The sequence below is a fragment of the Daucus carota genome, chromosome 3, assembly GCF_001625215.2.
Source record: "Daucus carota subsp. sativus chromosome 3, DH1 v3.0, whole genome shotgun sequence".
Classification (NCBI taxonomy): domain Eukaryota; kingdom Viridiplantae; phylum Streptophyta; class Magnoliopsida; order Apiales; family Apiaceae; genus Daucus; species Daucus carota.
In genome coordinates this window covers 43,082,259-43,154,347 of record NC_030383.2, presented here as the reverse complement: position 1 = coordinate 43,154,347, position 72,089 = coordinate 43,082,259, and the positions used below count along the sequence as shown (strand labels likewise).

The window sequence follows — 72,089 nt, the reverse complement described above, 5'->3', positions numbered from 1 at the left end:
CATCTGACCTAACTGATCAAAGTTTATTCTTTACAAAAACATTCCATGAACGTTATAAACAATTTAACTTATACTCTTTTTTTTTTGTCATACAATTTAACTTATACTTAAGTACTACATATGACGGGAAAAATATTGGTCCCTTCTAACTTATATTATTTTTCAGAATTAAATTATTTATTTCTGAAAAGAATATATATAAATATTAGTTGTTCTGAAAATAAGTAATTAATATCAAACATCTATTAAATACTCCCTCCATCCCAAATTACATGGCCTCGTTGATTTTGGGCACACAGTTTAAGGTTCATTGACCGCATAACTACATGACTTTTTTTTAAAATTTTATTTTTGCAAATAAATATTTAAATATGAAATTTTTATTTACAAAAGAAAAAATAAAAAAATAAATTTCAGAAGTAGACGGTCAATGCACCTAAACTTAGGTGCCCAAAGTCAACGGGGCCATCTAATTTGGGATGAAGGTAGTAGTACTTAATATTATGTGGAATTTCAGGGGATTAGCTTAAACAAGTAGCCAGTAATAACGTTTTGGCGTCTACAATTGTTAGGGCTACGCACAGAACATTCCTTAATGAACTAGTTGAGAAGCCGCGCGTTGCGGCGGTCTATAAAAATTATATTAATGATCTAATATTAATATTTGTACAATAAAATAATTTTATGGCTGTCTATAAAAAGTATATTAATGTTTTAAAGTTAATATTTGTAAGATAAAATAAATTTATATTATAAAAATCTTGATTTAATACCAATACTAATATATAAAATTGAAAAATTGGATTATAATTCATGGTGAAAAATGAAAATAAATTTATACACGTAATTAACAATTTAAAGCATGACGAATTTTAATTTTATTTGTTTTTTTTTTGAAAAGTAATCATGTTCTTACATTGTCACCTTCTTCCAATTTTTTTGGATTGATTGTGCACAAAAACATCTAACTTAAATATAACTACCCTCTTAAAAGTTGCTTAAACAGAGAAAACAGATAATGCGTGAATAATATTTTCATGTATACAAAGTAAATAATATAAAAATTAACAACAACAAACATCTCCGATGAACAAAACAAATATTATAAAAGAATAACCGACAAACATACATCACTAATAATTAATTTATTGACATCAACCATCAATATCATATCAAGACTATATTCTTTTCACGTGTTTGGATTTGTCGACTCCAATGTAAACTACATTTGCTTGCAACAACTTTTACTGTATAAACAGCCTTCACTTATCGTTGCAGAAGAACGACACCTCCAAGTTAGAAATCGAGCAAGAGAAATGTATTTCTAATTTTTGATATTTTTCATCCAAGAATTTCAGAAAATTAGAAAAATAGAACGGAGCTGAGAGGCGCCACCTACAAGTCCCCCGCTTCTCCTTTAAAAATCGAGTACTAAGAGAACTATCAGGTAGGTTTGTGGTATTGAGAGAGGAGGTTGTGTTTAGATGATCCAAAACCCTACGATCTATACGGTATTTATAGGTGCAGAGAGACTTGTTTGCTACTCTTTCCCATAATTAAATAATCTGAACAAAATCAGATTAAAATTTTCAAGCTACTATATTCCATAAATAATCTGTCTTTCCCATAATTAAATAATCTGAAACAAAATCAAATCAGATCAAAACTTTAAAGTTATTATATTCTATAAATAATCTGAAGCAAAATCAGATTCTGAAACTTGCTTCTAATATACCCGAAACTAAAAAAGGTAGTTCTAATTTTTGATATTTTACATCCAAAAATTCCAGAAATTTAGAAAAACAGAACGGAGTTCAATGGGACAACTAAATCATGATGACCAAATCACTGTGGGGGTAACCCCTGGCCTGTTCCTATGATGAAGAAACAGTGAGACCCGTAAGGTACGAGGATAAGCCTTGAGCTTTTAATGATCTTTGGTGAATACATGGAGTGGTACACGCATGGAATTCAGTTGAGTAAACGCGGGTTACTCTATAAGATAAAGATCACCTATGTAGGAGAGAAGTGGGGCCGCTTCAAAGGAGAATTGCGAGGCACAATTCTTTAGAAACTCCCGCAGAACCAGGACGATGTTCCATGGCCAAAATGGACATACTCATGAGAGCTGAACGAGTCAGAAAGGGTGTGGTATTGAGAGAGGAGGTTGTGTTTAGATGATCCAAAACCCTACGATCTATACGATATTTATAGGTGCAGAGAGACTTGCTTGCTACTCTTTCCCATAATTAAATAATCTGAACAAAATCAGATTAAAATTTTCAAGCTATTATATTCCATAAATAATCTGTCTTTCCCATAATTAAATAATCTGAAACAAAATCAAATCAGATTAAAACTTTCAAGCTATTATATTCTATAAATAATCTGAAGCAAAATCAGATTCTGAAACTTGCTTCTAATATACCCGAAACTAAAAAAGGTAGTTCTAATTTTTGATATTTTACATCCAAAAATTCCAGAAATTTAGAAAAATAGAACGGAGCGATGTGAGAGGCGCCACCTACACGCACCTCGCTTCTCCTTTATATAAGTATATTGATTACATCCAAAAATTCCAGAAATTTAGAAAAATAGAACGGAGCGATGTGAGAGGCGCCACCTACACGCACCTCGCTTCTCCTTTATATAAGTATATTGACAAGTATACACAATCAATTATTCCGAATAACATTTGTTGTAATATAGTTTGCTGAAAGAGTCTTTGAGATGGTGAGCACCACATCTAAAGAAGATGGGTACTGGGTGGTGGAACATTAGAATGGATCTAGCTCAACACAAAGAAGTAAAGACACAACAGTATTACACTAAAAAGCTGTGAACAAAAAGTCATGGATTAATTCTGCTACAAACATCTCCCACCATAACCAGCGTTTCTTGATAATGCTCGTCTAAGGTCTTCATCACTGATGAATCTACGATGCTCCTCTGCCTGAAATCCATCAATTCATTTAGCACATTTCCATATCTAAACGAACTAGTAAGAGTACTGAAGTTTGATTAGTTATCCATACCTCGGAACAAGAAGCTTCCAAGGTAAAATCGTTAAAACAACTAACAACACATTGCTGAATGTCAAGGCCTAACGATTCCATCGTATTCAGTGTGGATAAAACCATTCCTGGCTTCCCTGCACAGGAGATGTTGATCTCTGTACTTTTCTCCTTCCTTCTAACATCAAACTGCTTACAACAACATTTTCAGATACTTCTTCAGTAAATGCATACAATATTTATAACATTGTACATACTAAATCTATTACCTCCAAAATGTATAGTAATTTTGAAGAAGCAGATAGGCATACGTACCCTGGATGTATTCTTCGCAGTGGCTTCACCAATCTTATTTACCTCCTCCAGGTTCCCCAATGAATTTTTCTGATCGCTGTTGGCTTGCGTGTCTTGCATTTTTAACTTGTTGATCTTCTCAAGGAGCTCTTTCATATAATCCAAGGTGTCTCCAAGTATAGATGTTCTGTCCATCTGCATAGTAGTCAACATAATTAACTCATAATACTTTTAAATCCATTAGAGTACCATCTCCATAAAGGCTAGTTTAACTGAGGTACATACGTGAAATGAAACATGCATGAAAGAGAGAAATAATATGGGAATCTTACCTTGCTAATTCTAGGAACAACTGATCTGAGCATTGAAAGCCGGTCATTGAGTCTCTTCCTTCGCCGTCTTTCTGCCATTAGATTCTTCGACGGCTGTCCTTCCAGCTTCTTGACTTTGCTCCTAGCTCTGTTATCGTCTTCAAATGATCCAATGCTAAATACCGGAATTTCTGAAGGAGCTGAGAGTTCCCTAACATTCCTAGATGAGCTGCAACTGTATGTCTCTTTAAAATCATAAACACTAATATCATTTCTACTGTTATAGTGATCATGAACATTGACTTCATGACCACGTGTTGGTTCTAATTCATCCAGTACTTGAAATGGAGGTGTATAAGAACTGAAATATGGTTGAATTTCACTCGAAGGACATGACACAAAGCTGGTGGCTTGTGGCTCTACCCGTGGAGTGAGCATCATGAGTTGTGAGTATGAAATACTCGATTCTAAGATGTCATTATAATTCAAGAGCGAGTCATGGCTCCACTGACCAGTACTAGGGAAGTACTGGTGATCATCACTGAGGGCAAATTTAGTTTCATGGAATCTCCTGGGAGCCATCACCAACTCTTCTAATAAATCATGTGGGGTTTGTTCCATTTTCTTCTATTCTACGACAAAACTGAATTAAGCTGAGAGGGAGAAGTTTGGCTGGAGGACGAGTGGTTGATCATCAATCCTAAACACATATAAATACAAAGATATTTATCAGTGCACTTGGTTATCCTTTTTGGTTGACTTTGATGGGCTCGGCATTCTGAGAAATAGTTTTTCTTTTTTGTCCCTTGAGACAACGGGATCAAATTTTATTTGAATTTTTATTTAAATTATTTGCACAAACTACTATAAGAAAATTAAAATTTAAATGAATATCTGTGGTCGACAAACATATTGACATTTAAATATATGAAATGTTGATTTATTGATGGAATAATTTTTTATTATATATATGTGTGGGACAAACAATTTTCTTAAACTTAGTTATAGACCTGGCAATATAGGTTCAGAACCATATATCCGGTCCAAACCAAACCAATTTTTAAAATTTGGTCCAACAAAAAATCACATATTCTTATTTGGATTTGGTTGGTTTTAAAATCACATTTTTTATCCAAAATATGGATCAAAATATGGACCAAATATGGATGCCCATATTTTAAAGGAAAAGACTCTCGACTGAAAATTTCCGGACAAAGAGCAGTACAAACCATGTTGCACAAACCACTCGTGTGATATAAATCGGGGAAAAATGGAAGCAGGTGTGAATGCACGTGAAAAGCTATTTCAAATTTTCAAACCTCCAAACACGTGTAAGCAAATGGAACCGTATATACTTTATAAAAACGGTGGCATATGTTGTAAATACGAAAGCTATTAGGAGGACATGGAAGTAAAACAAACGACCCTCATTTTGCCTTCCTCATAGAAATTAAAGAGTAACCGGCTTCTATGATAAAATTCTCACTCTGTATAGTCAGTAGAGCCTTTGATTGTGCATAATTTTTCCATTTGCAACTCGTATGACAGAATTTATAGACCAGTACTTAATATAAATTTTTAAAATATTGATATAAATATGGATATCCATATTTTAATCCATAACCATATAAAACCAAACCATATTATAACCATATTTGATATAATATGGTTAATATATGGTTTTGGTTCATAAACCAGTCCAAATCCATGTTAATCAACCAAAATTGGTCAAAAACCATATTCTGCCAGGTCTACTTAGTTACATGAACATGTATAACAACTAAAACACTGAACATGGGAAAATTAAATGGAATCTCCTCTGTTACTTTAAATTTCAGGTCTCACACAACTAGGGTTTCAATCAAACATACACATAATTAAATGTTAATAAAACCCATATCCTGAAAAGTTTTGACCCACATTCCTGTCTTAAACGAAAAGGATGTAATTGTCACCAATAAAACAACTTGTCAGATTCTCGAAAACTCTTTTAATTTCAGTGTCATACTATTATTATGTTTTCACCCATGCCGTATCTGCTCGATGCCCTACAGGCTACAGGAGTATTCCTTCGCTTCTTCGTTAGGTTTCCATAGACCCCTTAAATCAACTTTTAGGCATTGAAATTTATGCAACTACGAGTATATAGTATCATCACTTTCTCTTTCTCTAGTTGCAGATGATGATACCGATACTAGCTATCAGCCTACAAACTATGCGAGACATGGGTTGCAAGAAATTAACTAATGTTGTAGTAACAAGTAAAAGTATATGAATAAGAATACAAACTTTACTAAATTTATAGGATCAAATTCTTAAATCTGATGGATAACGTGAAATACTCTATTATTTCGTGGGCGGCCCCATATTTGTATGTATTCCACGGGTCGAGGGAGCAAAAATGTTGTTTACACGTCTTGAATATAAGTCGAATCTGTATCAAATTGTGAGAATCCAATTCCGGATACCGGGCAAAGAAGGAATGTTTGCATTGGTATTCATTAATTTTTTTTGACAAATATGATTTATAGTCTTATATCAATTCTGGATACCGGGCAAAGAAGGAATGTTAACATTGTATTTATTAGTTTTTTTTTTTTTTGGACAAATATGATTTATAATCTTATAAGTGAGTATCTATTCTCAGAAATCTCGGGATGAGTCAGGATCGAATTCGAACCAAGACCTGGGACGACAGAGGATAAACTCTTAAGTACTGAGTTATCTCAGTATTTATTAGCTTAATGAGCATATACTAGTACAATTTTCGGCTAATTAATATCAGATAACGTGCTAATCGTTTAAAAGGAATTATGCAAGTCTTCATTTCTATTACAATCATGTACATAGCACCAAAACATAATCTTAATTAATTACATTCCTCATGGAAACACTTGCGCTATTAACAAGATCATGGATCTTAATGACCACAATTAGGCGTGAAGCTTCACTGGAGATGTGATAGTATTTTTTTAGAATTGCAAGAACGCATCTCAAGAAATGTGTTGGGTGCGATCCCGAAACCATGTGGAACACCACATTCTTCAAATAGGTGGGTGGTAACAAGCTAGTGAAATTTCGAAATGGCTTTATTTGTAAACTCCCGAGTCCTGAGAGATTGGCACGCACTTGTACTATAATATTTTCTTCCATCAACTGAATGTTTTATAGTAGAGTTGTTATGTGAGTCGGTGTAATAAATTACCATTAGTACCAAAAATAGGTTTCTTTATACTCAAAATATTATTTTCAAATTTTTTTTTTTTATCAAATCTTAGTTGATAATATATAAGTGGTTCCACTTATATTAATAAATTATATAAAAATTTATAAATTATTAAATTAAAACCAATCATTTGTCTGTCACTTCATTTAAGAAAAAGTTTGAAATAAATACGAGCTCAATGGTTCGTAAATAAAAGTCTACATCAAGACTTGGTCTGGGCCGTTGAGTCTTATTATCTTTTTATTTATTGCATACAATTTTAATGTATTCTACATAAACACATGTCAACGGTAACAAAGCGTGGGTGATAACCATAACCAATCAATTACATAAGAACTAAGAGTATATTTGAATTTATAATGTATATTATTTTAGCGTAAATGGATAATTTAAACAGTGGATTTATCTTTCTGTTGTTCCAACACTTCCGGATTCAATTCTTGCTCACCCAATGTAAGAAGAAACAGGTTTAAGTATCTAATTAGTAAAGATGATACTCTAGCTTTCTAATTAGCTATATGTTGTAATTGTACATTACCGCAAGAAACACCGCAAAGGTATATGCGATGACACAAATTCAAGAGTGTAATATTTCTTAGCTCCATATATATATATATAAATATAAATTATGATTCTACTCCTCTCTATATATATAGTACGGATTTTTTAGTGTCTGTCCATGGGCACACACTAACAACCACTTTTTGAGTAGGTGGAACACTTCTATTGGCTAAAACTCATTTATAATTATGGCCCCCTGCATATGCACAAAAATCATGACCTATAGAAACCCTCCACCTCAACAAAAAGGAGTTGTTAGTGTGTGCGTATGAGTACACCCTATATAGTATATAGTATAGCAGCTGCATGTGAGTAGCATGTATGTCAACTCTGACGCTGCAATATCACAGCCCGCAATTATATGCTCAATGATCAGAAAGCACTATGTAACGTCTTTATGCCCAATTATTTCATACTCATTTTTCTCCGCTCCTCTAATTAATACCAAGTACACTGCGTTCTCTACGCGTGGACGATTCATATATCGTTGTACAGAGTGCTAGCTGCTTTTTACAAAAATGTGCATCGGAATCACAAAACTATGCAATTTCTGGTCTGGAATCTTTCTTTCTTTCTGCCCGCTGCCTAGAATATTCTACTTACTTTTCGCACATGTTTCTTTTTACAAAATGTTTATTTGTATACCTGCATACACAATTGACACTATACCTACCTACACTATCAGACATCTTGATAAGGAATTATTGTTAACAAACGCCCACACTATCTGCATATGCTGTCTACTACATATACTGTATCTAGGATTTCAGTGCACTACTGCAGCAAAAAGAGGTCACAGATAATCAGAGAAAAAGGTCCCAAATAATCTCTAGTGTTAGTGTTTGGTCTGGAGATGGAATGAAACGGAATAACTAAAAATAAATGAAATAATAGATGTAAGAAGGAAATTTCGAAAAAAATTGAGTGCAAATGAATATGATTGAGATTTAAGAAAAAAATTTGAATATAGTCGGGAATGGAGTATTCCTTCCCAAATTCGGGGTGTGATCTCTAAGTATAGTAGGGAATGGCGTATAGGAAGAAATTTGAGTCTCATAAAGTTATAGTTAACAATCTAATTTATGATCACTAGTGTTGGCAACAAATTATAGAAATAATGACATTTATAAAGCAATATATGAATTTTCGACAATTATTTTTTAAATCTCACAAACAATGAGTTTTATATTTATTTTAGAGTAGATATCGGTATCTGATATAATATTACAAAAGAGTTAAACAGAGTAAAAATTACTTTTTAATCTTTATAACTTAAGCCATAAAGCACCGTCAAAATTGAGGATAGACATACCCATATAGGGTTAATGATCTATTTGATCACTGTACTGGATCAAAATTTTCAGTTGGCCTATCAAGTCAAAAAAGTTTTCATTTAAATAATAAAGCATCTAAAAACTTTCAATAAGATAATTAAGCTTAAAAACATTTCAGCGCCGTTAATCATGTCTTTGACTTTAACGGCAAACGTTAATTTTAACGGAATTGTATATTTTTTCAAATTTGCGTGTGTAAATTAGGGTTCTTGTTCGTGGCGATGTTGTGGTTGAGTTCGTGGCAGCTGGAATTGTAACAGTAGTGGTGGTGGGTTTGTCTAAGTGTGAAAAGCGTGTGGTTGAAGAGAGATGTCAAACCTAGTTCTATTCAGCAGTGTAGAGAGAGAATATTGAGAAGAAAACTCAGAGAATATGTATTGCATAAAGTGTGTTACAGAACGTGGAAAGAAAGACTATATATATACAAGCTACAACTAACTTTCTAACTAACTATGAGCTGTACATGAGCTGTGTAATGCTATACACGAGCTGCTGCATGTATGCAGAATAAATAGTTTCTATGTTATGTCAACACCCCCCCTCAAGTTGGAGGTGGAGACACCCAACTTGGACATGATTGCCTGATGTTGAACGCCATTCAAGGCTTTAGTGAACACATCTGCTAATTGTAACTGTGTTGGAACATAGGACAAGGAGATAAGGCCTGAACTGAGTTTTTCACGAACAAAATGGCAGTCGAGGTCGACGTGCTTTGTTCGCTCGTGGAAGACTGGGTTCTTAGCAATGTAAATCGCAGCTTGGCTATCACACTTTACTGGTATGGGAACGACATCTGGAACAGTAAGCTCAGATAACAGCCGTGACAGCCATGCAAGTTCTGCTGTAATACGTCGAATAGATCGGTATTCAGCCTCAGCTGAAGATAAGGACACTGTATGTTGTTTCTTGGATTTCCAAGAGATGATACTGTCACCTAGCATTACTACAAAGCCACTTACTGATTTTCGAGTGTGAGGGCAAGCAGCCCAGTCGGCATCACAGTAAGCTGTTAGACTAAATTGTGGTTTAGAGTGATAAAACAACCCTTGAGAAGGTGTTAGCTTGAGATAACGTAAAACATGTATAGCAGCATCCCAGTGAGGAGTACGAGGGGCACTCATGAACTGGCTCAGATGTTGAACAGCAAAAGAAATGTTAGGACGAGTATTTGTAAGGAAATTTAGTTTGCCAACTAATTTCCTATACAATGAACAATCATGAACTGGTTCACCTTGGTCGTGAAGAAGTTTGATAGTGGGATCTAGAGGACTAACTGCAGGAGGAGAGTTAAGACAGTCGAACTCTGTCAACAAGTCATTAGTAAACTTGTTTTGAGAAATGATCATGCCGTCTGAAGTTGTTTGAAATTCAAGACCTAGAAAGTAACTCAAGTTGCCAAGATCCTTGATCTTGAAAGTGTCATTGAGAAAAGTCTTAACTGAATTTATCTCATGTAAATCATCACCAACCAGGAGAATGTCATCGACATAAACTGCTAAGAAAACAATGCTGGAATTTGTTTTCTTGTAGAATAAAGAGTAATCATTTTTGGAGTATGAATATCCCCGAGATAGAAGAGCACAACAGAGTTTGTGATTCCAATTTCTGGAAGCTTGGCGAAGACCGTATAGAGATTTAAGCAGCTTGCAAACAAGTGAGGGATCATCAACTACCAACCCAGGAGGCAATTGCATATAAACATCTTCAAACAAATCGCCATGTAGGAAGGCATTATTGACATCCAGCTGAAACATCTGCCATTTTTTCTTGACAGCAGTAGCAACAAGAGTACGAATTGTTGTCATTTTAACAACTGGAGAGAAAGTTTCAGTGAAGTCAATTCCAGCTTTCTGAGTAAAACCTTTAACAACTAAACGTGCTTTATAACGTTCAATTGAACCATCTGCATGATGCTTGACTTTGAAAACCCAACGACATGAAATAGCCTTTTTACCAGGAGGTAAAGGTACCAATTTCCAAGTATTATTGGCCTCTAAAGCAGAAAATTCAGCAGCCACAGCCTGTTGCCATTCTGGATATATCATTGCTTCAGCAAAAGAGGAAGGTTCTGCAACTGGTGTTTGCAGAGACATAGGAGTAGCACAACAGATGATATTTGAAGGTGAGGGATTCTCAAGGCTGAGACATTGAGATGTAATGGTGCATGAGCAAAGAGACTCTGAACAAGCATTATGCACAGAGTGTACATAATCTGTGAGGTAAGTTGGGACCTTTGAAGCTCTTGTAGACTTCCTAATAGGTTGTAAATTTTCTATAGCTGAATTTGGAACTGTAGACTCAGAGGACTGTGTATCAGTAAAAATCTCAGAAGACTGTGTATCATTTAAAGGAGTGGAACAGTGCACTGGAGACTGTGATAATGTGTGAGACTGTGCTGGCACAGAGGACTGTGATGGAGACAGATGAGAATGAGTGGGTGGAATAGGTGTATCAGCAACAGGTATGGGGAAATATGCAGGAGAATTAACATCTACATAAGGAAAGTGATTTTCATAGAAAACTGCATCTCTAGATATGAGGACCTGTTTAGTTTCAAGACTATAAAACTTGTATGCCTTCTTTCCTTGTGGGTATCCAAGAAACACACAAGCTATAGCACGAGCTGTAAATTTGTCTCTATGAGGTTTGGGAGTAGTGACTAGGCTAAAACATCCAAAAGGCTTTAAGTGTGAGTAATTTGGTTTGACCTTGAGTAAAGCTTCATATGGAGACAGATTATTTAATATTCTAGAGGGAAACAAATTGATCAGGTAAGTTGCAGTAAGAATGCAGTCCCCCCAGAATTTAATAGGTAAGTGAGATTGAAATAGTAGTGCTCTTGCTGTTTCAAGCAAGTGTTTGTGCTTTCTTTCCACAACCCCATTCTGTTGTGGTGTGAAAGCACAAGAGGTTTGATGAAGAATGCCTTTTGACTGAAAGAATTCAATAGCAGAGTTGCTTAAGCCAATCTCTAAAGCATTATCAGAACGTACAGATTGTACAGATATTTTGAATTGATTTTCAACTAAGATGATGTAGGACTTTAGAAAATCAAATGCAGAACTTTTGTTAGTGAGCAAAAAAGTCCATGTAGCTCTGGAAAAATCATCCACTATTGTGAGGAAGTACTTAAAGTTGTTGTAAGTAGGAACTTTGTAGGGACCCCATACATCAACATGAATTAATTGAAATGGACTGGAGCTAAAAGTAGTACTGATGGGAAATGGAAGTCTTTGCTGTCTAGCTTTAGCACACACAAGACAGGGTACATCAGTCATAGAGTCAACATTACACAAATGTAATGATTTGAGTTTATCAAAAGGCAAATGCCCAAGTCTAGAATGCCATTTCAGACACTCTTTATTACAACTAGTAACAGTAGTACTAGCATTTGCAGAAACAGGAAAAGCAATGCTGGAAGGGGAACTTGAGTATGAAAGTAGATAAAGGCCTTTAAAAGCTTTACCAATTTCCAGTGGTCTCTTCTGTGAAGAGGCCTGCAAATAACAAGAGCCATTAGTGAATTGTAATGAACAATTCAATTGACTTGTTAATTTGCTGACAGAGAGAAGATTAAACTGGAAAAGAGGCACATAAAGAACATTTTGGAGGGTAATGTCATGAGAAATAGGAACACTACCAGCAGAAGTAATGTGTAAAATATGACCATTTGGCAAAGAAATAGTCAATGGCTTAGACAGAATAGCAAGTGAACTAAACAAGTGTTGTTGAGAACACATGTGATCATTGGCACCACTGTCAATGATCCATGTGACTGAGTTTGATTGTGACATGCAGGTAATAATGGAGTCTGGACAAAGTGAATTACCAGCAAAATTGGCACAAGAAGGTTGTTCTGCAGGCTGAGTAGACTTTAGGAGATTGAGCAGCTGTGAATACATTTCAGCAGTGAGAACAGGAGCTTGAGCTTGAGTGCTGGTAACAGGTTCTGTGTTGGCAATAGAATCAGATTGAACAGCATCAACATTGGCAGCAATTTTCCTTGTGGATTTTGTGAACTTAAAATCAGGAGGAAATCCATGAAGCTTGTAGCATTTGTCAATTGTGTGTCCTGACTTTTTGCAATAGTTGCAGGTGAGATTGGATTTCTTGAATTGGCCTTGTGGAGCCTGAGAAGAAAATCCAGAGGACCTTGAATTGACATGAAGTGAAGCAGAGTCTGTTATCAGATTGTGAGAAGATCGAATTTCACGTTGAGCCTCTTCTTGGAGCAAGAGATTATATACTTGACTGATTGATGGTAGAGGATTAGTCATCAGGATAGAACCTCTTATGACATTATAAGAATCATTTAAGCCCATGAAAACTCAACACAGAACAGAGAAATCTTGAAGAAATGGCGATGAATATGTACAGTAACAGAGAGAAGATAATATGTATATACAGTAACGAAACGTATATGAGAAGGTAACGAAATCACCGGAGAAGATGATCGGAAAATGATCGGAAAGTGCAGCGGAGGAGAAGATCGAAGCGTCGATTTCGCTCTGATACCATGTCAAACCTAGTTCTATTCAGCAGTGTAGAGAGAGAATATTGAGAAGAAAACTCATAGAATATGTATTGCATAAAGTGTGTTACAGAACGTGGAAAGAAAGACTATATATATACAAGCTACAACTAACTTTCTAACTAACTATGAGCTGTACATGAGCTGTGTAATGCTATACACGAGCTGCTGCATGTATGCAGAATAAATAGTTTCTATGTTATGTCAACAAGAGAAGCGAGAGATTAAGCCCTTTTTAAAACACAAGGCCGATGATCTTGAACCTGGATGGTGCTAATGGTTTCTTCCCCCTGGTTCTTGTTCAAACCCCCATGTGTAATGAAAGAGGGGTGAGTGAGTTTTGGTCTGACTTGTGACAGCAAAATCAAATTTTAGTTAGATGTAGGCTTTGTTTTGATTTGGATTTTTGGGTTTCAGGTTTATCAGCGATCTACTAATTTTCAACCCACCCCTGACTTGGCTGACTTTCTTAAACAGATTGTTCCATATTTCAAGGTATTAGAGCATCTCCAACGGTGTTGGCTATAATCGTTGGCTAAATTGGACCTGTAAGACATTATGTAAAATTTGTTGAACCTGTAAGACATTTTGCTTCAATGGTACTGGCTATATTGGTTGGCTATAATTTAAAAATAGTATGTTATTAATATTTTAAATTGTTAAAATAGAATATATCAATTCGATACGGTAATAAATAATGTACAATCTTCCTACAGATTTTCTTACAGACCTGCAGAGGTTCAACAAATTTAGCCATCCATAGGAGGTTGGCTAAATTTATAGACAACAGGTGAGCATGGTTGGAGTTGAGTTTTTGAAGCTGTTGGCTAAATTTTTTTATTTTAAGTAAGCCAACTCACCTTTTAGCTAAAGGTTTTAGATGGTTGGAGATGCTCTTAGTCATGTCGCTTTTTTTTATGGCACAAGAACATCTGAAGATGAGTGTAGAGGTGGAGTATGAGAGGTGGAGTATGAGAGGTAGAGAGAAGATGCAGGGAGTGGAGAACTGTTCTGTTAAATTTTTAACAGAAATTGACGGAATAGCCTGATTGAAAGTTTTAAATGGTACAATTAGTTGACTGAAAGTTTTTTTAACTTGGTAGGCTAACTGAAAGTTTTGTTTCAGTACAGTGACCAAATAGAGCATTAACCCTACCCATATACGAGTAGTTAGAAAGCCCAAGCTCAAAAGCAAGGGCGAAGCTTAAACAGTAAACTTATGCACATTGAGTCCAACTTTGAACTTGATTACAGAGCTTAATGGGCTTCTAGTTTAAAAGCCTGATATACACTTTCTTTTGAAGTTTATCTGCAGTGCTGCTTGATTACACTTTAAAATGGTCGTCTAGCCTTTTTAATACTCAAGTAAACAACAACTATACATGAGTATAAGTCAGCCAAGAAAAGACCATAGATGTCCTTAGAGCACATTCTATATATAATAAAATAGGCAGTTGCTCAAATAGAAACCACTAAAATAAAAACTAGAATGGAAATCAAGAGAAACTATACCTAAATGATCTCACCCACCCCATATATGTCATCACCCACCCCTATACGTCATCACCCACCTAAGGCCCACCCTCACCCTCACTCAATCCACCCCGGGCCCGCTAGGGTCTCGCCAAGGCCCCTCACAGGCCCTGGACAAGCTCCAGACAGTCTTAAAGAGCCAAACCTTGGCCCCATCATGGTCTCACTAGACCCCGACCCGGCCTTATTATGCCCCACTTAGACCCCGTCTAGGCCCATCTCGGGGTCCATCCCCGGTCCCAAAACCTGCATCATTCTACTTAATCACATTGGTTTCTATTTAGTTTCTATTTTAATAGTTTCTATTGGAGTAGGACCCTAATAAAATATTAGTTTGAAGATCTTAAAAATAAGGAATAAATAAAGTGTCCCAGTGATTTAGGACTGTTAGAACACATATTTTAAGCTCATTTCTTAAAATTAGAGTTAGGAACATGAATAATTAAGCTGTTGGAGTTTGCTCTAAAAGGGCAAGTTAGCTGAGATGCTAATGGTTATTATACGGTTGAAAATATAGAATCGGTTGTTGCTTGGAATATGCTAAAGTTGAACGACCCTAAACCAACTATATCAATTATAACGTAGAAATTAGAATATGCCCAGGCTTTCCAATGCCATAGTTTAGTCATTTATCTGGAATTTTCTACAATTATTCAAGTAAAGCTGTTGTGAGTATCCATATGTCTTCTAAGCTTCTGTTCACTCTGTCTCTATCATGACAAGAGGGAATCAATTCTTTAATAATTATTTTTGAAATAAGTATGAATATAAATATAATTTACTGGTATATGTTATGACATTGTATCAGGATTGAATTGCCTTTACTAGAAGATATAATTATGCTAAGTACGAGTTTATGCTTTGTATAAATCAAGTATTTGCTCTTCTTGGCCTCATAAATTTTGTAAGGATAAATATTTTGGAGATGTTCTCAAGGCGCTGCTCTATCTTTGGGAGGCACAGTGCCGAACTAGCAAGTACAATGACTGTTTTTCTATTATCCCGTGCACAAACTCTTCATACAAACGCTGTCATTTCCAGTGTTGCATCCCATAAAAGCCCCCACAAAATATACAAATACTCCTAGTAAGATTAACAAACATGCCTAGTGTTCTTGTGTAGTATAATAAGATTAAGAAGAGCTAGATGATGACATAAAAGTGATTAAATAGGTGTTGCGCTATATTCCATTGCTAGTTGTATATATGCAATCTGTAAGACAAGCTATCCAGTAAGCAGCCAGGTTATCAACATTTAGTAGTTCCAACTAAATCTTGTTGTCCTATATCTGCCCGTGGATGCTGACACTTACAAGAGCCCTATAATCAAATGTCCGAGGATTCACCCATATGTAATTACTGAATATATGTGCTGTACAATATTGAATATGTCTAAACTATGAGGCAGCCTCCAGCTGTAACTTTTAAACGGTGTACTAATCCGTGTTCTCAGAGTCGTATACAATAAAATTGTATTAAGGTCCTCAGTACTGTTCATCGTGGTAAGTATACTCGGGATGGACATGGTCTTTATTTGGTACATATAATTGGTAAAACACATTAAACAATTACCGAAGTTACCTCCAGCCCTCATTTCCATGATGTTTCACTGAAGGCAACAGACAAGAGGAGAGACGAATACGTAGGATTGCTCCGCCCCTGCATTAGTTTAAACCATAATAATTTAGTGAATAAAGAAATCTCACCTACACTACTAAAACAAGCTAATGTTATTAAATTACCCTTAATTATAGTAACTAATCAACAATTTGGATTAAATTAATAGCTCCCTCTTCAATTTGCATTGTCTATAGTCGAAGTCAAACAGAGCTCTTCCATTTTTCCACCCAGATACTTCTGATTTGAAACTGTTTCTTCGCTGAGCTTCTGCTGTATTTGTCCCGAAAGTTCCTGTACAGTCCTTTTAAGCTTTTATACCATCAAAAGTTTCCTCGTGTTTAAATTTTGAATCAAGAAGATTGAAGAATCTATTCCTGATAATCTTGAATCAGAGAAATAATTCAGAAAGATAAAAATTAGTTTTAAGAAGTCCTTGAAGGTCAAGAATGAAAGTTAACTACTCGGTCTTATACATATGATGACCTAATGGAGCAACCAGGCTTCTTCACAATGAGATAATGGAAGGGTTGATTTATTGGGAAACAAGAGTCCTTGGATTCTACATCCTCTGCATCTCGCTAATACTTCAGCAAACTCGTGCTCAGGAAGGTATGCAGAACACAATCTCAGTCATTATAAGGGTGATGTTAATTTTGATAAATTAAGGATGTTCTCAAAAATTTATTTTCCTGTTTTGTAAGAGAAATTTTATTTCACCCATGGACTGACTTGAGGCTATGTAATTGTCAAACACCAGAACATCTATAATTACCATAATTGAATAAAAAGTCTTTAGGGGAAAATGAAGTTCCCTGAATTATAAATTATCACAAATTTATATGTCGGATAGTTTTCATGATCCACAGATAAAATCAACATGCAGATATTAGCTCTGAGAAAGGTACATCCTTGCCTGATAAAAACAGTCACACCTGTTGTTATTGTAACTGACCATATTTCATTTGCATTTTAGTATTCAATTCGTGACTATATATTGCATCTATTACTGGCATAACACAGTTAAACTTCTATTAAGAACACATTGTAAGTATGATAATAAAGAATGGGAGGCAAGAGGAGCTAGGTGGTATCGCAATAAGTACATAAAACATTATATATGTATGATACACCAAGTACCATATGTTTACTTTCCAAATGTAATATACCTTTTGATGGTCCTATAAGTACAGATGTTAACAGTAGAATGTTTATGCAGGATTTGTGAGTCTACAGTGTTGTGCCCAAACAAACTTTACTGACCCGAACACCAATATCAGTTGGACTACAGATGACCAGTGGTACCCTGATATCTCAAGTTGCCAGGAGATCAGTCCACCAACCAAAGTTCGAGTTTTCAGCTCAACCTTTGGTAATAAGTGGTGTTATAATTTAAAAACTAGGAAGGATGAAAACTATCTGCTACGAGGTATATTTAAAGCTGGGGAACAGCAAAGATCACCTACAGGTACAAGATTCGATGTTTTAATTGATATCACATCCATAGCCATTGTAAAATCATCAGAAGATGCAGTTGTGGAGGGAGTTTTTAAGGCTAATGATAATTATATGAACCTTTGCCTATCTAAAGAGATGGGAGATCCCTACCTCTTGAAGCTTGAACTGAGGCCTTTAATGTCAGAGTATGTGAAGGAGAAAGCTACAGTTGCTCTTAAAGTTATGGACCGAGTTGATGTTGGAAGTACAGGAGCGGAGATCAGGTATGCCCCCTGTATGTTTAAGCCAATAAAGAACAAATATTAATCAATTAAAAGGATCATGTCTGGCAGATGCAGATTCAACACACTTACACACACGTACGCACACTCAAACAAAAACAAGCACAGAAAAACACACACTGTATTACATAAACTGAGAAAGAGAAAATGACAGGTAAATTCTGAATTTTATTCCCTCAATAAAGATACTGTGATCAGGTAAATCTTGTACTTTGGAGACATTAAGATTCTATACATCTCCCTAGTAAATTAAACAACCGCTAACTCTAGAAACCAACACTACAAGGGATTAAGCTCTAAGATTCATTTTCATTTTGTACATAAGCAGGTATCCAGATGATCCATTTGATCGAATCTGGCGACCAGAACCAGGAGATGAGAATGTCACAGTGTCATCTATGACTAATATTGTAATCACAAATGCTAGCAAAACTTCACCTCCAATTCAAGTTTTAGAAACAGCTTTAACCCATCCTGAGAAGTTGCAGTTCCTACACAATAAACTTGACACTGGATTCTATCAGTATGAGCTCTACCTTTACTTCCTTGAGCTCAACGAATCTGTTCAGCCTGGTCAGCGATTATTCAAAATATACATCAACAATATGGAGGTGGAAGAGATAGATATTATGGCTCTTGGTTCCAGATACAGAATGCTTGTTTACAACTTCGAAGCAAATGGAGCTCTAAATTTGACGATGATTAAGGCTGCAAATGGCTCCCTATTAGGGCCCATTTGTAATGCTTATGAGATATTGCAGATTCGCCCATGGATTCAAGGGACAAATCAAGCAGATAGTAAGTTGACATGATTACTAACAAGTTTAGTGATACACAAATCTTAAGCAAGCTAGATGGCATAAAGCACCTAAGCTTTACCTTTGCATGACCTACCTTTAACATAGATATGTAAAATAATTTCCTCAGTATTTGTCGCTCAGACTGATTAACCTGTTTTCACATTCAGAGGATGTGATTTTCAATGTAAGAGGTGAATTATTAGCACACAACCCAAATAACAAAGTGTTAGTAAGCTGGATGGGAGACCCCTGCCTTCCCCTTCCTTGGGAAGGTGTGTTCTGTGAATCGCGTGACAAGTCCACTGCCATCAGTAAGTTGTAAGTCCTTTCCTTATTTAGCTTATTTAAATATTTTCATTAGTCTTTATCAGAGAAAAACTTTGGTCTGTTGAAGTGCACAACATTTATATTCTAGTGTTATTAATCCAATATTACCTATTCATCAGGGATCTTTCTTTCCAAAATCTTCAAGGACCACTTCCTCAAAGTATCACACAGCTACAAAAGCTAAGAGAACTGTATGTTTCACAATGCTTAGTCTAATTGCGCTCACTTTATAAGAATGCTGCTAAACATTTTATACTAACTTTGCTGTTTACTAATGTCTGGGTGGTAGGAACATGAGTAACAATCACTTCAGCCAAGCTATCCCCGTGTTTCCATCTTCCTCTGTTCTAACATCAGTGTAATCACTCCAACTTTATAACTTACTAGTCAACTATAGCTTCTCAACCATGTTTTCTTGTTTAACAACATGATATGTCCAATGTAATTGATCTGATATATCAGTGATCATTTATACCAGGGATCTGAGCAACAACAACTTCATAGGACACATTCCGGATTCACTTGCTTCACTACCAAATTTAGTAACTCTGTAAGTACATTCATCGAATTATTATGCCATAATACCAAGTAACACATAATGATTAAGGTTCTGGGAAGCTTACCAAATACTGAGAACCCCGCCATATTCACACACCTAACTCAATATAAATGTTTTCCTTGATAGATTATTTGGCTGCAATCATCAATTAAGCAGAGATGTTCCTGCAAACTTTTATAGATCAGGACTTGACACGGAGTAAGAAACTTACATATTCCAGTTTATGAACATTTTTAAGTACCAGAAAAGGGATGTCGGAAACTGACCATTTGGTTTCTGCACTCGTTTCAGCAAAGGTATGTGTGGTGGAAGTGGGTCTTTACACATGGCCACAGGTATTGTCATAGGAACAGTCGCAGGAGGGTTACTTTTGATTGTTGGTGTAGTCGGAATTTCTTTCTGGATTTACAAGAGGAAAGCGACAGCTAAAAAGAGAGAATTCGATGTAAAAGGGTATCCACTGACAAAGAGTAAGATTTCAATATCCTACGTAACTTATATTTACCTAGAAGCTCTATAAATTTATCTATATCTAGTGAGTTCACCATCTGCACACACTACATCATATACTTCACAATAGAGAAGAATTCATCCATACTATCTTTTTCTTCTAATGCAGACATGATTTATTCAATATCTAGCATGGATGATATCATTCTGCAGTCCATATCTATTCAGAGTTTTAGCCTTCAAGACATAGAAACTGCCACCCAGCAGTACAAGACTTTAATAGGTGAAGGTGGTTTTGGACCTGTTTATCGTGGTACCTTATCAGATGGTCAAGAAGTGGCTGTGAAGGTTCGTTCAGCCACTTCCACCCAGGGAACTCGTGAATTTGATAATGAGGTAAAGCAGATCAACCTGAAACCATTTTACTTGAAAGTTTGACTTCTTGTATGTATTATAATCCTTGTCAACATTTTCTTCAGCTGACCCTTCTTTCAGCTATTCAGCACGAGAATCTGGTACCACTTCTGGGATACTGTAACGAAAATGACCAACAAATTCTTGTTTATCCTTTTATGTCGAATGGGTCTCTACAAGATCGCCTTTATGGTAAAACTAATTTAACAGAGTTTGTGCTGGTATAAGTATCAAAATTACATTCATGCTATGGCTTATCAATCCTATGTACATCAGGGGAAGCTGCCAAACGCAAGACTTTAGACTGGCCAACTAGGCTTTCAATTGCTTTAGGAGCTGCTCGAGGCAAGTATCACATATTTTTTGACATTATCATCCAAGTTTTGAATGGTAGGAGTTCAATCATAATTGTGAACTACAGACTGAAATTAAGCAATTTAGAATTACATTTAAATAATAAGCACACAACTTAATTGACTATTCAAGAACAAGAAGGGCCAATTTCAAAGTCTAAACTATATCAACCCAATGACACTCAGAACATTGCTAAATCTACCAGTACCTTATTGTGACAACTAAAAGTCTAAAACTGCAATTTTTCCAACGTTCTAAAAGAACAGTTTCATTATACAGGTCTGACATATCTCCACACATTTTCAAGCCGCAGCGTGATACACAGAGATGTAAAATCAAGTAACATACTACTAGATCATACAATGTGTGCCAAGGTGGCGGACTTTGGATTCTCAAAATATGCTCCTCAAGAAGGGGATAGTGCTGCCTCACTAGAAGTTAGGGGGACGGCTGGATACTTGGATCCAGAGTAAGTAATACGGATATATAGTTTCCAAAGTTTTATTGATATCCTACCTTTCCCTCTTTCCTAATCTTATGCACACAGATATCATACATTTCCAGTTTTTCCCAACTTAAACACTCTAATTGTGTTGTCCTTTAACTACACCTGCCTAGTTACTTCTCTAATATTTGAACAAGTTTTTTCAGGTACTACTCAACCCAAAATTTGTCTGCAAAGAGCGATGTCTTTAGCTTTGGAGTTGTGCTGCTTGAAATGATAAGCGGGCGGGAACCTCTCAACATTAAAAGACCCCGGACAGAGTGGAGCTTAGTAGAATGGGTATGATACTACTACAGCTAAATGTGAATTTACATATATAATGCCTTCAAAATTCTGTTGCTCATACAACAACTTTTGCACAACATTTTGGGGTTCATACTCTTCGTGAAACTTTTAACAGCACTATTTTTTCTAGATAATAAAGTTGATCAAAAGGTGTAGATAGTCCACAAGGTCTTAAACATCGATCTGAACAAGAAAAAATGAAGTGCATCAAATATCTGAAGAAGAAAAAATGAAAAGTAACGTGTATAAAATACAATATACCCATACAAAAACACATAGATTTGTTTAATCACCATGAGGTTATTTTTCTTAAAACAATATGTAGGTCGAACATTAGAAAAGTTTTCAGCTACTTAGAGTAATATCAGGACTGCAACTTCAAATCTCAATCATTGAAGATAAGCGTTTAACAATTGATTAGATAGGTTTAGGTTACCTTAAATAAAATACATGTACTCAAAATGTTCTAGTATATAATGCTAGTTCATTGATTTGATATGATTCTGTCTGTCCAAGATCAGGGGCGGATCCAGAATTTTGGAATCGTTTGGGGGGGGGGGGGGGGGGGGGGGGGGGGGTGTTTAATTAATATTAAAAAAATAATCTCAAATCTCGACATTTTTTGATGTCAAATATAAGATCTTACATATCAAACCTATTACTAAACACTACTAAATTTTTATATGGGTCAGAGGGGCTGCTTAAGCCCCCGAGCCCCTCCCACTGAATCCGCCCCTGTTCAAGGTCTAATATGTTGCTAATGCAAAAGCGCTACTTATTGCACAGGCAAGACCTCAAATAAGGAATTCAAGAATCGAGGAAATAGTGGATCCTAACATAAAGGGATGGTACCATTCAGAGGCAATGTGGAGGGTAGTGGAGGTAGCACTGTCATGCACAGAAACCTACTCTGCGTATCGGCCATCTATGGTGGACATTGTTCGTGAGCTTGAAGATGCTCTGATAATTGAAAATAATGCATCTGAATACATGAAGTCCATTGACAGCTTTGGTGGATCTAATCGCTTCTCTATAGAGAGGCCGATAGCTATTCCCCCTACTCCAGTTCCAACAGAACCTTCCCCAATTCCCTCTCAACCTGTTCCTCCAAAACCAAGATAATAATACAGAGGATATGAGGTTAATTTCAACTTCTACAATAGATCTTGAAACCTAAATCGAAATACAGTAAATGTCCGTGTCAATCCAGTATCCTCAAATCGAAAAGATCTCACAGTATGCTGCATTAGTTTTATAGTTAAACTTAAAAGGTAGTCACATTATTGCACCACTAATTTCATTCTACTGTAAATTATCTACTCTTCATTTATAAAAAAACAGTGTAGACCAATTTAATCTGAACCTCATTTAACAAAATTATTAGACATTATGGCAAATTTTGAGTTCTATCAATAGAAATAAAACATAAGCACAGTAATGGACACTATCATATCAAATCAAACTGGTTTAGAAGCAAACATTTCAAAGTACAGTAATAGGCTCATTTATCCGGGTTGTGACTAAAGTGAGTTGAGAGTTGTTCACACAAGGCATACCCTGGGGCTACGAACAAACCATCCTGACAAGGCAATAATAAGCAAAGCTATCATACAAACGCAGATAGCAGCACAACTGGGTTTTTTTTTTTATCTTAACGATACCAACCCGTAGAGAATACTAAGATAACAAGTGCGGAACTCTTACAATTCAGGGAAGCATGATGTGCCCACTTCTTATTGCCGCAAAATTGAGATTGTGACCTTGAAGAGTTGAAGTATAAATCTCTCACAACTGTTGTTGAAAGTGATGCTAGTGCTAATCCATTTACCTCCGTCGATTTTTACTCGTTATTTGACTTTTTGCAAGTAACTTAAGTGATTAAAGAACATATTTGTACTTATTACTATTAAATTTTTTTTAAATTAAAATTTATAATTTATTTTTTATTTACGAAAAGAAAATTTTAAAAATAATAAACGAAATTATATTTTTTACTCATCTTAAGTTACGTGCAAAAAGTCAAAATGATAAATAAAAAAGTACGGAGGTAGTACTTAGAGTATTTGTTTGTGGGTGGTTAGCTCCGAGGTATATCACTCACCTCATTTCATATATTTCATTTGTTCATATAAGCAAAATTTTCAATAAATTAAAATTTAATTATTGTTCGTCAAAAAAAATTTAATTATTGTCTTATTAAATTTTATTTAATAATAATTATTATTATATTACTATCAAAAAATTTGCATGTTGTCAGAATTTTGTAATGTAACGACTATCGCCAACAAAACTATTCGTCTTAATCTCAAACAATCAATTTAATCTATGAAATAATTCTACAATATTCCTATTATACTTTAGAATTAAAATAAATAAGGAGCTCGTATGAATATTATTAACCAAATCTATATTAGTACAAAAATTGATTTCAGTCCTACACGAGATTGTGATAATAAGGAGAAGAAGGGTGTGACAACACTGTCATGACAAACGTGATATCCCCTCTATATATAACAACGGTCTTTCCAATATGTGCCCAAGAGCACACAATAAGCACCAACTTTCATGAAAATGACTTGTTTTGATTGGTAGAATTGATGTGAATGCAGCTATTTACATTTATTATCCATCCACCAATCAAAAGCTAATATTCTCATGGATGCACACCATAGAAAATTCGATATAACAATATCATTACCACTATTATCATCAGAATAATTACCAGAGTATACACAGTAAAGGAGGAGTAATGAGCACTTTTTGTTCCTTAATTTTGGACGTTATTTTTATTTATTCTATTTCTTGTTATATTATACTTTTAAATTTTGAACTCGTTCTATTTTGCATTTTTTGATCAAATTTTGTCGAAATTAACTATTATCATTAGCATGAGTTGAGATAAAACATTAAAAATTTATATGATTATAATCTAAATTTCAAAAATATTTCATATTTTATCTCTTTTATGCCATAATTAACAGTCATTTTGAACAAAATTTAGTCAAAATGGTGCAAACTGAAGCGAATTCAAAACATGGAGATGTAAAGAAACATAGAGGTCCTGTTTGGGAATTAGATGTTAGCAGATTGAATTAGATGTTTTGACTAACTGATTGAAATAGATGTTTTGACTAGCGGATTGAATTAGTTGTTTTTGGTAAAACTAACAACTGATTCATTAGTTTTTTCTGATACAAACCAAGACCTCTAACCCAAAAAACTCCTCAAAGTAACTTTTTTAAAATTAGCTTTTTGGATCCAAACCTTTATTTCAATCTGCTAACTACCAAACACTAATATTAGCGGATTCTAGTGGTCAAACCTCTAAAAGACCTCAAACATCTAATTTTGTCCCAAACCTCTAACTTCCAAACACGTCCATAGTTTGAGATTAAATTAAAAATACGCACAAAAATAAGGGGTACAAAGTATTTATTACTCTAAAAGGGACCAAAACACAAGGTATTGCCAAGAAATTTTGATGACAAATTAGTTTTAAATTAAAATTATTTAACTTAATATCTGTGTTAGACTTCTATATTAATTTGTCAAACAATTATTGAAACAATTTGAAATTACACACCTAGAGGGGGGGTGAATAGGTGTTATGGCTAATATACCTGATTTTTATAAGTTACCAAATAATTAATCTGTCAATGACAGCCTGCTGTTAAGTTTCAGAGTAAACAGTTAGCATGCTAAAAAGATAAATGCAATGCAGAGAATATAAAGCAGTATGCTAGCAACACCAAGAATTTTAGCCAGGTTCGACCCTTAACCCTAATGGTCTACGTCCTGGTCCTCTACCAACTAGTAAGAGATTATATTATTAATCAATAATGTTAACAATTACAATGATTCAATAATATAACTCCCTTTCTCCCTTGTTCTTGTTATCAGCCTGCTGAAACCCCTGAACCACGAACCAAAAGCCTACCAAGACCTATACTTCCCAAGTATATTCTCCTAGCTAACTAGTCCCCTTGTTCCCTTGTTTCACAAGCTGGATACACAGCAACAAAACATTACACCTTGAACAATACAATGACTAAGTGTAATACAACTGAAACTATGAACTCTTAATATAGATATATAATCAAATATAAGTAATAGAGCTCAATGAAAGATTTAGCAATGTAAAGAGTTGTATTTCAGAAATCTTGGTGTGTTCTCCTTGTTCTCAAAACCGAAATCACACTCAAGTATTTATACATCACACTAACGGTCATAATCCAACAAATTTCCCAACGATCTTGGTAACAACCTCACGTTTAAATTTGATTTGAATAACGAACGTTTGGATGACATAAGTTTACTGAGTAAAAGATAATCCACGTTTGAAATCAACTCAGTAAAGTATTTAAATAAAATCCGTTTGAACCAAAATCGGAGTTGTTAAAAGATAAGATTTCTTTGAGTGAAAATCTCCTATTAGTTAGGAAAACGTTTTTGAATGAAAACTCTTTATAAACTGAGCTCTAATATTTATATAAGATATATACAAATATTAGAATCCTTACAAATTCGTTCCCTATTCAATCTCCATGAAAATAGACTTTGATCTTTATCAGATTGTTTTTATGTTCACGCTATAAGCCTGCTGATAGCTTGTAAATATCCCTGTAAGCTTGCTGACAATTATAATCATGCTGACATCCTGAATTACTGTTAGTCCGCATAAACAACCTTTGATAGCATGCTTACACATATCAGTTTCATGTGTTATTAGCTTGCTGTTAGTGTCATCATCAAAACCTTGAGAGTATTAATCTCCCCCTTTTTGAAGATTACACTATATTAGGAAAAGTAGTAAACTCCCCCTAAATATAGCAATCTAATACCACTAAACTCTCACAAATAAAATCTAGCAGATATATCTAATTCACAGATATTCACAGATATGCAAAAATTTATCTAACACAGAAAACAATTAACCAAAGCAACTTGCATATCATAGATAATAAACTGTCTTAACCAGGATAAACCACCCGGCAACCTACAAAATATTCAAACCAAATCCTATCAGGATAAACCACCTGATTTACCAACCAAATTCAACAACTTAAAAACAACTTAGTCTTAAAACTAAATAACTTGAATAACTTAGGGCCATAGTACTTAAGTAGATAAACACCACATACTCAAGTAAAAGTTTTATTTTCCTAAATTCCTCCCCCTTAATCATTAAAAAGATGAGAAAATCAAGCTTCTGCAGAGTCCTTCTCAAGCTTCTCCTTCGCAGCCACAGCAGCTAGAGCCTCCGCAACCATCACATTACCAGCAGCATCCGTGGTAACTGTGCCAGAAGCCTCCTTAAGCGCATCCATTGCTGTCCTTGGCCTTGGACTATCAGTTGCATCGTCCTCAGAAGTGAATGTGAACTTCACATCTGAAGAACCACCAGAACTGAACATCCGCTTACGAAGCTCATAAGCAATGCTCCCAGAACTACACTTTTCAGGAGAGTTCCCAGTCTTTCCTCCAAAGGCAATGTCTTTCCAGAACTGGAACTGATTAGAAAGCTCTTCCATCTGTTCAGATAGCTGCTTTTGACCGTCCACCAGCTGACGATGATTTGCACGAATCTCTTCCATATAATCATGAATCTCTTGGGCAGAGATTCCCAAATCAACAACCCCAACAGTGTGAACTGGGGGTGGGGGTGGAGGAACTTCAACAACCAAATTACCATCCTTATCCAGCTTTAAATTGGACTGAGCCAAAAATTTCACATCAAGAAACTCTTTTGCAGACACACTATCCTCACCAGCAAAAGAAACCCCAAACCATTCAAACACTCTTGTCAACAACAACCCATAAGGGAGACCTCCAGAAGATTTACCCTCCACAGAATCCAACATATTCTTAAGAATTAACTCAGGTAAATCAAATTTTCTCCCAGCAAGAATCATAGAAACAACAACAATATCCTGTGATGACAGATTGGAACGGGTTCCTAGCCTAGGACTCACATTTTCAATTAACAGTTTAAACAATGCTTGTGCCAGTGGAACTAACTGTGTAGTAGATGGAAACACACCCTCAGAAACAGTCTCAAGACCAGTGATGAGTTTCAACTGATCCTGATGAGAAAAACCCTCAATATTTTTCGGCCCTCGTTTGGTGTGAATAGACACAGTGGATGGTGGAACTTTCAAAATAGCACCCAAAAACATCGAAGATAAACATATCTTGACATCAGACACATAGGACACATACTGGTCAGAACCAATAGGTTGAAGGTTTGCATAAAACTCACGCACTAAAGCAGGATAACAGAGCTTAGACAAATCAACTAAGAAAGATTGAAACCCTAGATCTTCAAATAGCTTAACAATCCCACAATTATAAAAGGCTTTCCCGGAGAGAGGCTTACCCAAGATAACCTTTCGGCCTGCAAGACCTCGAACAACTAGCATCTCTGATTTGGGCTTGTTCTGAGTTGACTCCATTCCGATCTCATCTCGATTAACCCCAGAAATTTTATCACCGCTTTCAACCGTTACGAGCTCGTCATCGTCCTCATCAATGAGCTTGCGCTTCTGAGAAGTAGAAGTAGGCTGAGGAGTGTGAGCCTTGACGTTTGCTCTTGTCTTCTTCCTCATCGCGAGCCGTAAGCCAATGGTTGCTATTGTGATTACAAAAGTCTTTCGGAGTAGGAGAGATAAAACCCTAGCGTCTCGGGGAGGATTGTATATGTAGTTGAAAAGGTGTGGAGAGAGTATGTATTTCAGAACTCTTTTAACGATTATCAGGGGAGTAGTTTTAGGAATAAAATTAAACGAAGTGATATTCCTAAAATAATTCATGTTAATCTATTAGATCCCGCATGAGTGAAAAATCTAGTGAACACTTATCACTTATCATGCCTTTATATACCCATTGTAACTAATTTGAATTTTAAAACTTATCATAAATTTCACAAATAAGCACATAATCACGTATCAAAATTTAACACAAAAATCCAACTTTCTAAGCATACAACGGTAATATCATTTAAGAACACAAATTTCAAATAAACACTTAAATTGACCAGCATGCAAAATAAATAAAAATTATGTAAAATGCTAGGAGTATGCTGATAGTACCCAGACCATGCTTAAGAGCCTGCTGACTGTACATCACACATACCCAATTCCCTTCTCAGCACGACATATCGTTCTTCAGGAAGAGGTTTTGTGAAGATGTCAGCTAGCTGATCTGCTGTAGCCACAAATATCAGCTTGACAGCACCCTTTGCAACATTGTCTCTCAGAAAATGATGTCGAACATCAATGTGCTTGGTTCTTGAATGATTGTCAGGATTTTCTAAAATATTGATTGTACTTGTGTTGTCACAAAAGATAGGAGTTTGCTTGCATTTGATTCCAAAGTCCTTCAATTGTTGTCTCATCCATAGCATTTGAGAGCAACAGCTACCAGCTGCCAAATACTCCCCCTCAGCCGTAGATAGAGCAACTGAAGTTTGCTTCTTGCTTAACCAAGAAACTAAGCTTTGACCCAAAAATGCACAAACACCACTTGTACTCTTTCTATCAGTTTGACTACCTGCATAATCTGCATCACTATACCCACAAGATCAAAAGCATTTGTGATAGGATAGAATAAACCCAAAGTAATGGTTCCACTTAAATATTTAAATATTCTTTTAACAGCTTGTTAGTGAGATCCTTTGGTTTTGCTTGAAATCTAGCACAAACACAAACACTATACATAATATCCGGTCTAGAGACTGTAAGATAAAGTAAACTTCCAATCATACCTCTATACATTCGAACATCAACATCTTTACCTTGCTCATCTGCTGTCAGCTTGCTGACAATGCTCATTGGTGTTAATTTCGCCTTGATATTCTCATATCCAAATCTTTTGAGTAGGTTCTTGATATACTTGGATTGATGCACATAAATTCCTTCTGGAGTTTGCTTAATTTGGAGCCCCAAGAAATAATTGAGCTCTCCCATCATGCTCATGTCAAACTCACTATGCATGCACTTTGAAAACCACTTACACAAAGAATCATTAGTAGATCCAAATATAATATCATCTACATATATTTGAACAACTAATATATCTTGACCTTTGAAGATAGTAAACAAAGTAGGATCAATTTTACCTCTAATGAAACCATTTTTGATCAAAAATTCACTTAACCTTTCATACCATGACCGAGGTGCTTGCCTTAATCCATATAGTGCCTTCTTGAGCTTGTAGACACGGTTGGGATATTTTTCATTCTCGAATCCTGGTGGTTGCTTGACATAGACTTCTTCCTTTAGATATCCATTTAAGAATGCACTTTTGACGTCCATTTGATGTAGCTTGAACTTCTCGAAGCATGCAAATGATAAGAGCATCCTAATAGATTCCAATCTTGCAACTGGAGCATATGTTTGATCAAAATCAATTCCTTCTTGTTGATTGTATCCTTGTGCAACAAGTCTAGATTTGTTCCGAGTGATAGTACCAAATTCATCAACTTTATTCTTGAACACCCATTTGGTTCCAACAATTGAAGCATCCTTTGGTGGATCTACAAGTTCCCAAACATCACATCTTTCGAATTGGTTGAGTTCTTCTTGTATTGCCATGATCCAATTTTCATCTTGTAAAGCTTCTTGAACATTCTTTGGTTCCTCTTGAGCTATGAAGGCATCATAAACACAAATGTTGGCTTGAGCTTTCCTTGTCTTGATTCCAACTGATTTATCTCCAATGATCAACTGAGGAGGATGATTCTTCACTGTTCTAGTTGATTTTGGTATATTATGTTGAGCTATGACCTCTTCATTCCTTGTAGTCTGCCTAGGAGGAGTCTCATCAACAACATTTTGGCTTGCTGATGAAGTTTGACCTCTGAATTCATCCAATGTGAGCTTTGACATCTTATCCACAGTTTCTTCAAGAGATGGAGTGGATTCAGTAGCTTTATTGCTTTCTGAAGTTGTGGCAGTTGACTTGTCAGCTTGCTGATTTCCAGTTTCCTGCACTGTCAGCTTGCTGCCAGTACCTTTACCTGCACATTCTTCCTCATCTCTTGCAAGATCATCAGTAGACTCTTGAAATGAAACATCAATAGACTCTTCAACAGTATGTTTAGCCAGATTATACACTCTATAAGCACGACTTGCTAAAGAATAGCCTAAGAATATAGCTTCATAAGATTTAGAATCGAATTTACCATCCCTATCAATGGTTTTGAGTACGGAGCACTTAGATCCAAAAACTTTGAAGTAGCTGATGTTAGGCTTCTTTTTCCTTAGCAATTCATAAGGATTCTTGTTGAGAATTGGCCTGATAAGCACTCTGTTAAGAACATAGCTTGATGTGTTGACAGCTTCTGCCCAAAAGCTTCTTGGCAGCTTGCTCTCCTGCAGCAATGTCCTAGCTGTTTCTTGTAAGGACCTGTTCTTACGCTCTACAACTCCATTTTGCTGAGGTGTACGAGGTGCTGAGAACTCATCATGTGAGATTCCTCTTTCTTCACAATAAGTAATGAAGTCTTTTTGGAATTCCCCACCATGATCACTTCGAATACCTACAAGTCTTGTATCTAGTTTGTTCTCAAGCAACTTGATTAGCTTCTCAAATTCACTAAAAGCACAATCTTTAGTACGCAAGAATAATACCCAAGTGAATCTAGAATAATCATCAAATATAACAAAGGCATATTGTTTACCTCCAATACTCTTATAAGCTTCGGGACCAAAAAGATCCAAGTGTAGAAGCTCTAAAGGTTTAGAAGTAGATACCATTTTCTTTGCCTTATGTGGAGTCCTTGTTTGCTTTCCCAATTGACAAGCAGAACATGTCTCCATCTTGACATACTTAAGCTTTGGTAATCCTTGAACAAGCTTCTTTGCTGACAGCTTGCTGAGATGATCCATATGAGCATGTCCAAGCCTTCTATGCCATATTTCTGGATTATTATCCACAGCTGCTAAACAAACACCTGCCTCCTGTTCTTCAAAGTTCAAAACATATATATTTCATTCTCGTTTTGCAACCAGAGGAGTTTTGTTAGCATCAACAAGTATAGTACATTTATCCTTACCAAAGTTAATAATATGACCATCATCAAATAACTGACTTATACTAAGCAAGTTATAATTAAGTAAGACCTTTAACATATTGTACCTTGTTAATAGAGATGATACTATTACCTATAGTTCCTTTGCCAAGAATAGGAAGAGTTTTGCTATCACCAATTGTGACACGACCACCCTTCTTCATCTTCAAGCTTAGAAACTGAAATTTGTCTCCACTCATGTGCCTAGTGCATCCACTATCCAATATCCATTGATTTGGCTTTACTTTAGACACGAGACAAACCTACAAAACAAACACAAAACACTCAATGTTTTGGTACCCATATTTTGTTGGGTCCAGCAGTGTTAAATGATAAAACATATTGAACATTAAGATCAGATTTTTTGATCCACATTTGGACCACTTTAGAACTCTTCTTCCATGTTCTGCAGGTCTTATCAGCATACTGTCTCGGAGCTGTCTTCTGTCTGTTTCTGTTGTCAGCATACTGTCTGTGAGCTGACTTCCTTCTCCAGCTTGCTGATTGAGTATTCTTCATTGGACAATTATTAGCAAGATGGCCCTTCTTTCCACACTTGTGACAAGTCACCCAAGGCATGTCATAATTATATGGAATGCCATTTTTCCCTTCATATCTCATTGAAGATGTGGATGTAGAAGTTGCACCAATGCCTCCTTTGTCATGAGAACCTTTAGCTTGTTTCATCATAGACTTGAGACTTTCTTCTCCTTGAACAAACTTTCCCATGGCTTTCTGAAGATCTTTGACTTCTTGCTCCAATGATTTGATCTTTTCAGCTTGAATAGAGATTTCGACTAATTAAGCTTTGGGTTTTGCTTAACTCGAATGCCTCCAAGCTTGCATCCTTAGCTTTAAGATCTGCTCTCAGCGAGCTGAGTTCCTTCATGAGTGTATCATTCCTTCTTTGGATTTGCATGTTGTTCCCTTCAAGTTGTGAGATTTGTTCCTTGAGAGTAGCAATGATTCCACTACTTGCCTTGGCACTCTTTTCATTCATGAAATCACCTATGACTTTCTTCAAATGAACATTTTCTTTCTCAAGCTCATAGTTCTCATTCTTTAGATCAATGAGTTCCATAATTGATAGACAACTCTTATCCTGCATGGTTAGTTCACAAGATGTTGTATCAATAGAATGTAATTCAGAATTAATAGAATGTACCTCACTATTAGTTTCTGAATCTGAATCAGTTGTCTCTATTGAGCCATCGAGACCAACAAGAGCCAAGTTAACCAACTCATCACTTGAAACATCAGAAGCTGATTCATCTTCATCATCACTCCATGTGAGAAGTGCCTTCGGTTTCTTTTTGTTCTTGTAATCAGCTTGCTGTTTAGGCGGCTTAGACTTGTTTTTCATCTTGTAGCAATCCCTTTTGAAATGTCCTTTCTTGCCACATTCGAAACATGCATCATCTTTTGGATCTTTCTTTGCACCAAAAGCTTTGCCCTTTTCTCTTTTCATCTTATTCTTCTTTTCGATCATTCTTTTGATTTTTCTAGACATGAGAGCTAGATCCTCATCTGATTCTGTTTCCTCATCTGATTCCAGCCTGCTGGCAGTAGAGTGAAGTGCAAGATTCTTCATTTTCTCAGTAGGTAGCTTGCTGCTTTCTGAGCTATTAGCTTCAATTTTAGCTTCAAATTGTTCCAACTCAGCAAATATAGCTAGGTGATCCATAGTATCAATGTTGAGAGCTGACTCCAATGCTGTGACCTTGGCACCATATTCGAATGGAGCTGCATTTAGAATATTCATGTTGATTTCCGATTGAGGAATCTTTTTGCCAAGTCTTTCAAGGCTGTTAAGAGTAACTTGGAATCTAGCTTGGCTTTCACGAATGGATTCTCCCTTCTTGATAGCGAAGCTTCCAAATTCTTTCATGAGCTTTCCGAGCTTGACCTTCTTTAGACCTTGTGAGCCTTCATGATACGTCTCCAATGCATCCCAAATTTCCTTTGCTGTTTTGAGAGAAGAGACCTTGTCATATTCAGCTTGATTCAGCCCATTGATAAGTGTACTCCTTGCTTTTCCATTGGCAGCAACCTTTGATAGCTCGTCCACTGTGAGAACATCAACGTCCTTGACTTTGCCATCTTTATCAAGATATTCATAAGGACCTCTTTGCACAACTCTTTGCATTAGGGGATCTCTGGACAGATGAGCCTCCATTTGGCCTTTCCACCAATTGTAGTTGTCAGAACCCGTGAGGAGAGGAGCTCTAAAATCGGACTTTTCCTGAAAATTATCAGCCATATCGATCGATACTATTCCTGTTACAGAAGTATTAGTACAAACACAGCTCTGATACCAATTGAAATTACACACCTAGAGGGGGGGTGAATAGGTGTTATGGCTAATATACCCGATTTTTATAAGTTACCAAATAATTAATCTGTCAATGACAGCCTGCTGTTAAGTTTCAGAGTAAACAGTTAGCATGCTAATAAGATAAAGGCAATTCAGAGAATATAAAGCAGTATGCTAGCAACACCAAGAATTTTAGCCAGGTTCGACCCCTAACCCTAATGGTCTACGTCCTGGTCCCCTACCAACTGGTAAATGATTATATTATTAATCAATAATGTTAACAATTACAATGATTCAATAATATAACTCCCTTTCTCCCTTGTTCCTGTAATCAGCCTGCTGAAACCCCTGAACCACGAACCAAAAGCCTACCAAGACCTATACTTCCCAAGTATATTCTCCTAGCTAACTAGTCCCCTTGTTCCCTTGTTTCACAAGCTGGATACACAGCAACAAAACATTACACCTTGAACAATACAATGACTAAGTGTAATACAACTGAAACTATGAACTCTTAATATAGATATATAATCAAATATAAGTAATAGAGCTCAATGAAAGATTTAGCAATGTAAAGAGTTGTATTTCAGAAAGCTTGGTGTGTTCTCCTTGTTCTCAAAACCGAAATCACACTCAAGTATTTATACATCACAGTAACGGTCATAATCCAACAAATTTCCCAACGATCTTGGTAACAACCTCACGTTTAAATTTGATTTGAATAACGAACGTTTGGATGACATAAGTTTACTGAGTAAAAGATAATCCACGTTTGAAATCAACTCAGTAAAGTATTTAAATAAAATCCGTTTGAACCAAAATCGGAGTTGTTAAAAGATAAGATTTCTTTGAGTGAAAATCTCCTATTAGTTAGGAAAACGTTTTTGAATGAAAAATCTTTATAAACTGAGCTCTAATATTTATATAAGATATATTCAAATATTAGAATCCTTACAAATTCGTTCCCTATTCAATCTCCATGAAAATAGACTTTGATCTTTATCAGATTGTTTCTATGTTCACGCTATAAGCCTGCTGATAGCTTGTAAATATCCCTGTAAGCTTGCTGACAATTATAATCATGCTGACATCCTGAATTACTGTTAGTCCGCATAAACAACCTTTGATAGCATGCTTACACATATCAGTTTCATGTGTTATTAGCTTGCTGTTAGTGTCATCATCAAAACCTTAAGAGTATCACAATTGTCACTAAACCTATAAGAGCTCCAACTAGCATTACACATAATATTACTTATTAGATTTCTAACATGATAATAAATTAAAAAACATATCATTCTGAAATAAATTCATACCATAACATATATTTGAGAACAATATGTTTAGAAAAATATCAAAATCAGGATCATATGTCAATACATATATTGAAAGTTTAATATCCAAACAATGGCAGTGTATATAAGCATATTAAGAAGATGATAAAGTAATGAAACAAAAATATATCCTAATTAATAATTAAAAATTAACAAAATTATTCAAACACGTGCTTGGCAAACTATATCAATTGTGTTATACCATTAATTTAAATAAATACATTATGTTAATGCAAAAATGATTTTTTTTATTATTTATATTTGTTTCAGAGGTTTTCATAACTAATATTCCCTACATACCGCTCATTTCTATACAATTGTTTACATTATTTGACACACATTTTAAAATTTCATAAGATATAATTTTGTAACTTATTTTTTAATTTTTTTGTTTATGAATGAAAATTTAAAAATAATAAAGTTTTTATTTTGAAGAATTTTTATAAAATTATTGATAAAATTATATTTTGTCAAAAATTTAAATTACCCGCGTGTCGGGAGTGGCAATATCAGACGCGACCCGAAACCCGACTCGAACCCGACCGAACCCGCAACCCGATTTATTGAGACAAAACCCGAAAGTGACCCTATAAACACCAAATTGACCCGAAATGGACCGGAAATGACCCGAATTTAGAATTTCATTCCTAATAAATTCAATTTTAAGTGATTTTAACTTGACTCGAAATCAACCTGATTGCACGAACACGACCCGTTAGCTGAAATTATCACCCCTCGATTTTTACTCGCAAGAGAGAGTGGGTACTAACAAGAGCATCTCCAATGGCGTTGGCTAAATTGGATCTGTAAAATATTGTGTAAAATTTGCCGAACCTGTAAGAGCATCTCCAATGGTGTTGACTATAATCGTTGGCTAAATTGGATCTGTAAGACATTATGTAAAATTTGCCGAATCTGTAAGACATTGTCCTTCAATGGTATTGGCTATATTGGTTGGCTATAATTTAAAAATAGTATGTTATTAATATTTAGATTGTTATAAATAGAATATATCAGTTTAATATGTTAATAAATAATATGTAATCAGTGTGAAGTAGGAAAATAAATTGCGGGAGATGACGTGGAATTCGCTACAGATCTGTAGCGGATCGACAAATATAGCCATCCATAGGAGGATGGCTATAATTATACAGAAGGGATTGCTGTGGTTGGAGTTCTATTTTTTGTGAACATTGGCTATAAAATTTAATTTTGGAAAGCCACATGAACTTTTAGCCGAGGGCTTGTGAAGGTTGGAGATGCTCTAAGACATTGTCTTTCAATGGTATTGGCTATATTGGTTGGCTATAATTTAAAAATAGTATGTTAATAATATTTATATTGTTATAAATAGAATATATATCAGTTTAATATGGTAATAAATAATATGAAATCAGTGGGAATAAGTAAAATAAATTGTGGGAGATGACGTGGAATTCGCTACAGATCTGTAGCAGATCGACAAATATAGTCATCCATAGGGGGATGGCTATAGTTATACACAAGGGGTTACTGTGGTTGGAGTTGTATTTTTGTGAACACTGACTATAAAATTTAATTTTGAAAAGCCACATGGATTTTTAGCTAAGGGCTTGTGAAGGTTGGAGATGCTCGTATAAACTAACTACAAGAATATATTAGTGGAAACTAAAACATGAACCCATGTTAATTACTGTTTCAGTTCAAATGGTAACCAGCCTATATATGTAGAAAGGGCTCTCTCACATGCAATACCGGAGCATGATGAGTTCTAAACCGTGACCGCATGTTATTTCTATTTCTAGCTTGCTAAGTCATAAGTGTCCGATCAGAATACTACGATAAGGGCAACCCAATGCAAGCTCTCTTTACTCATATTTGATCCAGGTGGACAAGATTTAAGGGTTAGGATAAAAGAACAGTCCTTCAACGCAACTCATGTCCCCTAAAAATTTTAGGGGAGAGAAAACTCATCTCCTTATTTGAGGGAGCAAATAACATGTATTTACTCCAACTCTACCTCTTCTCACATATATTAACTTAAATATTGAATAAATACTAATTTTTAAATTATAGCTAACAAATATAGGTAATACTATTGGATTAAAACAACTTTTTGCTTACATATATTTTAGGTAATCATTATTTATTATATTTTAGGTAACCAATATAAGGATAACCTTTGGACATGCTCCAACCAATGATATAAAAGATAAGAAGAGATGCGCCCCCACCTATAGATTTGATACCTTCACCTAAAAAGAAACTCAAACCACCAACTCCATTAGTAATTCCATCAATCACTCGTCTATCAAAAAAAGAAGTTAACTTTGGCCAATCCTCTTATTCCCCAAATAAAGAACCTTGCATAAAAAGCATCTATATAACCACGATTATATGACCAATCATATATACCAATTAGCTGCACATGCAGGTACGTACTTGCTTCTCGTTTTTGAGATACGTCGGCACACTTTCTTCCCGACGTAATTAACATGCAAATTTACAGAAACCATCTGGAGTTGAGGGATCCGCCAGTTAATTTCTACTCTCTTTTAGCATGTGTTTGCTCACGAGAAGGCTATTAATTGTTTCCAAAGATTGAAAGGAACAACTAATTAACAACATTTTTAATCTCGATATGGAATTTAAAAGTAAGCAATAGACATTTTTAATTATTACCCCAATTGGGTAGGTGAGAAGTTGGGGATAACCCTACTGTTGTATATAATTTTACACTTAATTAGTCTCATTCTGTAATAAATTGAGCTGCATTATTAGTCTCGAAATCCTTTCAAACAATTATACCATCTCAGATTTGTAACATTTCTTGCTGATATTCTTTTCTTTTTGGCGCAGTATTCTATCCCACCAATACAATGTCACCTGCATTTTTATGAACTTTCTGATTAATACACATATTCATAAAGAATTAGAGCCGGACGGGCACAATATGATGTTTTTTTTGTTGAAATAATTTATCAGTTATTATTAATTGTCATATATATAAAAGGAAAATGCTTGGTGCACATAATTGTGTACAAAAACATGTACATAATGACATATTGACATGTGGTGGATTTTAATTGGATGGCCCCCTCTGCATTTACACCAACCACCCCAATTAAAACCCACCACATCACTTGCCACATCATTATGTACAAATTTTCTGTACACAATTATGTGCACCTAGCACTACTCTATATAAAATTTAAATGTTTATATATTTTACCTACAATAATAAAGTTTTCATGCATTACATAAAATGTGCTAACATGATTAAAGGAAATTGATGCTATATGGCCGGATAAATGTTTACCTCAATTTTGGGCCTGTTTCCAGTGCCTTAACACTTGGTTGCTCTGGCAAGCATAGCTGGAGGTGAACAGGAACCCGAGGGTCCTCAATAATGCCCAAGTCGTAGGGAATTGCTGTGTTTCTGTTTCCTACAGTTGCATCTCTTCCGTAAACCTGATCCGAGATAGATAAATTTATCAATATCAGTCAAGCTAAGGTGTTTGCAGCCAATTTTACATGGACTATCAGTAAGTGATCAGGATCTCTCAACACAATCAATAGCGAGGGCCATCTAATTCAGTTTTGTTAGTAAGGACGCAACCAAGGGTACCTTCTTGTTCATTTCCATGTTTTCTTGACAAATGAGGTTTACCTTTTTATAGAGTTCTATATTTTCTTGGTGAAGAAGATTTCCCTGTAATATATTCAGTAATTCAGATAAGCTCACCATGTCACAATCAAATAGTAATAACTTAAGGGATTCATTTAAATTATTCACACTAAGAAATTGAGTATATATATGTAGTTGGAGAAAACCTTTGTGTGTAGCGCTTGAATCTCATCGGTTAATATCTCGTCCTGCAAATGTAGCATTACTATGCATTAGAACTAAAAAAACGTCAATTCTACTAGAATAACCTTAGAAAATAAGTATTAAAATTATATACAAACTGTACATAATACATGTTGAAATCATCTAATCATATCAAAATTAGGTTTTCTAACCTTTTTCATGCGGACCCCTTGCAGGCTTATTTCCAATTGATTTTCTAGATTTTGCAGGTCTTTAATGCTCAAACCGTGGAGTTCCTTCCCCATTAGTTGCCTGTGGTCCATTAATCGAAATAACAAGCATGTTCATGATAAGTTCAGATAATTAGTAACTCCTTTTTCGATGAATATTAATATATAAGATTACATTTATATATTCACATCTTCACATCTTGATCAGTACAGTAAAAATTTTAAAGTAGATGCGCATGATGAAAGTTAGGTACCGATGATTATCTTGCAGTGCTTGTAGTTGTTGCCTCAAGATGGTTGCTTCCTTTTGCCAAAACTAGCATACAGTAGGAGGGGTTAATATCATGTTCATAAAGTAGCTGTGATATACAGAAATCCCACCGCAAGGACTGCACAACCTAAAATTTTCCCTCAGTATGTCGTACTACAGTATCACTTTAGTGATGAATCTCTAGTGAACTCTTGTTCCGAATTTGCATGTTGCAACTAGAAACCAGTTCCAAGTTGCAACTGCATATACAGAGTTTCGATCCTTTTATATTCCACGAGTGTTGTTAAGTCAAGGCAAACGGACTAGTTTGTAATGGAATTATGTAGAGAGACTTTGTTATATGCGTGTGTACGTACGTGCACTAAGTTAATGTTGGCGGTTCTGAGAGGGGGAGAAAGAAATACTAGGCTAGATGGCATTTTTGTCTCAGGTCGGGACATTTATAAACTGAGGATAATTCAGCTCACTGGCGTGAATGATCATTCGGCTCATAGCTTTATGCATGCATTTTCACGGCTGGTATGTACAGGCCTGAGTAATTGTAGTGGATATCGGGGGAATATATCATAGAAATTTGGGTATTAATGTTAAGTCGGTTAAAATGGAACAAAGGAAAAAAATTAGATGTAAAAATTAGAGGTGGGCAAAAACACAGCGAGGACAGGGGAGCAAATGAAGGGTTTGTTATTTTCTGGCGTCCAAGTCTTGGATCCGGAAGACATATCCTTGTATAGTGTATGTCTCTCTTTGGACATAATTCCATTAAAAAATAGTTCGTTTGTCTTGGCAAAACAAGATTTTGGAATATGCTTGTTCAATTTTCTTCACCTGCAGCTGGAATGTTCGGGCGTAATCTTAGTTTATATATATATATATATACACAGGCTCTTACTCCAATATAAACTACTAGAATAGAAATTAAATAGAAACCAATGCGATTAAGTAGAATGATGCGGGTTTTGAGACCGGGGATGGACCCCGAGATGGGCTTAGACGGGGTCTAAGTGGGGCCTAGTAGGGCCGGGTCGGGGCCTAGTGGGACCATGGTGGGGCCAAGGTTTAGCTTTTTAAGACTGTCTAGAGCCTGTCCATGGCTTGTGAGGAGCCTTGGCGAGGCCCTAGCTGGCCCGAGGTGGATTGAGTGGGGGTCAGGGTGGGCCCTAGGTGGGTGTTGACATATTGGGGTGGGTGATGACATATAGGGGGTGGATGAGGTCATTTAGGTATAGTTTCTCTTGGTTTCCATTTTTTTTTTTTAGTGGTTTCTATTTGAGCAATTGCCTATATATATATGTGTACTAGCCTTTAACCCGTGCACAGCCGGGTGTACAGTTCGTAATTAATTATTTATAAATTTAAATTTTAGCATCATTTTATTAGTATTTTAGTATTAATGAATTGAATTTTAATTAAATTAACCAACTGATTATATTTTCTCACAAGAATTTAGTTTTTAGAATTATCTTCAGTTATTAATATGTAATAATATATGATTCAATTAATTTTAAATCAGAATTTTCATATTTCGTATATCTTCGTATGTATGAAAAAAGATATTTGTCGTCTAACAGATTAAAGTTAAAAAGAGTTGTATAAAAGTTCTTATTAAAAAAGATATTCAAAATTGTATATTTATAAATTTATTTTAACATCATTATATTAATGTTTTTATGAAATATTATATAATAATGTATTGTCATGAGTGTTTTTAGTATTTGAAACTTTAAATTTGACCATGCAAGCTTATATGCCTTACAAATTAATATATATTCTAATAATTCTCTGGCTGTAAGAGTAACAGAACTCCGCATGTTGTAGACTTGTAGTAAACCTCTCCACATGTTGTAGATGTGTAGTTCCAGAGGGAGAGTACCAAACCAAAATTTTTTGGAGACTACAAATAATACCCATGTTGGCTTATTATAGTATAATATAGGTTTGCGAAGATTGATATGAAGTAAACTAAGGGTTGTCTATCTTAATTTATGTTATTCAAGTTGAACAGTGTATGTTCTTAAAATAAATTTTCTAGTGAAATCATAAATATTTTAGGTTTTTGATATTTACAAAAGTTGTTCATTTTTCTTGAGTTATTTCTCGGGGTGTAAATGAGCCGAGCTGAGCCGAACTCTAGAGTGCTCGTGTATCGTTTGTTAAAAAATTAGCGAACCCGAACTCGAGCTTGGATCGAGCCAAAAATATTGTTTGAGGATCGACTCATTAAGTAATAACTCTGTTCACGAACGGCTCATGAACCGCTCACGAACATGTCTCACGAGCTTTTGCTCACGAACCGCTCATTAACTTACGCTCACAAAGCGTTCATTAATTTTGTTCACGAGCTTGTTTAATAAACTTTGCTAACGAGCTAGCTTATGCTTATAAATTTATTTACGAGCATGTTTGTTATTTAATTTATTTAAGAAAGATAAATTAAAATTCTAACAATATTTTAATTTATGCTCTAAGAGCATCTCCAACCATAGAAAACCCTTAGTTAAAATGTGAGTTGGCATACCAAATTTAAAAATCATAGCTAACCTCTCCAAAAACTCACATTCCAACAAAAACTATCTATTACCTATGATTTTAGCCAACCTCTTATGGATGACCATATTTGTCGAATCTCTACAGGTCTGTAAGAAATATGTATGAAGATTGCACATCATTTATTATCATATTGAACTGATATATTCTATTTTAACAATCTAAAATATTAATAACATACTATTTTTAAATTATAACTAACCAATATAGCCAATACAATTGAAGCATAATGTCTTACAGGTTCAGCAAATTTTAAATAATGTCTTGCAGATCCAATTTAGCCAACGATTATAGCTAACACCATTGGAGATGCCCTAAGAACAAATTATAAATAAATAACATATGAATTAAAATTAAATAAATTAATAACATATGAACTAAAATTAAATACAATATATCTTTGTTCAACTAGATCATTTATTACATTTGTATTATCTTTATACTTTACTAAATCATATCTTGGTTAATATGAGACTGTGGAGGCGGAGGAATAGTTGAGGCAGGGTTGATTTAATGAAGTTATGGCTGAAGTAAGGGTTGAAATGGCAGAGGATGAGATGGAGGGGGAGTGGGTAAAGTTAGTGATATTTCCGTTGGAATATTTGTAGCTTGTATAATAAGTGAGTTTGTAGTAGAATACATTGAAGTCAGATTTCAAAATTCACGATTGACAAGAAAATTTAAATTAAAAGTCATAGGGGTTCTGTGAATCTTGTGTGGAAGGCTGTATATTAATTGTATGTGATGACTTCTATAGGATCATCAGATTAAATATATCGAAGGACTTATATTAAGGTTTACTGTTTGTACATGCGTTAACTTAGTTTATACCAAATTAAAATACAAACTACAAACTACATCATTCGGTGCTGATGTGTTTTGACTTGTGCAAATTTCATACATTGTATGGTCTTTGAATGCAATTGTTCTTTTCCTCTTAATGATTGGTTTTTTTTGGTTGATTATGATTTTACGATTTGTTTGAAAGGCTTTGGATGAATTTGTGACTTTATTTCTTATTTCATATTAATTGCCAATTCAGTATGCAAGTCTAAGGGATGTTTACATGTACAATATTATTAGATAGTCATATTACTCTCAGCTTCTTGTAATAATAGTTTTGTTTTATTATGTTGATGTTAACTATATAAGATTTTCTCCAGTTATAATATTACAAGGACAAATTGATTATAATAATATTTGACAAGTTGATTAATAATAAAATCTCCATTTTTATAATTCTTTTCTTGTTTTGTCCGTGTTCTTGCATTGTACTCCCGAAATATTTGTATGAAGAATAGATAAGAAAAAATTAGAAAAAAAAAGGAGATATATCTTTTGTGTGCCTCCCAAATTTAGAAAGATGAGAAGTTAAATTGATAAAATATCTTCTCTTATATAGGAATGGGCACGGGACACTTTGGGGTCCAGGAGTGCTATTCCCACCCCATCTTGGGATCGACAGAGAGTGTTATCCCCCGACAATCCCGAAATTCGATATCGATCCCGAACCCCTAAATCCTCAACGGGGACTCTTTTCTTCACTGATCCCCACCCTAAACGGGATTTGGGGAATTTTATTTTTAATAAAAGATAACAACTTTATAGATATAATATACTTTTAATAAAAAAAATAATTTACTAACTCGTAATATAATAATAAAATGATATCATCTCATATTTTTAACGTCAAATCGTATTAAAATTGATTTATAATATAAATAAATGATAATTTTAAATTATAAACATATTGTATTACAATGAAAAATAATTGGCCAGTAAAATTATAATTGCCTTCTAATTTTGACATATTATAAATGATATATATTTGTAATAATATATTTGTATAATATATGTAAATATATTATTATTCTTTTTACATATATATACAATCGGGGTCGGGGATCGAGTCGGAGAGACACGAATCCCCAATCTCCGAAATTTTTATAAAATGTTTCCCGTTTCCCGTCCTGTCCCAAAAAGTTCTCCAGATTTCACTAAAAAAAAAGGACAAAGCCGACCGCCAAAAACGGTCAGTTAAGAAGGAAAACGGTTAGTTTTACCACTAAAACCGACCGGAATGGGTGGTCGGTTGTAACCTGGTCGTAACTCCTTGTCTGACGAGTTTATGTAATCCATTTTCCAAATAAATAAAAATATTTATATGTATATAATATGATTAAAACCGACCGACAACGGCCGGTTTTGTTTTCCGAGATAAAACGCCGTCGGTCTAACTCTTAATTTATTTAAAAATTAATTAAATTTTCAAAATAACATAATCGACCGACAACCCTGTCAGTTAAGAACCGTACACATCAGCCGTAAAACCGACCGTTGTTCACGTGGTCGGTTAAAATATGTCTAGAACTTGCCAGCAAAGCAAAACGACGTCGTGCTATCTCATAACCGACCGATTGAAGCCGGTCGGTTTTAAGTCGATACTTTTTTTAGGCGGTCGATTTTATCTGGTCGGTTTTGTTTTTTTTTTTTTTTTAGTGTTTTTGACCCGAACGGGATAGGGATCAGATCAGGATTAAGCGGCGCGGGTGACCCATCTCTATCCCTACTTTTAGGCTTGGACCTTTTCAATTTTGGAAAGAAAGTTTAATTATCAAACTCTTTTATAACTTCTGTCCATTCTTTTCTTTTTTTTTTCCTACAGAAAATTTTTGGAGCACCGGGAAAGAAGAAAGTTTCAAAATTTTCTTTAGCAATATTTTCTCTTCTCTCCCATTTTTAACTCAGAAGCACGAATTTAATGTTCTTGAGGCACAAAATCTTTGAAAAACCAAAAAGTACTTGCCTCGTTTTTATCCGGGCAACTTTGGTTTTCGTCAGGGTCGAAGTAGTAATTTGCTGCCCGCAGTACTACTTTTCTTGTTGTTTTACTATATAGGAGTAATTTGTTTCATTAATAAGCATGGGTTTTTTCTCGACTGACTGAAAAATTATCTTTTAGTTCTAGGACCTGGCTTCTGGAAATTATTAAACAATTTCATGTCATACCAATGATCCTGATAACAAACATTCAAGCTGCCCCTAATTATTTGGCTAATTAAATAATAATTTAAGCTACCCTTTCTCCAAACTTGCAGGCAAGCAACTATAGAACCGATCAAAGTTGAGGAGGCTCCTTGTACGCACATATCCAAATTATCCCACAGTCACAATTAAGACATGGGCACATACAGAAAAAATTATCACTCGTCAATCAACTTGATCGGCCTCCACACTTGTAAACTCTAGATAATTAAGGCTATATGTATTCTGAATATGAGCGAGACAGAGCGAAGTTTTTGTTTAAAAAGACTTACCAATGCCCAAGATCGCAGCAGCACTTTTTCCTTTTTAATTATTGGGCTGCTTATAAGTGACATTTGAATTTAATTTGTAATTTATAATTAATATATAGTATTTTACCTTAACTTCTTTATCTGGACTCAGTAGTTGATTATCTCCATCTTTAGCTTTCTGATATTTTTCGATCACTGATTTCATGCTGCAGATAGATATAGAAATGCAATCATAAAAAATTAAACTATAAAACTTAATTATATCCAGGTACATGAATGGAAGAAGGCGAAAACATATATATCAAATAAAAAGGCATCGACATACTATATACTTTACTCTCAGCATGGAGACGTGATAGTGCGAAATGCATGAATATAACTACTTAATTAATGTTGTAAAGTACGTGCTAGAAGAAGAAATAAACATTAACATGTGTGCAATTGATTTCTAAAAGTATATAAGTTGGGTGAATGACCATTAATGGACTAATGAACATGTATGTCTATTGATTAGTACTTAAAAGTTAAAAGTGTAACTTTCCCTAATTTAGCTAACTAATTAGCCTTAATTATTGAAGACTATGTTCTAGGTATCCAATATTCAAAGCGTGATCATATAAGAACCTCTTTTCTCAAGATGCATTGTTTTTGTTTTTTTTGGAAAGGAAAGAAATTTCATTAATGCATAATTAGGTCTTTCGAAAAAACAAGTTTAAATTCAGGATGGACATCCTCCACCTACGATCAGCTATAGAACTATTGTATGTCGTTGTTAAAAGAAGCAAAAATTCTTAATGGTATGGTATCTTTTTTTATTTTCTTTTATCCAATTATGTTTGCTGTTATGTTTTTGTGAATGTGAATTCTTCCTATTTAATATTTAAAAATTCTGTACTCTCAACTAATTAAAAGAAACTAGGCAGCCGCACACTGTGTATAATAGTTTCTACTTTCTATGGAGCTGAGGCTGAGAGGATGTAATAGTGTAAAGTCACACACGCAGAAAACACGAACTATATATATATAATCTATATCTTCAATTGTTAGTCATATACTATATTTACGTGCGTACTTGGTGAGTTTGTATCAATTTGCACAACGTTAGATCACATTAAAACAATAATTTAATTAGCTCACTCTCAAAGTTTAAGCTATATATGAAATTAGTAGCCATGTGATTAATTAAATTAACTTGATGAATATGATTTTCATTTTCAACTCCGATCTTTAAGCTGTAAGCAAAGCACAGATCTTGTCTAAGGCAAACGATCTTGAACTATATCTAAGGCATGATTAGCTAGTTTCTCCTCAGAGGGGTTCATACTTGTCAAGAAGTTCAAAAACACACCCCCTAGCTAGGGTTTGCGAGTAATCACAATCCTGAAAGGCTATTCATCAGCTATCAATATATGTGAATGTACTGAGTCTCTAGCTAGTCGGCTGCATGCAGATTCTAAAACTTGTTTCGATTTTATTAGGTTTATCAACCGAAATAAGTACACATTTTTCTGAGTTTTTAATATGTACTTAATATAAATATATGTGATATACTTAGCCTGATACAATTTCCTTGAATACACAATTAAGGCAACGAGAACACAGTAATACACGGTACCGATGGACTATATATATAATATACTTTTGAATTACCTGGTGTTTGAGAATTCATAGAGCTTGTCGGTACTGGAGAAGATGACGACACCAACTTCAGCATCGCATAGGATAGAGAGCTCCTTTGCTTTCTTCAAAAGGCCGCTCCTTCTCTTGGAGAAAGTCACTTGCCTGTTTGTGGGGTTGTCGATCCTCCGAATCGCAATCTTTCCTCTTCCCATCTTCAATCCCTGTTTATTAAGTTGTTAGCTTCTTCTGCTAGTTAATTACTCACTACAAATGTACACACACATAGAGACATAGAGTTAGTTAGGGAGGGAGGGTCGGAGAGAGAGACGGGGTCGGGGAGGGAGGGGGGGAGAGAGCGAGAGAGCGAGAGAGAGACGAGAGGGAGGGATGGAGAGAGGGAGGAGAGAGTGTGTGAGAGAGAGGGAGGGAGAGAGGGGGAGAGAGGCTAGCTAGCTAGCCGGAAAGCAGATCTTAACTAACTAAGAGATGATGATTGTTGATCAGACAATCCTTTTGAATTAATAGAATGCGTTTACATATATGTACATCTCAAGAATTTCTTACTTAATCGGTTAAGAGATCAAGCGAGAGCTTTTGAATGAAGGAGTGGTCTCTTTCGTTCCTACTTTGATACGGTTTGATTCGACGGAGTACTGCCTAAAACTTTTGTTTCATAGTTGGTCATCGAAGTCGAAACCTTTTTATAAAGTGAATAGTTGCATCTAATACTTATTAAAGTAGCAAGTTTTGAGCCTTTCAATACATAACAAAGAAAAAGCGTCCATTAAAAAGTCTGAGTGCTGAAGTTTGAGTAAAGGGCTGGTTACTATATAAGTTGATACAGTGAAGTAATTAAATTTTGTGAGGAAAAAACTTTGTACATATCTAGGTTTTAGAGTCTTAAACAACTGGCTCATTAATTCTGGGCTTCTCATCATCCGAGGAGGGAAGAAACTGATGGTCCTGATAGATTGTTTACGTTCGATATCCTAAGACTTATATATGTTAATTTTATAAAGGATAATGTCATGACGTTTTTTAATTTATCTTTTCAAATAAACTTTAAACTTCAAATTTTTATTCAAAAAAAAATATTAGAAAAAGATATTATGAAATTATATTTTATAAGAGACTTAAAATGTGTGTCAAAAATTAATGTAAAGAACCTAATATATAACACCGTAAAAATAAATAACCATTTTAATTCATCTGACAATATATTCACTTGGAAATATATATTACTTTATTAATCTTATAAATATCGATACATAATTTCACTTGGGAAAATATTTAGTAGAGCAAAATGTGTGTAGAATTATTAAAATTTTCTAACTAAACTCATGCAAAAAATTATTTTAATCTTCACCTAACACGTAGAATAAAATGTATGACATCTTGCAAGTTGCAGTTAAAGTATGAAGTAATTGGTCTCATCAACAAAAAATGAGCAATCTGTCTAACAGCCAAAATTCTATTATACTCTTAAATAGGAGTCCCCAATATCTTATGTCTGTCGTATTGTTTACTGACACGTGGGGAAATGAGTCACTTCTATAAGCGGTAACCTTAAATTCGATACCTGATAACTTTATATTCACCCAATTGAAAACTTTTGGGTAATTACACAACCAGATGATTAGATTAAATCTCAGTGACCTTACTATTTAGGGCACATATACACTGCTGGAGTTTTTATCAAACTTGAGGCCTCTCGAGATGAGCGAGAGGTGAACCTGAGTGGCCCGGAACATCAGAAGATAAGTCCACCACTGGGCTATGCTCGAGAGCCTATTGATCTAAATCATTAGGATAGTTAAAACTATAAAACTATTTATCTCTACTTTTATCCTTTGTTTTCTTTGTAAGGGACTTTTACTCTTTCTTCAAAAGCAACTACTCCATCCGTCCCCCTAATAGTATACATTGGGGACGAGAACACGACACACACTTTAATGCACCTGTAAAATGTAATTATGTAATTTGTTTTTAAAATTTTCTTTTTCTAAAATTAAAGTTTGGATGTTAAACTTTTATTCAGAAAAAAAAAATCTCGAAAATAAGTTACGGAACCATATTTTATAAGAGCATTGAAATGTGTGTCAAGAAATTGAAAAAAAACGTATAGAATTAAATGAGACGGAGGGAGTAATTGTTAGGATGGAACAGCTGGCAGAACGAAACTTCTTACTTCCTCAGTTAATTCCACGTTGAAACATACAGCCACACACACATGTTTTTGATAAGTTTTGTTTTACCTAGCTTTCGTGTTATTAATAAGAGACTTATAATTTAGGATAATGCTACGCACTCAAGAGATTTTCTCAAATTTTATTTAAACCCATATTCTGTTAAAATTAAAAAACCACTCTTATAAGTTATCCTATATTTACTTTAATTGCAGTTACTAGAACCGAAATCTAAACATTTATATCTTTTGAAAATCGACACAAATGAGAAATAATTAGAACGATATACTTTAATCTTCAAACTTAATTCTAATTAGATTTCCTTTTATACATTTAGATTAATCATTTTATAAGAATATTATGTCCACTATGACTACATTGTCAGAGTGTTAATTAAGTTAGCAATCCAACATACACGTGAAATCTCATCTCATAAGCATCCTCCAATCGAGAGGCGCTCTCGCACGCCTTCATCAAGCTCGATTTTCAAGGGAACCCAATGGCAAACAACCCGCTCGCACTTGCAGTTATAGCAATACAATCATGTTGCTGTGTGATCTAGCTTTAAAAAGATTCTATCAACTTAGAATATATGTTTATCCTAAAACTGCTCATAACGACACAGGTTTGAGAAAATAAAATGGTCATGTTCATTTGATTACCAAAATATATATATATATATATATAATATATATATATATATATATATATATATATAAATGAACTACTCGAATATAAATTGAATAAAAATTAAATACAAAGTAATCTAAGTAAAAAGAATCAGAAGGGGTTTGGCTTCATGAGTGGATTCGAGATGGACCTAGGACGGACACTTGTATGGTTTGATAAGATCAGGATGGTATCATGTTTTGACTCTTTGAATTTCGGAACCTACATGTGACTCTAGTGGACCTCAAGTGGATTGAGTGGCGCAAGATTGGCCCTAGGTCGGTGATATCATATAAGGGTGGATGATGGAGGGCGGATGATGTCATTTAGGGATAGTTTAAATTAGTTTATATATTTTATTTTATATATAGAGATGGGAGTTTCTACTCCACTAAAAACTAGCTACTAAAATGAAATCTAAACAAAATAATGTAATAAAATAGAATAGGAAGGATTTTCGTATCGGGGATGGATCCCGAAATGGGCCTAGACGGGACCTAGGGCTGGGGTGGGATGTAGTGGGACCATGATGTTGCCGAATTTTGGTTTTTAGGACTGTTTAGAACTTGTCCACGACAGGTTCGGAGCCTTGATGAGGCTTTAATTGGCCCGGGATGGAGCGAGTGAGGAGAAGGTGTGCCCTAATTGAGTGATGACATATGATGGATGCGTGATGACATATAGAGGGTGGCGATGTCATTTAAGGTGGTTTCCCTTGTTTTATATCTGAATAATTGCATAATACATATAGAGTTTTATTTCAAATCAGCCTATTAACTAAAAATGATTCTCTAACCAACTTTTTATAACTAATTTTAAATTTAGAATTAACCCCTTTGTACATTACAAATCACTATTTTTATACAGTATATAACATATCTCTCAAATATAAATATAAATATATACATAGATATATGTGTAAATGATCAAATACAAACACTAAATGCGAACCACGAGAGACTAAGCTTATATGACATCACCCACTTCCTATATGTCATCTCCCATCCCATAGATGTCATCACCCACAGGGATCCACTTCTGACCCCACTCAATCCACATCCGGCCCACTAAAGCCTCACTACGGCTCCGCACAGGACTCAGAAGCACTACAGGAAAGCGGTCATTTTTCGATCGTCCTTTTCAGCCCAAAAAATTATTTTCGGTGAAAATTTGAACTTCCCGCTCAAATTTTAAAAAAAATTTGAAAAATTCAGTTTCCCGCCATATATACTTTTTTCGACCGATAACGGTCGAATTTATTAAACCTTCAAATTAAATTTTTGGTCGAAATAAACATACCATTTTTCGAGGCGGTCGAACTAATTAAACCAGAAACGGTCGAAATTATATTTTCGACTCACAACGGTCGAATTTATATTTTCGACTCAAAACGGTCGAATTTATATTTTCGATCAGAAACCCCTTAAAATATTCAAAAATCAAATTGCGGGAAAATTTCCGCCACATAGATATTTTTGACCGGCAATTATTTTCGACTAAGTCCATGGGCGGGAAAAATCTGGAGGGTTATTTTCGACCTGTTATTTCGACCAGCTTTAATTTCGACTGGGTGCGGTCGAATATATTAATTTCGACCGTTAACGGTCGAAATTAACGTCCGGTCGAAAATAGCCTGTCGAAAATAGGCGCTTTTCTTGTAGTGAAGGGCTCCAAACAAGCTCAAGAGCCAAGACTTTATCACACCGTCTTCCCACCAGGGCCACCCCATCCACTAGGCCCTACCTCGACCTTGCCAAGGCCCACATTGTGGTCTATTATCGGGTCTCACACACTCCTCATATTTTTAAAAATATTAGTTCACATTTAAATTTGTATTTAATAGTTTGTACTGGAGTAAAACCATATATGTGTGCGTGTGTGTGTCTGTGTGTTTGTGTGTGTGTGTCACCCCAAGTTCCACATCAAAAAGATAAAGAAGATTTGTCTTGAATTCAAGCATTTGAACAACTCTATTGGTATGAGGCCTTTTGGGAGGAGCCCAAAAGTAAATCCCTACGGGCTTGGCACGGCCAGAGCTGATAATATCATACTAATGCGGAGTGAGGGGGTGTTGCATGGCCAACAAGTGGCATCAGAGCCGATGGTTAGGAAGTTGATTCTGGGGTCGCGGCTGCACTTGTGTGATGTGGGAGGAGACTCTGTAGAACTACGATTGGAGGTCTTGGATGGCTTGTGTCGAAAGTCTTCTCTACTAAGGTGGTCGGGCGGCGTGTTCCACAAGACGAGGAACCGATAAATAGCAGCGGTATAAGGTCACATGGTTAGTGGTTCTTCAATCGAGGGGAGATTGTTGAGGATGTCAACCCAATTCCCATACGAGAAAGATAAAGAAGATTTGTCTTGAATATAACCAGTCAAATAACTCCATTAATATGAGGCCTTTTGCGAGGAGTCCGAAAACAAATACATATGAGTTTGGTTACGGCCCAAAATGAACAATATCATACTGATGATGTGGAGTTAACGTATGTCGCGCGACCAGCATTATGGTAGGGCATGCTATTAGAATTTTTAAGTTAGGAATATCTTTTCAACTTGCAAGGAGCTTACTGGTCTAGCTAAGCACCAGTGCACCACCAGCAAGTAACAAATTAAATAAGTGACCTTTATTGATTAATTCAGTTCTTATACACAACTTTCAGCTGTATATTAATCATATTTCTTCCGTCTAATTTAATTCTATACGTTCATTATTTATTTTAATATTTTTATAAAATATGGTTTTATAATTTATTTTTTAAATTTTTTTCTAAATAAAAATTTAATAGTTAAATTTTTATTCAGATTTTTAATTAAAAAATAAGTTATAAAACTATATTTTAGAGAAGCATTAAAATGTGTGTCGCTCCCCGTGTGTATACAACTCCAGGAATGGAGGGAGTAACTCTTTTTCTTGATTTTTTTTACTGCCAATATATAATTGATAATGACAATAGTTTTTATATTTGAAAAGCATGAAGTTAGTTAGCAAGAAATTAATTAGCAAGAGTGTAATTTGATCATCTCAGTTTCGCTGTCTCCATCTCAATTTTATAGTAAAAATTTAATATAAAGTATATTATATTTGAACTTAAAGATTAAAAAGTTTGAATGAAAACACAAATAAAATACATTATTAATGTATTAATTTTATATTCTTTTGTTCCTTAAATTTAAAATCGGCACAACTGTAGGTGATGACTAGGTGCAATGTAAAAACACAGGTGACTTTTGTTATAAGGTTAAATCTCAAATTGGTCACTAAAGTGAAGGCCATATCTCATTTTAGTGACTCGACTTATCGGGGACTCATATGCACCACTATAGTAATGGATTATGATAGAAACGTTAACTTTTTTAATTGTATAGACGGAAACCAAAACGTGGCATACATGACTTGGACATACAGAGCTATGATTGTTTGACTGTCCTACGTGGCAACAAACAACAGTTACTTCGTGTGTGTATATCATCTTGTTTCTCCATTCTTCCAAATTCTGATACCATATCCAATATATAATTTATGGATGAAGAAAAAAATTTAATTATATCAAGAATAAAAATATATTTTCTTTTTTTTTTGAAACAATAAAAAATATATTTTCTTATTAATGATTTGAGGTTAAATTATACAAGTGAAGTATTTGCACAGGACCTCAAATTTTAAAGGACCCAAATTTGATAAAAATATTTTATATATAATATTACTTATTTGTAATAATTTAATATTTGTTTTTAAACTTAATTATATATTTTTCTAAACCAAAATTAATTTTATATTATATAACGTAAACAATTACATATACAATATAATATTACTTATTTGTAGAAATATTTTCTTCAATATAACTTTTTTATATATATTTTTATATTAATATAAGTAACGTTACTTTTATATATTTATTATTTATGATTTAAACAAAATAAATTTATATAAAAATACAATTTTTATATTTTTCATGATCTCAAAGAAAAATCTTATTTGTATTTTTCTGTTTGATTTTCTTGGAAAAATTGAGCAGGCATGGTCGTTGGACATACTTCACTAAACCTGTCTCTTCCGCCCGCGCGTGTGCACCAACAAAACCAACTCAATTCAATTACTATTATTACATCATTTCTATTACTTTTATTACAATAATATATTAGGAAGCGACTGAATAGGACTCCACGTAGATGCCACCTTTTTAAATTAGAAACAAACGTTAGTTTTAAGACGGTTCCCGTCAGTCAACGGGTCAAACTAACGTTTCTGTAATAATTCGTTACTATAATGATGCATGTGAGTCCCCGATAAGTCGTGTTACTAAAGTGAGATATGGCCTTCACTTTAGTGACCAATTTGAGATTTAACCCTTTTGTTATATATACTCCATCCTTCCCCTTCTTTGTAAATTATTTTAAAGTTTTTCTTGTGAATAAAAATATAATTTCTTAATTTTGTTAATATTAATTAAAAAAAGAAATTGTAAAATATAATTTTATAATATGCGTGAGGCGTAGTAGAAAAGACCGTAAAAGAAAATTGAACAGGAATACAATCTAACAGTGAGTACGAATGTCTCTAGTTCTAACCTGAAATACAGTAAACAAAGTTAGGGATGATCCACATACAATTAACACGAAGTATATAAAGCCCTATATTTCGATCTGGTCACCATTGGCCGCAAGCCACGTGACTGCGCATCCTTCCACCAATGAGATTCCGTAATTATACAGCTACTAGCTAGGGCTTCTTTATTTAACGAGCCCCGACAGCAAGTTGGTACTTAACTATCATATCCACGCATCCGAGAGCGAGCTTAGACAGGTGTCAATCATCAGCAAATCATAGGAACCCATTCTCCAAGAATTTTAAAGTTTCTCCAGATACATTATGATACGCTCTGCAATTGATTATTGTTCCACTCAAAGCACTACATGCCAGTGAGACATCAAATTCTTAAAAATCACTCCGCTTCCATCCAATTCTCTCCCTGTATAATTCCAAATATTCGGTCTAGTATTTCATATTAAATCAAAATTAAAAATTTTATATCAAAAAAGATTTAAACACCCTCACTACCTTTATTTAAATAGCCATATTATTTTGTCCATTTTTCCTCATCTTTTCAATTATTTTATACAATCTCCGTCCCATGAGTTTGTTAAAGTTCATTGTTTGTGAGCATTTTGAGATTCTTATAAAATATAGTTATATAATATTTTTTTAATTTATTTTTTCTGAATAAAAGTTTAAATATCAAATTTTATTCAGAAATTATTTTTGAAAAAAATATCATTGTAAAGAAGTCTTAAAAAACGTGTCAAAAAATAATGTTAATAATTTAACGAGACGAGGGAGTATTATCTCTTAATCTTAATACTATTTTTAACATAACTAAATGAGTGGAACGAGAGAGTATTAATTCCTAATTGAGTATTAACTAATTACATAAACTATATATATTTATCTCAAATTAGAAATATTCATGAGATATAACATTAGTCACCAGAGTCTTGTACAGTTAAAATAAAGTTAATCATTAGTTCTACTTTTAAAGTGATTCATTTTAAAATAAAAATTATTATTTTTAGTAAATTTTTTATTAGTTAGAATTTTAATTGCATTAAAAATAAACTCGTATGGACTAGGTCCAAAACGAGTAATATCATACTATTATAGGGTTAGGTTGCTTAACAAGCCTAAAAAGTATTATGAGAGAGTTCGGGTTGCAGCAGTTTATAGCAATTTGACATGGACTCTTAAATTGGCCTAGAAGAGGCATTTGACCCATAAAAGTTAGGTTAAGTTTTTCTCTTAGAAATATTTTTTTGAAATAGTAAAATCATAATGCAATATAATCGTGAGAGATCAATACAAAATTAGTGCGGGTTGTGGAGCAGAAATTTTTGAACCATGTTATATATTGTCGTTTGTGATTGTTGTTTATTTTCTTGTTTTTATTTATCTATTTTGGTTTTGTTTTCGTTCATAAAATCACAACCAGTATCAAAGCCTAGGTTTTTAAACTAGTTAGAGCGATGACAAACAAGAGAAAGTAAAGATCGACAAATTTGATGACAGAGATTTAGGGTTGTGGAAGATAACTCCACTAGTATAACTACTTTTTAGAGATGCTCAAAAATAAAGCCCAAAATGGACGATATCATATTATTATAAATCAAGTATCATACTCACATGCACAAATTAAAGATAACTAGTCAATGGACGTTTACCTTTATCTTCTAACAGCAGTTGGAAAACAGACTGTATTTTGTTTAAGAATCATAAGCCTTGAGTCGCATAATGCCAACATTATAAAATTGGAACCAAATCGCAAAATTAACTTAAGTTGTAGGTCCAAATTATAAATTACTCTTATTATTAACTATATGTAAGTTATTAATAAATTTATCAAAACTAATAAACCAAAAATTACCCATCGTTTATATAATCTTTTACTTATACCGAATAAAATCCTCTTTTAGATTAAATCAAACAGAATAAAATCTTCTTTATGATTGCTGGTTAATTTAGAAATCTTTTTTGTGCTTAGTCACTTGTCTGGTTACGTACTCATACAGTGAACAGTGAAAACTTATCATTAAAGTTAAAGGAATTGTGAAGTGATAAAAACGCATGCGCTGACGTCAGACACACATTTAGTAGACAAATGATCCGGGTTAGCCCAAGCCTGGCGGCACCAAATAATGTGATCTTGTTTTTATGCCCTAGTAAAATATATTTTCAGAGCAGTGTTAGAAATTACAAATTGAATAGAGTTTATCTCATCTATTATTCACACAAACGTTGTTATTATTTGAAATTAGTTTGATATGATATCTTAGGATTTATCATATTAAAAAGTCTCAGTGGTTCGTTCAGTTTAACGGTAGGCTCATCAGTTTATTTTTCTCTGGTTTCCTGAAATACCACAAAATACAGCTTAATTTAAGACAATTCGAAACACCAGACGGAAAGCATGGTTAGACATATTCGGATGTGAAAAAGATTATGTTATGATCAGTTCTGGAGGTACTTCAATTTTCTAAGTCCAGATTATGTATATCATGAAACATATTTAACATCTCAGCTATATGCTAGCATCTGGTACGTACTAAACTTTTTATATTTCTAAAAGGTTTAATAAGTAATGTTTTCCAGCAACTAGTCTTCTTCAGGGCTGTCATCTCCGAGGACCTCATCACATCATCTGCACTTTCTCGGTGATTCTGCTTCTTGCATAGCAAAAAGTTCCTTCCCCCACCTGCCGCTATCACTTCATTCGGACTTAGGGCTGCTAGAAGAAAATAAAAATGTAAAACTGAATTTAATTCAACAAGCACCTATATATAACTAAATAAGTATGCGGAAACCTAGTGACCATATTTTTCCGAATGGACTGGAGTAATAAACGGTATGTGTACCATTTTGTTCTCCGTGGGAGGGATAAAGAAGGCATTTGTTTACATCATAACCAAGAACAGGGAGGCGCTCCTCTCGGGCATACAGCTTTAAAGCAGCACGAATCACAGCTGCGACGCTATCGTCCTCCTTCACCACCATCTTGATAGGACCCGAACTCCCTAATACATTCACAATAATCAAGAACCGCTTTTCCCTCCCTGGTACAGCACTACTCTTTTCTTTCTGGTTCTGACTGAACAGCCTGAATTTCTCCGATAAAAATCTGAGTACCATTTCTTGTCGAAACCAACAAAGTTGATCATAATAAAAAATTTAATATCATCAATGTTGCCACAATTAAGGGTATAGAACACTCAGAAAATATGCATATTGTGATGATCTGAAGTTGGTATATATATGTGCATACTAGATTTTTTTGTATATGTTTTCATTTTTCGATCTTCTTCACTGACTGACCGATCATAGAATTAATACAACTATACGAATGCAAAAAAGCCTAATTAACAGCTGATCACTCAGCGACACAAAATGCTATCAAGATAAAATTACCAAATTTGAGGGTACTCAGATGACACAGTATGTTTAATCTTTTATTTGTAGCCGCGGACATGGTTTTAGATACTCACGCTGAAAGAACTATTAAGCACCACTGGTTTAGTCGTTATTATATGCGCTTATATGTATAATTAATTATCTTATTACATCTGAAATATATGGCTTTGATCCAAATATTCTAATTTTTCTTTGTTCAGTACTTAAGAATAGGATTCTTCTATTTTAAGCCTCACACCAGGAGTTTCGATCTCTATCAAAAATATAGTTCCTACACAAAAACAAGTGATGTGGGCCATCAATGTTCATTAACACGGCACTGTCGGCATGGGTTTATCTAACAACGATCATTGTTTTTAGAATTTACAGGATAAACATCAGTGCTAGAGGATTGCTTTCGTCGATAGTTCGATAACCATTAGCTTGCGAGGAAAAAAATTGTTAGAGCATCTCCCACCTAATCTATACTAGCATGTTTGCCCCGCTATGCATGTATGGGTGTTAATTTTAAATATTTTTAATTTTAAAAATTATTTTAATTATATAGAAATTATAATGAATTTCGTATGGAAAAATTGGCTTGTTTTGTTATTATTGAACATATACATTTAATATCTACCCAAGTTATTTTTATTAAACATATATATTTAATATCTGCCCAAGTTTTTCTTATACTATATCTTAATAAGCAAAACATGAATATAGTAATACAAAATTTTGATTAGGTCTCTTTGTCGTCCTTAAATTAATCTTATTTTTGAAAAAATAAACATTAAAAAACTCTCCCTAATTACAAGTGATAGATAGATTTTCAAATACTAAAAACACTAATGACGTACTCTCTCCGTCCCAAATTACACGTGGCTTTTAATTTGCTTTTAATTTTTAAGAAGTCAATTAAATATTTGACTAGGTATTAGAAATTATTTATTCATTATATTTGATTATATTTTAAAATATACTAAGCATACTTTATAATGATATAATTTTTTAATTTTTTTTCCAGTTATATAATCATCAATATCAATATACTTATATAAAGGAAAAGCGATGGGCGTGTGGGTGGCGCCTCTCAGATGGAACCGTTCTATTTTTCTAATTTTTTGGAATTTTTGGATGAAAAATATCAAAAATAAAAACTATTTTTTCTTTTGTTTCAGATAATTAATATGGTATATATCTTGGCATAAATTAACCTGATTCTGTTTCAGATTATTTATGGAATATAGTAACTTGCAAGTTTTTTAATCTAATTCTGTTTCAGATTTTGTTTCATATTAATTGATATGATATATATCTTGACATAAATTAATCTGATTCTGTTTCAAATTATTTACGTAATATAGTAACTTGCAAGTTTTTCAATCTGATTATACTTCAAATTATTTAATTATGGAAAAGAGTAGCACACAATTCTCTCTGCACTTCTTAATATTTCTATAGGTTGTAGGGTTTTTTTTTGGGCCAAAATTTAGATCAGATTTCATTAATACGAAAGATACTCAATCGGGACAAACCCCCAATTGATCATGCAACCAAGTTGAAAAACAAATAAATGAGCTAAATAATTAGCCGCTTTGTTTCCGGATTGCTTAACTAACTGAATACAAATATTTTGAAAATTAGAAATGAAGATGATGACTTCATGAGCAATCCAACCGGCACCTCCCCAAAACAATAGGGTTTTAGATCATCTAATCACAACCTACTCTCTCTCAATACCAAAACCCTACTCCCTGGTAGTGTCGTTCTTATGCAACGACATCGTAACCCGTTTTATCCTGAGAAGCTATCGTTCGACACATACCGGGGGCTATTTATCATCTCCATCTAATACAATAATGAGTTACTGTAACACCCCAGTCCCACATCGAGAAGAGTGGGAATATTTGTTCAGTTTATTAGCATAAGTACTACTACCAATTGCACCAACAAATCATGATCTTTTGGGGGCCTGTGGTGGGCTTGTAGATTACCCAAGTTGTTGCAGTTGGGCCAGTATATTTGGGTTTATATTCGGATTCGGAATTCGGGACTTGACCCGATTTCCGAAAAAGACTCGGGATTTGACCCGGGTTGTCGCATATGGTATCAGAGCCAGGTTCTCGAAAGCTTGATTCGTCAAGTTGTCGGAGGTGGGGACACGAAGGCTGGTGGTATTATCCCGCAATGGACAGAGTTCCAGAGGCGGGGACACGAAGCCAGCCGGTATTATCCCACAATGGCTAGAGAGGTTCGATCTGGGCCTATGGGCTATCCGTTTCGGCCGGACGAGGACGTCAGGAATTTAAGTGGGGGAGTTTGTAACACCCCAGTCCCACATCGAGAAGAGTGGGAATATTTGTTCAGTTTATAAGCATAAGTACTACTACCAATTGCACCAACAAATCATGATCTTTTGGGGGCGGCTTGTTAAAATTACCCAAGTTGTTGCAGTTGGGCCAGTATATTTGGGTTTATATTCGGATTCAGAATTCAGGACTTGACCCGATTTCCGAAAAAGACTCGGGATTTGACCCGGGTTGTCGCATATGGTATTCAGAGCAGGCTCTCGAAAGCTTGATTCGTCAAGTTGCCGGAGGTGGGGACACGAAGGCTGGTGGTATTATCCCGCAATGGACAGAGTTCCAGAGGCGGGGACACGAAGCCAGCCGGTATTATCCCACAATGGCTAGAGAGGTTCGATCTGGGCCTATGGGCTATCCATTTCGGCCTGACGAGGACGTCAGGAATTTAAGTGGGGGAGTTTGTAACACCCCAGTCCCACATCAAGAAGAGTGGGAATATTTGTTCAGTTTATAAGCATAAGTACTACTACCAATTGCACCAACAAATCATGATCTTTTGGGGGCCTGTGGTGGGCTTGTAGATTACCCAAGTTGTTGCAGTTGGGCCAGTATATTTGGGTTTATATTCGGATTCGGAATTCGGGACTTGACCCGATTTCCGAAAAAGACTCGGGATTTGACCCGGGTTGTCGCAGTTACACTATGATAATTGTTTTAAATGACGATAGAGATGATTGATTGACAAGAGTAAGAGTTTGTCAGATTTGGGAGTAGACAGCTATCCCATAAATTTAAACTGATGTTTTTGCGTACAACCAATCCAAAGAAATTGGAGGAAGGAATCACTAATATAAACCTGCATGGATTGGAATTCATACGTCCCGACATGATTAATTTTCGTATAACTAAAACATAATGTTTATCTCTATTAAAACCGAGGATGGTTTCGGAATTGCATCTTAATATTTTTTTGATTTTTACGCACTTATGTTCTTGCAAACTTACTGTCTATTTTATTAATCAATCAATTTCATTGTCTGTTTTATTAATCAATCAATGTATATGACTATATGTCATCAATCAGTTCTGTTAAAGAGCCGTACTTTTTACATGTAGGACATGATGTATATGTCTAACGAGTAGTGTTTGGAAATTAATGACAATATTAGTGAAAAAGATGATTACTTTAAAAAAAACACAACTAAAATTAAGATTCGTTATGCTTTAAATCATTAACTATATGTAGAAATTTATTTTCATTTTTTTCGCTCATGAATTATAGTCCAATTTTTAATTTTATATATTAATATTGGTATTGCATCGAGATGTTTGTTATATAAAATTTATTTTATTCTACTCTATAAATATTAATTTTGAATGATTAATATAAAATTTTGAGTTAGAATATAGTCAATATGAGTTTTTTTAATGTTGATATTTTATGTGATTTTCCTTTAACTAATCAATGTATCCCAGAGTATAAGATATGGCGAGTATACCACTAATTTATTTAGTTATATTTCAAACTTAAAATAGTCACAATTTATTATCCAATTTTAGCATAATTTATTCAATATATTTCCTAAAGAAAGATAAACAGGCTTTGGAAAAAGATGAAAAACATTCTACATATATAAACACCATTGATGAAACCTAGTTATGAAAAGCATTCTATATATAGATTAAAAAACGTCCTGTGTATATAACCACCATTAATGAAAAACACTAAATTAATATATATAATCAGAAAAGGTTCCTGTGTAGATTTGATACAACCTAGTTATGGGCATACTACAGCCTAATTGCTGCTTAATGGCACATTCCAAGATTTTGCTCTTATGTAACACAAAAAGTTACTCTACAATCATCATGCATCTTTGATATGTTGGCTCCAGGCTCTAGCACATGCAAGTTATTCTACAATCAACAGATTGTTTTGTATTGAACCCGCACCGATGGTAGGAAAGTCTGGGGATAAGTACCACTCTCCATCTATCAAGAATTTGATTTCATACCTTCACAACATACAACAGTGTGAACAATTGGTTGATAGCCTATAGGGTGTACTGATGAAGAAATTCTTGGTTCTGGCAGATATTACCTCCCAGGTCTTAGCATTAGTGTTGTCTGAAATTTCATGTATGAGCCAGTAAACTCCGGTGACAAGTGCTCTCCTTGACTCCAGCCATCAAAACTGCCCATAACTTGAACACTCTGCCTCCAAGTACAAATGCAGTTTTATTCATATCAACTACATATTTATTTTAACGAGCACGGAACAATGGTATACCCTCATATCTTGTTTTACATAATCCAATGGAGTGGGATAGTTTAGCATGTTCTATTGAACCAGTAAAATTTATAGAGAAAATATGTATATTAGTGTTTGGGGTGGCAATTTCAAGTAACGGGTCGGGCTATCGTACCCAATCAAGTTTTAAGGTCGACCCAAACCCAAAACAGGTTGAAAATTTCAACCCGAACCCGACCTGTTCAGTACCGATCAACCCGAAAATGACCCGAAATTTTCTTAAAGTTAATTACTTTTATTATATAAAACGATATTATATATATAAATAATAATTTAATGAGGTGAGTGGAAAAATTTGTTTAAATAATACATAAATATATGACAAATGTATGCAATTGCCTAATATAAATTTATATATTATATATATAAGTATTTCGGGTCGGGCCGGGTTCGGGGACACTAGATCGACCTGCACTTGACCGGAGATTTTTGGGTAAAAAATTACCCAACCCGAACCCGGCCTGAAGTACAAAAACCCCGATACTAATTCGCACTTTTTTGAGTCAGGTCATGTCGGGTTTCGGGTCGTGTCAAATTTTGTCACCCCTAATTAGTGTAATGTAATATACTAGTACCGATTAAAAAGTTCATCAACAAAATAGGCTGAACAAATGCTGGTCACTACTTTAAATGTGATATCTTCTACATAAGAAACAAATATTAATAGATAGGTTTCTAAAAGTTTATAAAGTGCACTCATTACTCACCTCTGCCATGCCACTCCAAAATAAGTGCACCTCTTTTGGTAGTACAGCATCCACATCCGTTATCTGTTCTTTCATTTTCTTATTTACAGCTTTAGAAGATCAAACAGAAAGATCATAAGCGACTGATTTTTCTTTCTTAGAGATGCATGTGAACTTTTAATTACAACTAATACTTTTCGCAGTCACATAATAAACACAAGAACTTATTCACTTATTCTTATTCAAGCTGATAATCCAAACATGGCACTCTCGTTCAAGATGACGTTTTACCTGATTACATATATTAAATAGCTACTTTTCTCCACTTTCTAGAAGCTAGAGGATATGTGCATGCCTACTAATTAGAGGTTGGAAGACCTATAGTTGAAAGGCTAATGCAAAAAGTTTTAAGAAAGCAGGCAACATAGTCCGACACATTAGCAATCAAAAAATATTCAAGTGAATCATGAGTTACATTAAAGACAAACGAAACCAGAATGGCTAAGGAAGTTTAAGTATGTAGCCTCATACCTTCTTGGCCAGCAAATTTAAATTAAAACACATCATGTTATAAAATTTTAAAATTCAACTAGCATATTGCCTTGTCAAAATACAATGCAAGGGGAGTTATATAAAAAGCTAAAGAAAGCATGAGTACCTTCTAGTATGACCAAAAAAGATAATCTATTATAAATCAATAGAATTAACTTTGTGCTGGAGGCTTGGTAAAACCTGAGTAGTATATAGTGTCATGTCCTACAGTTTTAAGTACACTTCACTATATTTCATTACTCTTTATAACTGGATCAAACGGCCTGTATAAGCTCACCTAGCTGCTTTAAGGCTTTAGAAGCTTACCTTATAATCATGAGATTAGCAATTTTAACAAAGCATAAAGTTGTCATACCTTGTAATCGTAAAACAAGGTGAGACTGAATGTATTTTCCATTTATCTTCCGTGAACCTTGTGGAATGGGAGATTTGGAAATTTCTTCAGCCAATGACAGTAATGCCTGCCAGTCAATATAAACAAAATTACAAATCGGATTGGTAAAAACCACCAAGCTGCAGACATTTTTAGTTGAAAGCACCAAGCTGCAATACTCTAGAAAGTATGTGGTGAACTTTAAATAAGATTTATGCTCATTTCTTTCTTTCACTTCAACCTGCATATATTATCATCTCTAGTTGACCTGCCATTTTCTCAATTCTCATCTCCTTACAGGTCCCTTCACTTCCAGCTCTAAATTTCATTCTACTCTCACTCTGTTCCTTCTTAGAAGATAAGCACAATCATATAGTTGCATACTTAACTAAGAAAGACATGCCATTCGAAGCTAAAATTAATAGACTAGGAACGACAAACTGATATCACATAGAAAAATTTGACAAAAGTGTCTAGAAGAAGCAATTTGAAATTTCTTATGCTGAAAAATGTGTTCGACTTCAAAAAAATACACATCAAAACCCTAAAACGTTTAATCACATTGAATGCAAATTCTCTGTAGAGTACAAGATCAAGCCATGATGAAATCTGACATTGTCAATAAGGTAATTAATTGGTGCATAAAAATACGATTTAAGTTCATTAGCAAAAAAAAAAAAGAACACGCAAGTTTAGAAGCTATAGGTTCTATTAGTTCATGACTTAAATGTACAAGTGACCTGTAGATAATGCACAAATCCTGGGATGAGTATTTTAGGTTTTAACATTTTAGAGAGTCCATATTGATAACTAAAACCATCTGGTCCAGAAAATTTGGATTGAATAGGAGTTGTCCAGTACAATTATTGATCATTGAGGTTATTGTATGTCTAAGTATTCAGGGGCATAGTAATATAAGAATAGAATTATATACAAAGTGTTAAAAACCTGAATTTCGTAATCCAATGCAGCAAGATCACTCTTAAAGTTAACCAATTCATTGTCCTTTTCTTGCAACTGCAAATAACAAAATGAGACTTTAGTACCAGCCCTGAATTTTTCATATGCGAGGAACCTTCTTCGCTTACTACTAGTATTTTAGCATTCCATTTTTCGATCACAGTTCTTCTGTGCTTTTCTTTTCTTTGATATATAATAACTACCATACATGTTATATACATAGAACCCACACTTTGGGTAATGCTCAGTTATATAAAGAGAACTAATTTAATAAAAGGCCAAAACCTTGTGCCTACTCAAATTTTCTTCCAGGCATCTGCATACAATATTTGAAAGAAAGAAATTACTAAGAATGAGTGACCATGTTTTAGGTCATGAGTTAATAGGAGAACAATTAGTACCTTAACAACAAAAAGTCAGCAAGTACGGATATTGTACGATTATATATTTAGACTCTGTATTTATACTGTATCCTCTTCTTTTTAGTAATGGTCAAGTATACAAATATATATAGTCAGACCCCTACACCCAATGAGGTCCTAACCCTCACATTCCTGTTACCAGGAGGGAGGGGAGGGGGGGGGTACCTGCTAGGCTACTAGCTGAGGAGTTAGTATCCTGGTATTGAAATTACACGATGTGGTACATTCCCCTTTCAGGCTCTGCCAGCTTCTTTTTTGAAATATACAGTTTGTCTAAATGTGTTTTTTTCAAAATTTGAAGCACATATAAAGAACAAAACATATTTACTTGATAAAATTGGCCAAGTCTTTACTAGAAAGAAATGTGGATGTTTGCCTGTTTTGGGTTGGAGAGTAATGAGAAGATCTATTGGACATAGGGACATATTGACTTTAACTAGATTACTAGAAACTATATGTGGTTACAAAATTGTATAGTTAGCAAACACAAAATTTCTTTAAGTATCAAGGAAACAAAAAGAAGGTATTGCATACCTGTCGCTTGAGGAAACGATTATGTCGATTGGCTTCACTTAGTTTAGAGATAAGCTTTGCTCTATCAGAATCAGCCATTAACAATTTTAACTGCTAGAAAATGGAATTATTAGCCAATATACTAATAATCATATATATTTATCCATTAGCCAGATGGAGACTTTAATGGAAAAAAAAAAACAAGTGCCATTACGGGATCCAGAAAACGAAGCAAGAACATCAATGATTCCGAAAACAAGTAAAGATTAAATATAATATTCTATACAAATAATTTAGATCTGTAGAGTGTATCCTGATGCAATGACAATTGAGTGTAATTCATATAAGGGTTTAATGGAAGCCCGTATATAGCACAGCATTTTAATGGCTCAATTAAATCAATTTCCACTCCTTATGTGACATGTACCAACAACAAAAACTACACAATTGACAGATTAATTATAGAATACATAAAAAAGCAGCTGATTTGAAGTCAACCAGATACAAGTTTCATACTTCATGCTATCTCAGTTTTAGCACATCACATTTTCCTAAAGCAGGCCCCCTGGATGAGATGTGTGTTTTGGCTTGAGTTGAGAGTTGATATACATGAGGATTGATGGATGATGACTTAACGCACAGATGGCAAGGGAAGAGGCATACGAGGTAAGGCTTGAATGGCCAGAGGCAATTCCCAATAGTTATTGCAAAATTTAGTTCTGTACATCACTACTTGTCAAGTATTTAACTGTGACTTGCGACTTGTTAAACTTCCTATACGCTCTGACTGGATGAAAGGAACAAAACAGAATGGAAATGCCATGATATTTATAACTTCATACTAATTGGTAGGTAATTATATATGATTTTCATTTCATCCTCCCTTAAGTCCACAAATTTAAACTAGAGGCCAATCCCACCAATCTCAATGCTCACATTTTTAACAAATATTATAGAGGCAATTGGCACAATTTTTTTTACTTCTCTTTCACTTTAAATCTTTCTTCAAATATTTTCAGTTCATTCTTTCCAACCAAACAAAGAGCTAAACTGAAAACTCATATGATTGTATGTGTATATGTAAGCATGTTTTCAAATGTAGGCATCACTTTTAGTCATGTGCCTTGTGTCTTTGCAGACTTACAATATTGAACTTTTCTCTTTAAAGAACTTAAAGGTGGGAAACAGAAATATCTCACGGATTTAAAGTAATAGCAGATCGAAGATATATCCCTGGATTTGAGTTTGGGCAGAAAAAAACATGAACAGTATCATTCCTTACAATAAAATTATAAAGAAGGCTATATTGTATAATTTGTACCCACCTCAGCACTGCCCAATGGTTGTGAAAGAACCTCTTCCACATCAAACTCATCAACATGCATCGGATTTGAACTATTTGCAGCTCGTGGAGATGAATATTCCCCCTCTAGAATAACATGTGTGCAACATGTTTGCCAAGAGCTATGGTGAATAGACAGTCTCCCCTCGGAATATTGGTACAAATATGGCATATATTTATGTCTGTTGAGGTATCCCATATTCAGCTTTTGCATTGGCCATAAAACCCTTGGAGCACTTTTTTTAGAACATTGACTGCACGAAGTAAAGTAAAAATATTTATAAACCACATTGCTGGCATACATGTTGATATCTATATTTCCTACTGAAACTTAAGATCTCAATGCCTCCCAGGATATGTATGTAATAATTATTGAAAAGAGAATTATTTTTTACCGTATTTACAAAGCTTAAAGTAGAAATCAAACTATAACATTTTGTTCATTACCCAACACTATTCTATAACTCCGGTAAATATTTTCTCAGTTTGTTTAGAAAATTTTAATATCTCTACTGAAGCAAAATGAGAAAATATGTATGCGGAGTTATAAAACCCAACTATGTATATAAACATGAGTCAACTGAACCTATGATATGCGTGGAAAACTCCAAGCACTCAAGAGAACATATTCATACCATAATTCAAACTGAACCTATGATATGCGTTTACAGCAAGCACTCAAGGAAACAGATTCATATCATAATTCACAAGTTGTCTACGCAGACATTCAAGGTTTAATGTAAATGTAAGTTTGTTAAGAAGAAAAAATAAATGGAACTGGTAGAGATTCTAAAATAGGAATAAAGTATAAGTGTCCCTAATGATAGACTGATAGTAAACAAAATTCTAAACACCAATCTCGATCTGCAATTGTTCTTCTATGAGATACTAAATAGAGTACAGAAATTCCAAAAAAAAAGAAAAAAGAAGAACGATCAAATGATGGATTCAGGAAACATACACACTGTACATAGCATAATCATATCGATTTTTGAAATCCTAAAGTTAAAATTACCTTGACAAAAAGATAATCTTTCCCAGAGAAACTGCATGACAATCCATGATTTATATTCTATTGCCAAAAAAAGAATATTTTCATGTTAGAATCCAAAAAATAAAAGGCTTGAAATATATGTTAATAAAATAAGTGACAGAGTACCTATACAGCAAACATTATAAGACCAAAAAGCAAACGATTGAAGCACTAACAAATTGAAGTAGAAACCAAGAAGCAGTATCTGTGAAATGAAACACTTATAATAACAGTTCTTCACAATGTTAATAATGCATTCATTGAACTGCATAGTATACATAGTAGTTAGGCGATTTCTTTTAAATTAACTAAGAAAAAGGAGCTTCACAGGAGGTATAAGGTACTAATACTAGTGTAAATTGGCGGCAAAAGGTCACCCACCCTCGACTTCAAGACTAAAGAGAAAGGAGCTTCACATAAGGTATAAAGTATTAACACTGGTGTGAATTGCGAGCAAAAGGTCACCCTACCCTGGACTTTACGACTCGTACAATGATTTACAAAAAATTACATCGAACTCAAGTAGCTAAGCAGCTTTAGGGTCAAATACTTGTTTATTTACTCATGATAATGCATTCTCCTAAACCATATCTTCTTATCATTTTTTTCAGGATTCGAATACTGAAACTGGCCAAGTCCGGCATTCTAATCTGCTTCCGCTCCCTGGTATTGAAGTCAAACTTATAACAGATTCAAAACCACCTAATAGTACTATTACCCTATAAGAAAACAGGATTTTTGAAGGATATATCAAATGAACTGTGTTGCAATTATAACTCCCTCAAATAAATTGGGAACCTGTAAAGCTAGCATCATCAATTAAATTCAAGGATTGAAACAAGTATTCGCAAAAATGATCTTGAGAATGAAATTGCTCACACACATTTTCAAATCATGTATTTCAGATAGACAATTACTCAAACAACAAACATAATCCACAAAAAACATACACTTAAACAATGTTAAACATACTGATGAGTACAGAAAACACTTACTAGTTAGAGAGCAGATGGTTCTTGGTCAGTGAGGCAGTTAAGCTCTCACAGCGAATCGACTCACACACTGCCACGTGGAACCACGTTCACTAGATAATACTCGCACATGCCACATTTCATTACCAGTTACCACTACCAAAGCCCATTGGGAGAAAGTCCATATACATTTTCTATGGTTCCAGTTAAGCCCATACATACACTTCCTTTTATATAATACTCATATAAACTACGGTAAATAAATAAATATCTGTCCTTTTCTATTTTGTAATCAGATATTAAAACTCTTAATCATCATGTATTTTCTTCATTCATATATTTTGTCATTATATATTTGTTGAGTCCATTTGTTTTCAAGTATTTTTACAGGTTTTATTATCAAAGTTTTGTTTAACGTATTTAATAAAAATTTATACTAAATAAATATATATTATATATATTCAAAATATAATCAACTATTAAAATATAAATAGTAAATGCAAATATTTTAAATTATTCTTAATCATGTCTCACATCCTTTCGCTCATTTAACATCATATATCAAATTTCATTTAAGATAATGCTAAATATCTTAAAAATTATATCAAATTTCTTTTTCTCACATCTAATTGATAATGTATGATCGGTTTCATTCACGCCAATAATAATGTGAGACACACATTTAAGACTATCTACTTTACCTATAAAAAAATTAAGATTGACAGTGTTGATCATGCCGGATGACTCTAGTCGTAATGGTATTAATATCTCCGGAGGTGGGTCTTTGGTATTATCTCCGGAAGGGTGAGTCTTCCGTATTATTTTCTTGACGGATTTATATCCCTGTGGTGGGTCTTCGATATTATTCCGGGAAGAATTGAGTCTTCGGTATTATTTTCCAAAGAGATTTTCATAGATCAAGTCCTAACAATATAAATCTCCAAAAGATCGCGCCATTTCCTTGCATTACACTATTTCTTAACAAGAACTTCATCCTTAAAGGTCATGTTCTCGATGAATTGCAATTGGAGGATGCTTTAGGGGCGGGTCTTACCTCTTGGAAGTGGAAGCAGGTTATAAAATTAGGAAATCGGGGTTAGTCGATGAGCACTGTTCAGTGATTAGTCAAATAATTGAAAAATAATCGGAATGATTAATCGGACCATTAATCGGAATCAATCTAATATTATATATATATATATATATATATATATATATATATATATATATATATATATATATATATATATATATATATATATATATATATATATATATATATATATATATATATATATATATATATAGAGAGAGAGAGAGAGAGAGAGAGAGAGAGAGAGAGAGTCCCACTCTATGGAGAATCAGTTTATGTGGAGAACCATGGAGACCCCTTATCCAGCCCTTAAAATTTTAATATTAATCCAACGGCTGATATTAATTTTGATATAACATATAAAAACAGAAATCAACTAGCCAAAAACAAACACGGCGTGACCGTTATACACACACCTATACACACGACTGAAGAGAGAGAGAGAGAGAGAGAGCAAGAGAAAGAGAACAAAGAAAATTCGACCGAGCGCGTGATTTCTGGCAAGCAAGAGAAGGCGAATTTCAATCAGAGATTACGAATCACAAACACGATACAGAATGCTGGGAAAAGGTAACCGAAATTGACGATTTCAGCTTGTTTTTACACTCGATTGTAATGTTTTTACTGATTCTGTAATAGAACCTCGGCATAATAATTTTGCGAATGTTTTGTTATAATTTGAGCTTGATTTGACTTTGATTTGATGTTGCATGTGTGTTTATGCTTCTAAAATCGAGTCGATTAAGGAATTTATAAGTTTAGGTTTAAGAAGCTATGATTCTATTATAGAAACACAGATATATTAAGTGTTTAATCATTAATACCTAATTAACATAATGATTCTATAATTTATTAAGCTATAGAGTCAATTTGAATATGCTTCACTTTTGTCAAAAGCATCAGGAATGTAGAACTGGTTCTACAGTAGAGTCATTAGATTAGAAATCCTCAGAGCTAGGTATTATGTGAAAAACAAATGATTCTGTGATAGAGTCAATGTAATATATTGTAATTTGTTTTTGTGAAAGCATCAGGACTTTAGATCTGGTTCTACAGTGGAGTCATTTCATCAGTATTCCTGACAGCTATGTGTTATGTGTAAAACAATGTTTCTGTGATAGAGTCAATTTGATTTGTTGTAATTTGGTTATTTGAAAGCATCAGGAATGTAGAACAGGTTCTACAGTAGAGTCATTAGATTAGAAATCCTCAGAGCTAGGTATAATGTGAAAAACAAATGATTCTGTGATAGAGTCAATGTAATATGTTGTAATTTGTTTTTTTGAAAGCATCAGGACTCTAGATCTGGTTCTACAGTGGAGTCATTTCATCAGTAATCCTGACAGCTATGTGTTATGTGTAAAACAATGTTTCTGTGATAGAGTCAATTTGATTTGTTGTAA

The 72,089-nt window shown here is 34.4% G+C and overlaps 4 protein-coding genes and 1 long non-coding RNA gene across 13 annotated transcripts; 1 reads left to right on the top strand and 4 right to left on the bottom strand.

Annotated features, from left to right (window-relative positions):
- Nucleotides 1–2,433: 2,433 nt before the first annotated feature.
- On the bottom strand, nt 2,434–4,331 carry LOC108212509 (transcription factor bHLH93). Its single transcript, XM_017384231.2, has 4 exons — nt 3,641–4,331; nt 3,330–3,503; nt 3,036–3,203; nt 2,434–2,953 (listed from the first exon to the last, which is right to left on the bottom strand). The coding sequence occupies exons 1-4, from the start codon at nt 4,238–4,240 to the stop codon at nt 2,867–2,869; spliced, it is 1,029 nt and encodes a 342-aa protein (XP_017239720.1). The 5' UTR covers nt 4,241–4,331; the 3' UTR covers nt 2,434–2,866.
- Nucleotides 4,332–16,126: 11,795 nt separating this feature from the next.
- Nucleotides 16,127–23,694, bottom strand: LOC108210863 (uncharacterized). Of its 4 annotated transcripts, XR_010289783.1 has the most exons (7): nt 23,558–23,694; nt 22,706–22,952; nt 20,112–22,036; nt 19,910–20,009; nt 18,029–18,150; nt 16,546–16,714; nt 16,127–16,462 (listed from the first exon to the last, which is right to left on the bottom strand). It is a non-coding gene; the product is annotated as an uncharacterized LOC108210863 (long non-coding RNA). The 4 variants fall into 4 exon arrangements; XR_010289781.1 differs by having other exon boundaries at nt 16,546–18,150; XR_010289784.1 differs by lacking the exons at nt 19,910–20,009; nt 20,112–22,036.
- On the top strand, nt 16,893–23,080 carry LOC108210862 (nodulation receptor kinase). Its single transcript, XM_017382309.2, has 15 exons — nt 16,893–17,032; nt 17,640–18,141; nt 18,488–18,957; nt 19,127–19,277; nt 19,406–19,477; nt 19,576–19,644; nt 19,765–19,836; nt 19,972–20,043; nt 20,137–20,315; nt 20,465–20,691; nt 20,775–20,901; nt 20,986–21,054; nt 21,343–21,532; nt 21,715–21,847; nt 22,640–23,080. Exons 1-15 carry the CDS (start codon nt 16,942–16,944, stop codon nt 22,973–22,975), a joined length of 2,760 nt encoding a protein of 919 aa, XP_017237798.1. The 5' UTR covers nt 16,893–16,941; the 3' UTR covers nt 22,976–23,080.
- Nucleotides 23,695–38,204: 14,510 nt separating the features above from the next.
- LOC108211639 (MADS-box transcription factor 23) lies at nt 38,205–48,050 on the bottom strand. 3 transcript variants are annotated; one of them, XM_017383288.2, is made up of 9 exons: nt 47,801–48,050; nt 47,355–47,545; nt 45,832–45,910; nt 39,845–39,906; nt 39,573–39,672; nt 39,384–39,425; nt 39,178–39,261; nt 38,869–39,020; nt 38,205–38,435 (listed from the first exon to the last, which is right to left on the bottom strand). In XM_017383288.2, exons 2-9 carry the CDS (start codon nt 47,534–47,536, stop codon nt 38,432–38,434), a joined length of 705 nt encoding a protein of 234 aa, XP_017238777.1. In that variant the 5' UTR covers nt 47,537–47,545; nt 47,801–48,050; the 3' UTR covers nt 38,205–38,431. The 3 variants fall into 3 exon arrangements, with proteins under 3 accessions (XP_017238777.1, XP_017238776.1, XP_017238779.1); XM_017383287.2 differs by having other exon boundaries at nt 47,889–48,047; XM_017383290.2 differs by having other exon boundaries at nt 39,220–39,261; nt 47,889–48,047.
- A 14,092-nt stretch (nt 48,051–62,142) lies between these two features.
- LOC108210617 (protein PTST, chloroplastic) lies at nt 62,143–69,779 on the bottom strand. 4 transcript variants are annotated; one of them, XM_017381981.2, is made up of 10 exons: nt 69,618–69,777; nt 68,749–68,827; nt 68,605–68,661; nt 67,573–67,843; nt 66,269–66,358; nt 65,301–65,369; nt 64,335–64,440; nt 63,449–63,537; nt 62,532–62,644; nt 62,143–62,445 (listed from the first exon to the last, which is right to left on the bottom strand). In XM_017381981.2, the coding sequence occupies exons 3-10, from the start codon at nt 68,649–68,651 to the stop codon at nt 62,343–62,345; spliced, it is 888 nt and encodes a 295-aa protein (XP_017237470.1). In that variant the 5' UTR covers nt 68,652–68,661; nt 68,749–68,827; nt 69,618–69,777; the 3' UTR covers nt 62,143–62,342. The 4 variants fall into 4 exon arrangements, 3 of the variants coding, with proteins under 3 accessions (XP_017237470.1, XP_017237469.1, XP_017237472.1); XR_010289780.1 differs by lacking the exon at nt 68,749–68,827 and having other exon boundaries at nt 62,532–62,648; nt 69,618–69,779; XM_017381980.2 differs by lacking the exon at nt 68,749–68,827.
- Between the last annotated feature and the right edge of the window lie 2,310 nt (nt 69,780–72,089).

Coding starts and splice junctions, on each gene's coding strand:
- LOC108212509 (XM_017384231.2), bottom strand. CDS start 4,240: ATGGAACAAACCCCACATGATTTATTAGAAGAGTTGGTGATGGCTCCC. Junction 3,504..3,640: donor TTGTTCCTAGAATTAGCAAG/GTAAGATTCCCA, acceptor ACTACTATGCAG/ATGGACAGAACATCTATACT. Junction 3,204..3,329: donor CTGCGAAGAATACATCCAGG/GTACGTATGCCT, acceptor TGTTGTAAGCAG/TTTGATGTTAGAAGGAAGGA.
- LOC108210862 (XM_017382309.2), top strand. CDS start 16,942: ATGGAAGGGTTGATTTATTGGGAAACAAGAGTCCTTGGATTCTACATC. Junction 18,142..18,487: donor AGTACAGGAGCGGAGATCAG/GTATGCCCCCTG, acceptor GTACATAAGCAG/GTATCCAGATGATCCATTTG. Junction 21,055..21,342: donor TGCTTTAGGAGCTGCTCGAG/GCAAGTATCACA, acceptor TTCATTATACAG/GTCTGACATATCTCCACACA.
- LOC108211639 (XM_017383288.2), bottom strand. CDS start 47,536: ATGGGAAGAGGAAAGATTGCGATTCGGAGGATCGACAACCCCACAAAC. Junction 39,426..39,572: donor AAGGGGTCCGCATGAAAAAG/GTTAGAAAACCT, acceptor CTACATTTGCAG/GACGAGATATTAACCGATGA. Junction 39,021..39,177: donor ACATGGAAATGAACAAGAAG/GTACCCTTGGTT, acceptor ATCTCGGATCAG/GTTTACGGAAGAGATGCAAC.
- LOC108210617 (XM_017381981.2), bottom strand. CDS start 68,651: ATGGATTGTCATGCAGTTTCTCTGGGAAAGATTATCTTTTTGTCAAG. Junction 65,370..66,268: donor ATCGTTTCCTCAAGCGACAG/GTATGCAATACC, acceptor TGTTATTTGCAG/TTGCAAGAAAAGGACAATGA. Junction 62,446..62,531: donor CTAATGCTAAGACCTGGGAG/GTAATATCTGCC, acceptor TATGTTGTGAAG/GTATGAAATCAAATTCTTGA.